The 72,089-nt window shown below is 41.1% G+C and overlaps 1 pseudogene; it reads right to left on the bottom strand.

Moving 5' to 3' along the window:
* Nucleotides 1–23,766: 23,766 nt before the first annotated feature.
* LOC149160098 (calcium-transporting ATPase, endoplasmic reticulum-type pseudogene) lies at nt 23,767–53,525 on the bottom strand (annotated as a pseudogene).
* Between the last annotated feature and the right edge of the window lie 18,564 nt (nt 53,526–72,089).

Below are 72,089 nucleotides of genomic sequence, written 5' to 3' on the forward strand. Positions count from 1 at the left end.
AATTCATGTTAATTTCCAGTGAAATTTTCTGAGTGAGATTAGGTAGAATTCAATTTTATTGGTCTGCATGTGGGAAAATTTCATATTCAGTGTTCTTCTTTTGTTGAAAAGGATTCATGTTCCTGTGCCCTTTTCACACTCCTCAGCAATCTCTCCGTTCCGCGTTATTCCAAACTAAATTTCTACACTTTCCGCCTGCCTTTCCTCACGAAGTAATCTGTGCCTTTATATTAAATTCTCTGTTCTTTGCTGACCGTTGGTCCCATACCATCCCAGAAGCTCGGTCATTCATAAAAATTGTTTCTTGTATCCATATTCACTTACTAGCATAAGATCAATATTTCATTGTAAGTCATCTCAGACCATTTTTTCTTATCTATTCACTGAGTGTGACTCAGAGAGAGCCTTCTCCTGTTCTGGTAGGGCTAGCTACTAGACTGAGCGTGGTTTGTGGTTACCCTGAATTTTGCCTTCCTTCAGCCTAGGGCAGATTTAGGTGCTAACGTAGTGGAGACCATACTGGGGAACTGAAATGGTTTACTCGTAGATTGTCTTGCCCAGTACATATCTCAAGTTCAGATATGATGGTTGATGGTGGAAAATGACCAAACAGAAGATGGCTGAAATCATTCACCTGGTGAATCCATTCATTGAAGGATCTAGTAATCGGTGCTTCATGGTGACTCCACTGGAGGACTAACTTTTTCTATGTGAAAATGGAAGGATCTTACACAAAGTTCAGGTATCCAAAGTGGAATGGTATTCAAGACCTACTCTGGTTCCTTGTGAATTACTTCTTTGTTGTTCTTGAAGCTGCCCTGAAAGTTTTTCAGAACTTGTTGCATGATAAAGGTGATCAGAATCTTCACTCGACCTATTCAAAAAGTGTAAATTTTGAGTTCCCCTTAGATCCTAGCCTCCTTACTTTTCCCACATCTTTTGATGCCTCTCTTCAGAGTGATGAGCCTAAAGAAAAAAAACCTGATCCCATCGCTCTTGTACATATTCCTACAGCTGTTATAATACCAGATAGGTATAAACCTCTTGTTTTACCTTATGTTCTTCATGCTTTCCCCAAAAACTATGATCTATACTTGCCAAGATTCGACGATGAATGTAAGAATGTCAATGCCTAGAAACATGTGCAGAATGTTGAGACTTTTCTACACCTTTTTGAAACTGATGAAGAAGATGTTAGTATAAGGCTTTTTGCGCTTTCTTTGCAAGTCACAGTCAAGAGTTGGTTCAAAGCCCTGCCTGACGCAAGCATCACAGATTTACAACAGTTCATCAAAGTTTTTCTTGACAGGTGGAGTATCAGACAGAACCTTTTCCTTATCATAGAAGAGTATAATCAGTTGAAGAGACTGCCAGGGGAGACAGTACAACAGTTTTCAGCCAGATTTAATCAAGTTTATTTTTAAATGCCGGTTGATATAAGACCCCCTCTTGGATCTTCTCTCTTGCACTACCTGGGTGCCTTTGATCCGGAAATAGAGTTTCAGCTAAGAGAAAAGAATGTCGCAACACTTGAAGAGATGCAAAACAATGTAGTAAATGTAGAGGCTCATTTGTTGATCAAAAGGGCAAGGTTGAAAGAAGAAGAGATGAAAAATGTGGATCCAGAGAAAACTACACCTTCAGAGGAAAAGCTTGACATTTTGGTGAGTGCAGTAGAAGAGATGGTAAGGAAAATGACTGCAAAAGATGAAAATGGCGTTCATGAAAAAGTGGTTGATCCAAAACATTTTGTTTCTTATCTCAGTAGTCATAAGGATTGTTTTATAGATCATATTGGAGAAGAAAGATCTGTTGATATGACATGTATGCTTGATGACGTGTTTTATACTGGCGATTTGCCTCAGTTTGATTAGTATGATGATGATGATTATGCTCTCCAAACAGAAGCTAATCTTGCAGACAAATCAGCAGCCAGTTTATGGGATGAGGAAGTTCGCTTACAGCAGCTCGAGTACAATGATGAATCGAGGCATATCAGCTATGGAAACGATGAGGAAAGTGCAACAGATTTTGAGGTAAGTGAAGGATCTTTGCCTTTGTGCTTTGATTCATGTCAGTTCATCAGAGATAATTTCCATGCAATCAGACATCAGCTATCGACAAATCTTGATTTGGATCCTCTCGAGGGAGATGAAAAATTTGTTCCGGGCTTCTTATATTCAGAGTTCCAGGCCCCAAATGCCATTAATAGTCAGGTTGCACATGAAGACATAGAAGTTGGATTATATGATCAAACGATACAAGATGATTCCTTACCTCTCTGTTTTGAATAATTTCAGTTTTTGCGGGGTAAATTGCATAATAAATCTTCAAATGAAAAGCTTGTAGGAAATCAACAATCTCTCAGTTTTAATGTTGAAGATGAAACTGATGGAGAAATTTTTGAGCAGGTCATTAATAAGAAATCGGCCCCTGAAATGATTGATGAAATCATTTTGGATACAGAACCAGATTTGCAGCCACCAAACACAATTCAAGGTCAGATTACAGATGAAGGTGAGGCAGCCGAAATACATGATTTAATGATGCAAGAGGATTCTGTACCCTTGTGTTATGAAGCATTTCAGTTTATAAGGCAGAATCTTCGTAATATATCTAAAGAAAAGGATGAATGGCCAATAGGATGTCATACAGTTTCAATAGATACATCGCAATAATCTCCTCAAGTTTTTGATGATCCTTTTGCTCATGTGTTAGATTTTGTTTGCTGTAAAACTTCTTCTCCATCAGCCAACCAGGAGACAAAAGAGAATGTTGATAATCATCTGTTTCAAGGGTCACCTTCATTGTCTTGTTTAGCAGATTGTTCATTTCATAGCCCATACCAAAGTTTGCAGTCATATGAGGATATTGATAAAGGAGGCTTTGGTTCTGTTTGGAATCAACAACAGAGTTTGGTTCTTTACAAAATTCAGGATCCTTTTGACCGCTCACTGCAATCATCAGAGAAAGACATTGCAGATGTGAGGAAAAGTTTAATATCCAGCTATGAATATTACTTGGACCAGAGCAGTAATGTGTTAATGGAAATCAATGGTGATGCTTATGAAGATACTTTTGCAGTATTCTTGAAGTCATCCAGCCAATTCATGCTTTGCAAGTTTGTCAGCAGTGAACTTGATTCCAAGTTTCCATGGGAGCTGCCTTTCGATTCTTCCCCTTTCCTGTGCATCAGAAAGCATTTGGGAAGAAACCAAATATCAGCCATAATGCTTACCTGGTTGTATTGGTTGTTCTATCTCACTTGACCAAGTGGTGGAAAGAGTAATTAGGGTAGGTTTGCTGAATAAGCTCAAATATGAGCATCCTTCCAGTTCTTTAGTTAGGATTTAGTCATGTCTGGTTTTATTATGGTTTTCAATTTGAGTCTTCAGTCAGATTTCATCTGCATAATGTGAGTTTCTGTGTTTTGACTCCATAGTCCAATGGATGAAGGCACTGTCTGCTCACCCAAAGATCTGCAGTTCTTGGCACCTCCAAGAAGCTGGCGCTGCCATCCCTATTGGAGCCAATGTTATTTTCAGTCTTTGCAGCGTTCCTCCAGTGATCAAACATGCTCTTACAAAGTGATTTTAAAGTGTCAAGGTCAAATTTTGTCATTTCAGTGAGTCTTCAAGCAAAATTTGGTCACTAGGCATTAGGCCTAGGGTTTGATTTTACCCTTGTCAAAGTTGTCCAAATGACATTCCATGTCACCATTCAACTGAGTGTACCATCATTGAAATGGTTTTCATCACCATGTCAAGTTCCACTAGGCCATTTTACACCTTGTTCATGCTTCAGTTGCGCCTAGGCAAGGTTCATTTCCTTCTCCTAGGGTTTTGAAGCTAATTCCTCTTGGATGGTCAGATCATCAGAAAAACTTGTATCCTGATGTTCATACACATTTCCCTATCCGTAATGTACCTTATTAAACACTTCCCATCACTAAAATCCCCCAAATTCCTCATTTTCGCACAAACCCTAGTTTCTTGCTACAACCTTGCAATTTTCTAGGTTGGACCTGTGTTTTTCCTTTCTGGACCCCTTCTCCTCACACAATCTCTAATATTTCACTTTCCCCTACTTCCTAACATGCCTCCCTACTTCCCAAAATTTTCTCAGGAATTTAGAAGCTCCCTATCCCCTTCATTTCGCTTCATTTCGACAAATCCCTTGTTCCACACATCGGGATAGGTTTCACTCAAATGATGTTTTTGAGAAATAAAAGATGAATTTGGGAAAACTGAGAGGGGTTTTTGTCCAAAACATGCCAAGGAAGAAAACCCTCATTCAATTTTTACACAGCTGTCATGGTTTTGGACAAATGTCAAAAATATAGTTTCCTCAGGAGAATTGATGCACCTCTGAAGTGACCTTGGGAAAATCAAATTTTATCCTAGCGCAGTTGGCCAAATGACTTGCTTGATGAGTCAAATGATAACTATATACAAAGAGATTTCCAATGAGATATCATGAGATGAATTTGGAGTTGATGAAGGCATTCAAAAGTTGACTGTAACAGCACTCTGCCTTTAGGCAGCCTCATTTGGCACATTTTGACCAGTCTTGGGAGATTTGATTTTTTACAGGGAAAATGAACTCCAAATTGAAAAATTCTAGTTGGGTTGGAAATTAGACTCAAATAAATTTCCAATGAGCTATCCTGTGCCCAATTTGGACACCAGGAAGGCCTCCAAAAGTCTCCTGCAAAAACCGCTACGCACAGGCTATATGCGTCGCGCCTCAAGCCCAGTGCGCTGCGCCACTTCCCTGTGCGCCGCGCACTGGCGTGGTGCTAAAAATCTAGAACTCCAAATGAGGAATGGTTTTAATTTTTGGATTTAGCATGAAAAATCATGACTACTGGTGCCCAGACAAGAAATTTGGGCAAGATCTGATTCTCCAGGAGGTCAAAAACACCCAAAAAATGGCCTCTCTGCCCCTTTTTTGACACACCCGAAGTAGTCTTGGGAGAATGAATATTTGGAGGGGAAAATGAACACAAAATTTGGAAATTATAGTTTGGTTAGAAAGTATATATGACGAGCTTTCCAACAAGCCCATTTGGGTGCATTTTGGACACCTGAAAGTGCCCCAAAACAAGCCCCAAAATAGCGTGATGGACAAACAAAATGGCACGGTGCACAGAGGAAAAATTGCCAAATTTGCCTCCGTTTCGCAAATTTTCGATTCGCAACTTCTCCAAGTGGGACCACTCATCTACACTTCAGTTTTTTGGCACCAAAGGTGGAATTTAAAGTATTTTTTCCCCAGATTAGCTTCTATCCAAGTGGCGGAGGAAGGAAAACAGTCACCCAAGCCATTTGTCATATTTGTAGCGCTGCACCTGTAGCTAATGGTTGGCTCTTCATCTCCATTTTGTAATGATTCGAGTAACTCCCCAACCCTTGGGCGTTCTATCTCTTCATGGCACATTCTATATATTGTATGTAAGCTATTTGCAAAAGGTTGGTTAGTTGGTAACTTCTGGGAGACTGTGGGAAAGAAACTCTGTTTCTTCACTGTGTATTTTTGACAGAGAATTAATGAACGACAGTCGCTCTGTTTCATGAGATTCTTGTGGTTGTGAGTGTAGCAAATGTGTCTCTTATGTTTTCATATGTATTTTTTTATGTTTCATAATTCAATTCATGTTCATTTCCAGTGAAATTTTCTGAGTGAGATTAGGTAGAATTCAATTTTATTGCTCTGCCTGTGGGAAAATTTCATGTTCAGTGTTCTTCTTCTATTGAAAAGGATTCATGTTCCTATGCCCTTTTCACACTCCTCAGCAATCTCTTCGTTCCACGTTATTCCAAACTAAATTGCTACACTTTCCGCCTGCCTTGCCTCACGAAGTAATCTGTGCCTTTGTATTAAATTCTCTGTTCTTTGCTGACTGTTGGTCCCATACCATCCCAGAAGCTCGATCATTCATAAAAATTGTTTCTTGTATCCATATTCATTTACTAGCCTAAGATAAATATTTCATTGTAAGTCATCTCAGACCGTTTTTTCTTATCTATTCACTGAGCGTGACTCGAAGAGAGCCCTCTCCTACTCTGGTAGGGCTAGGTACTAGACTGAGCGTGGTTTGTGGTTACCCTGAATTTTTCCTTCCTTCAGCCTAGGGCAGATTTAGGTGCCAACACTCTAAAATAATCTTATGCATGATTCTTCTCTTTCTATGAGAGGATCAGAACTTCTTCACGAGACTGAGGGGCTATTTCTTCCCAAATTCATTCTCTCTTTCAACAACCTTGTTTTCAAGGGAGTCAAAGAAATCTCCTTCAGTTTTCCACTTACTTGTAATGACTCAAGTTAATGTGAATAAGTGGGATATAGTTCCTTGACATAAATAGTGAGAGGAACATATATTTCAACACTATTGGCTTTTACATCATGCATAATGGATCTTATTTCTGATGCTAAGGCAAGAGGGTCATCATTTTTCAACTTAAGATTGAACAACTTGATCATCAATTGAAAAACTTCAAGCTCAGAGTCTGAGTCATATAATTCCTTAAACTTCTTTAAATCTTCAAAAGCATTTGAAAATGATGAAATATGATGACTCACCTCTTTATTAACTGACTTTGCAGTTAAACCATAAGCCTTGTTGTTATTGTTTTCCCAAATGGCAAGCTCCTTGTCTAAAGTGGGATTTTCAGGTGCATTGTCTCCTTCTCCTTCACAAATTCCTTTCCATAACTCATTAAAAATTAAGGTGTGCTTTATCTTCCTCGACTACTCATGATATTTCTCTTTGCCATAGAGAACAACTCCCGCAATGGAGAACAGTGAATGCATCATAAAATCTGAATTGAACCCAAAATACTTGCAATAAAAATTAATGTGTCTATGCAACTAATTAATTGGCATATAATTATGTCTTCAAATAAAAATACAAGCTCTGAATATTCAAATAATATATATTTTCTACCATATTTTTATCCATAACATATACCACCATATGGCATATAATACATCACATAACATACCACTCACACCTCCTTCAAAAAATGAGCTCGAATAAATTATCACTCACCTTTAGAAATACTCCATACACTTTACTCCATATGCTTTATGAATTTTTTTTTTTTTTTTTTTTTAGAAAAAGGGCCCCAACACATTTTATATGACATTTGACCCAATGGAGTCACATTCATCCACCATACATGACATTTGTTTTTTTCTTTTCTTAAAGAGAACTATTCAAACAATTTAAAGACTTCACCTTATGTACGCCAACCATAAATATCAACCTTTAAGACTAAGTTAATGCATAGTCAATGGAACAATACACGCAGTCAAGGGAAGTCGATGCATACCATACAAAAATGACCAACGCATACAAACTCAAAGTATTACACCAATTCACGAACAGTGTAATGCGCATACCATTAATGTAGATGCAAAACTACAACACATGATACACCCATATTATAGTGTTATCAAAACCAGACCAGAACCGATGGAGCCAGCTGATTCAATCGTTTTTGGCCCAAAACTGGTCTGAACCAGAATAGGCTAGTTTGGTACCGAATCAGCTAGTTTAGGAACGGTTCCGTGCAGTTTGTACCTATGCAAACCAACATAATTTTTATTTTATTTTATTTTTTTTCCAGTTGGTTTGCCCACTTCTAATTCTCCCCTATTCTAGCCTAATATTGAAGCCTATGGACCTCAGCCTAATAATCAATCCTATTGCCCTAGTATTGCTATGCAATTGATGGTAATGTTAAATTATTAAAGTAAAAATGACATTCTCCTTTATCTTTCATTTTCCTCATTTTACTCAAATTTTTAACATTACAATGAAATGACTTAGGATGTTTGAGAGCAGTTCCAACCTCACTAGGTTTCATATGGAGAAAGTAGAATTTAGATTTCACTCAAAATCCAACAGACTTAACAAATTTTCAGGATCTTAGGAATGGGGGGATTGCAACATTTCCATTGGATTTTTCCATGTATGATGGTATGGAACTAGTATTTGATAAAGAACACCAAACCCTCTATATACTTTGATGTTAGTGCTATCATGACTCTACTAAAAATGTACCCATCACTCAAACAAAATCTTGACATGAAATGCTACATTTTTTCTATCTTATTTTGATGCCTAAATGGTTATATTGATGATGAAGACCCCAATATAGGAAATGGTTTTGATGATTTGTAGGCATTTTTTGTAGCATGATATTTTTGGGATGCTAGCGATAGCCTCTTCACAGTTTTCCAATAGTGTTGGTTTCACAGCTTGCTTGACGAACTATGCAATAATAGTTGGTAGTGCAGACGTGTAGTAATCAGTGGTGATGGAGTCATGAGTTTTAGTGTCTGTTTTGAACTTGTTAAATATACGTGTAAACCTCTGATTGAAATCTTTCACTTTCTCTTTTTCCTCCATCTTGAGGCTTCCAAACTCTTTGAGTGACATGGCTAGGGTCTTGTCATTAGTGAACTTCTCAAGGAACATGCGTTTGAATGCAACCTAGTTCTGAATAGAGTTTAGTGGAAGGATGTGATACCGAGCAACTGTGCAACCATCCAAGTTACATAGAAATAATATACATGCTACATCATCATAATGTACCTCAAGGGTCTACAGTTGTAGGTAGAAGTTGTCTAAGTGGTCTTCTTCCTTCACTGTGCTGTCAGGGTCGAACTTGATGTTCATTCTCTCTGCTTGCCTCGACATCTTGTGCAGAACGACTGGGAGAGCCAATGGCCCCTAAGTCATCCATTCAAGATTTGGATCATCCATCCCTTCTTCTTCCTCGTCTTCTTCTTATCTTTCGGAGTCTGATGGTTTTGGCTTAGAGTTTGTTGGTTCGTCTCCACCTCCACCTCCTCTGCTACCTTCCCCTCTGCCTCCTAAACTAGAGTTTGATCCCAAGATCACAAGAATGTATTGTCCACCTTGCCAGAAGATTGAAGGCTCCTCTCCATCTTCAATAGCTTCTTCTAGACCTTCAAGTGTGGAAAGGACTACTTCCTCTGTTGATGATACACCAACTCCTGTGGGAGCGGCTCTTGGATTCCTAGATACATGTGGAAGATGTTGTCTTTTTGGGATCAGTCTGACTGCTTTCGTGAACTGGTGAGTGATGGGATGGATGGAGCAAAGGTGTTGATGTGAAGTCTCGTTTCCAATGCTGGGGGGTGAGCAGTAACCAATTGCATAGTTGCGTGTAGGTGAGAGGGAGTGCGAGTTACTTCCTTGACTAGATGGTTGATGAATGAGTGTAAGGGGAATTTTACCCATATATAGCTAGCTTCCCTCCTTCTAGCACTAGAAATTTTGATGGTGTTGGACCCGCCAACATTTAGGGAATCACCCTGGTATGAATTCCCAATTAGTCCTCACACCATTTGGTGTGGGAGTCCCATTTGGTATGATGGCCTTTTTGCCATTGTCTTAAGGATTTACCTCAACTCTTTCTTGTTAGCACAAGAGAGTGGTCTGCTTTGTCTTCGAGAAGTGAGGTTCGCGTGCCTGGTGAGTGTAATTGTTACTTGTGTCAATGGTTCTTTCACTATAGAGGGAGAGGGTTGGAGTGAGTCCCAAGTTGGTTGGGATGAAATCCCAACTTGGCTAGGAGCACACAACACAACAGGACATGCATAGCTTCTGGAGGAGCAGTCCACATGGATGTAGCAGTCACAACAAACAAGGTAAGATAACCCGTACAACACTCAACATATGAGTCTAAATCAGTGTAATGGTTGTTACAGCAAGTTTTATGTGAAAGGTCTGTCTGGTGTCTGGGAGAGTAGTCTACATGGGAGAGACAACGTTAACATCATATACAATACATTTCCATTAATAGATTATCTATTACAACAAGTGAAATAGTTCAGATGTAGAACACAGGTTAAAGCAACATGCATCATAAGTGTTAAATATTAGTCTTCCAACAGTGACAATACATGTGTGAAAATGTGTTGGCTTGTTGGCAGGCTTCTAAATTAAGAGAAAGTTCTAAGACACATCGTTACACCATACATCATTAACCCTGAGTGTGGGGCATTGGAGCCACTACTTACTCCTCAAAGAAAAGATTACATAATCTCTTGGCTATGTGGGAGGAGAAATGGTGAAATGTCCTCTCATGTACAAATGAGGGGTTATTTATAGACAAGGGTGAAACTGACCCTTGTCACTGTTCAACTACCCTCATGACCGTTTGACTTCCATGACATTTCGACTTACATGACTCTATGCTCAACAAGTGGGTCTCTTGGACTTCCACGTTACATCACATTGATTGACAACATAGCCCATATTAGATATGTGGGTGACATGACTCAAAATGACAGTGCTAGTGCATTCGTGCTGCTACTAGAATGCATGTCAAGCTACAGTGTTGCTGGGTGATGGATGTCTTCATGGTTTATCATAGCTTCACCTCCACATGGCGAAGTGCACGGAGTCTTTGATGGTCTTTGGTTTTCTTAATGATGCTTTGGCATGTTTCTCCTTGCTTTCATGTTGGAAGGCTTGACAGGCTCATCTATTCATGAAGGTGAATGTTTTTCCCTTTGTCCGTTGGGGAGCACATCTCTTCGCATGCATCATTTGTTTGTCTGTTGGTGAACCTATCCTTTTACGTGTGCTCCATTCATGTATCCCATTCGCCATCTTGCGATTTTTGTTGGTGTAACTATACATGTCGTCACTCATGATGAGACAACATCAAATCCAAAACCTCCTAGTCTACCATAACACATGATCATTTTGGATGGAGGTGACTAGGAAAGGCAACAAGGTTGTGAAGCAGGATGATGGCTCTAGGCAGTGCTGATGAAAAATGTGTAAGAGTCACTGAGTGATGGAGATGGACAGTCCAAGTCAATAGTGAGTGTCTGCGAGGTCCAGCTCGACTGGAAGGAAAAATTGTGCACATTTTGGGAGGGACAGTCTACGATATAGGAAGGCAAGGTAGGTAGGATCTGCGTAGTTTCCAGAATGAGTGGAAAACAGGGGCTGGAAGACCAAATTTGTGAAATTTTCTGGAGGAACAGGCTAGGCTGTAAGGAGGGACAACAAGCAGGGATTATGTATTTTTTGGGAGGAACTCCCCGGGAGACTAGCAGCCAAAACTATGCAATTCCTAGAGGGAACTCGTAGTTGGCTGCTGGGGTCACTGGCAGCTAGAACAACGCAATTCCCAGAGGGAGCTAGTAGTTGGCTGCTCAGTCACTGGCAGCGAAAACTGTGCAATTCTTGGAGGGAATTGGCAGTCTGCTGCTAAGAGCTACTAGCAGGGGAAACTACACTGGGGCTGGGAGGTCAGCCTACTGATCATCTCCACAAAATTTCTAAGTTGAGCAGACTACTGGGCAGGAGAAGGCCTGGTCATGAAGATTGTGTAATTTCTAGGATGAGGAGTGGGTCAACTTTCAGGATGACTAACTGGGAAAATTGCGTAATTTTTTGAGCAAGATAGGGACGGGCACTTAGTGCATGTACGACCTGTCTGCACAATTTCCTCAATCAGCTAAGCGAGTAAGGTGAGTGGCCTCTGCGTAATTTTTTATGAGAGTCAGTCCTTCGGTGACTGACGGGTCAGACTATTTGGGGGGCCATCATGAGAGTTGATTGGATTTCGTGTGGGCAACGTAGCTTAAAAATACTAGCTTGGAGCTTCTACATTGTTCTAGTTGACAATCGATTGAGTTGATGGTGGGGTGGTGGTCCAACTATCAGAGCAGTGTCTGGTCATCGGAACTTCAACTAAATCACTAAGTGTGTGAACAATCGAAATATGCATAGGTGAATGACATGACTCGACAACGAAACAACTCAAGCCATCCAGACACACATGTTCAACATGATTAACCGATGATGTAAGTGACAAGCTTGATACTCGTGATTGACCGTTCATTGATCGAGATGACACTTGCGTGACAATGAATGTGACTCTGTGTGTGAGTGCAACAAATTCTTACACAATGAACATAGTAAACATATATGAAGTGAAGACTTTGAGCATAACCAGAACATGGTCACAAGCATGACTTAGACACCAGCATGCAGAAACTTAAATGAAATGAACAAGAAAGGCAGATGCAAGGATTCACACAAGCTCATATAGTGAACTCGAGTGTGTGTAGTGATCAAGTGAAACTCTCAAGGGAGGCTCTGAAATTGGTGCAGGCCAAAATTTTGGAGGGTTGTTGTAGCTGTCGCCAAGTGTTGTAGCTGCTACAACACTTGGTGACACACTAGTAGAACTCTAGCTTATTTTTTTTGGTTCATTGCTAGCATAGGGCCTTTACCTTTCGGGGAGAATTGAATCATTGTGCAGGTTAATTCAGCTTCCCCACTTACCCCATAGACATACATGGCTCATCCTTTGCCAACTCAGTCAAACACAATCAAAAGTTCAACTTATATCTCAGTGTTTCGAATCTGGGAAGGGTAGTTTACCTCACAAGTTGAATATTTTCAGAGTATAAGTTTTCATCTTTGGTGTTACTCCACTGCCAACAAGCTTGGACAGTACCCCGACGGAGTCACGCAGGAACACACACATTACTCCACTGCTAGCAAGCCTGGTTAGTACCCTGGTGTAGTTGCATGCTCCACCTCTCTATGCAGGAAGCCTTTCTCTTCTTTTGCCTTTGTATTTTTGAAGAGGACTGTGCATAGGCACTTATTTATTTTTGGGGTGGAAGAAGGATCCCAACTTATTGAGATCAGAAGAGGTTGTTCCTTCAGATAAGAATGTAAGACCTCTAACATAGTTTTACTCATTTATATTTTTCCCTTCTCCATTTCTACTAGTTGGATGAGCTTGAACACATAAAGCAGAAGGCTGAGTATAGGCATGGGGCTTCCTAGTGCAGACAAAGGTTCACAGTTGGACCAAAAATTCTCTTGTAGATGTTTCATATTTTCTGTTAAGACTTGATCGGCTGAAGGTTACAACCAAGCACAAGGAAGGTGGACACAAGACTCGCCAAGTGTTGCAATGTCACGAGTTTCCTCAAATTTTAGCCATATACTCTATTAAGAAGCCAGAGTGTAGTAGTTAGCAGCACTTATTTCTAGAAACAAAAATAGTAATATATCAAATAAAAAAATGAATGTGAACAAAAATAGTAAGCAAGATCAAACAAAGCAAAACAAAGATAATAAGCAAAGCAAACAAGATGAAAACAAAAATTAGCAAGTAGACTAGATACATGGCATGGGCGCGGCCCGACCTACTGAAAATAATGCTCGAGATCTTGGTTGTTGACAGGAAGGTTGCCAATCCTCCCATCAAGTGATCACAAATGATATGTGTGTGGGCCAAGCTTCTCGTGGATTGTGTACGAGCCAATCCATAAGGACTAGAACTTCATATGTTTTCCTTTGTGTTCATGGGGCTTATCCCATTTCAAAACTAAGTTACACACATTGAAGTTGGCTTTCCCTACAAACTTCTTATCGAACCATCTCTTGATATGATTCTAGTGGTGTGTGAATTTTTCTTTTGCTTTCATCCTTTCTTCATAAACCTTATGGAGATCATCCAACCTACGTTAAACTAGCTGGCAAGGGTTGCCTTAGGATTCTTGGGAAAGCTAAAGTGCAGGCAAGTAGATATTTGGCAGAAGGATGGCTTCTTTACCATAAACCAGGAAGTATGGTGAGGTATTCAGAGAGGTCTTAGGTGTTACATGGTCAGCCCATAATGCATTCATCAGGGTGGTATGCTAGTTACACTGCTCAAAGAAAATGGTCTTCTTGATTATACGAATGAGGTTTTTATTCGTGGACTCTACTACACTGTTTCCTTGCTGGTAGTAGGTCAATGAATGATTTACCACAATACCACTTTTTAATGCAAATTCATAGAGTTTCAAAGATGAAAAATAAGTTGCGTTATCAAAAACAAGTGATACTCGAACGCCAAAGCATGAGATGATATTCTATAGGAGGAAGTTGATGACCTCCTGGTCATTCACTTGCTTGAGCAGAACTGCTTCTGTCCATCGTGTGAAGTAGTCATTTGTTGTTAGGATATAGCGGTGTTGTTTTGATGAATGAGGGAAAAATTCCCCAATGATTTCCAAGCCCCATTGTTGGAATGGTTCCGTCACTACAATAGGGTGCAGTGGGGATGCTTATCTTCATGTTCTGTCAGCACATATTTGAAATACCAGACACTTGCAAGCATAAGCATGTGCATCCTTGAACAATGTGGGCCAGTAAAAACTAGCTCTCATAAATTTTTGAGCCATGGTATTTCCCGCAAAGTGACCCCCGGCGGGTTCGTCATGCAAATCTTGAAATACCTTCTCTGATTCATGTGCCTCCAGGCACCTGAGCAAAACTCCATTACTGTGCTTTCTGTAAAGCACTCCGTGCAAAAATTGATATGCTAAGGCTTTCAGGTGCAGTGCTGTCTTCTATCTGATAGAAAAGTGAGAAGGTATGGTGACATGCTCAAGGTACCGACGTACATCTGCATACCAAGAGGTTTCTTCTTCAGTCGGTGTTGCTCAACTTATGTCATACATCTCAATCTCTTGCTCCCAGCTTGCGAGCTCTTCTACGTTCTACGGATCGTGCACTACTTCAGCTACAAGTCTATAGAGCCCATGTCCTTTGATCATGTGTACTGGTTTGATTTCAAGATCATGTTCCTGTAAGCCTGTCATCTAGCTCACACATCATTCAACCAGTTCTTGTTGTACAAGAAATGTGCAGACTACTTGGTGGGGGAAGAAGACTATGTAGTGGTTTTTCAACAAGTAGGGCCTGAAGTGTTTCACCACCTTATAAACTACATAAGGTTTCTTGTCAATGGTGGGGTAGTTGAGCTCTAGTCCCTACATGTTTGCACTCCTGAAAGAGACGGGACGTTCATCATTAGCTTCATCTTTCTGAGTGAGTAATGCAGCTAGTGATTTATCGAAAGTGAAGGATAGCAGGAAATATTTCTTGAAATCTGGGCTGTAGAGCGCATGTGCTTCCACAATGGCTTGCTTGATCTGGGTGAATGCACACTTTTCCTTATTACCCTAGGTGTAAACTACATATTTCTTGATCAGTTATTGCATGGGCTTAACTATCTATACATAATCTGAGATGAACTTTCGGAGGAAGTTTATCTTGCCCAAGAAGGATTGCATGGCTTTCTTGTTGACTAGGTGAGGAATCTGTGTAATGGCTTGAGCCCGATCTGGATCCACCTTGATCCCACTCTTGGCAACAAATTGTCTAAGGAGGTTCCCCTTTGACACTACCAATATACTCTTCTTGGGATTCAAGGAAATCCCATATCTTTAGCATCACTCAAAGATTTTCTTTAGATGGCGTATGTGGTCTTCTCATCTTCTTAAGAACATAGTCACATCATCGAGGTATAACACCACGCTCTGTCCAATGATTTTGTGAAAGGTGATATCCATAGTGCGCTAAAATGTTGCGCTTATGTTTACAACCCAAACGAAATTTGTGTATAAGCGAACATACCCCACTTGTTACGTAAAGTAGTTTTGAGTCTATCACATTCTGCTACCAGAACCTGATTGTATCCTGAGAAACCATCAAGGAGAGAAAAAATTTGTGCCATAGATACTGTTTGTAAAATATGGTCCATGGACGGAACAGGATAGTTCTCTTTGTCTGAGGTGTGGTTTATGTTCCAAAAATTGACACACAACCAAATTTTCCCAGACTTATTTTGTACAGGAACAAGGTTGGAGACCCATGCATCCAATAGCTTAGTAAGATCTTTCTGTATGAGGGTTTCAAGCGACGGATGTACTTTCCTCAACTTCTGTTGATATGTTGGATGATCTGCATGTCATAAGTTTTCAGATCATCATATGTCGAGACTCCATGTGAACACATATCAGTTGTTGGGAACGAGTACCCTAGGGGTCAATTGTGGGGTTAAACACCCAAGTTTTGGGGCAGAAGGCCCAAATTTTGTGTAAAGAAATGTAAATTCTCTGCGTTTTGTGGTCAGGGAGTGTGGAGATGTCTAAAGTTAAAAGGGTTTTCCGCCCTTAGTCTAGATAAGACGTGTTGGTTTTGGAGATCTACTCATGGTTCGTAGACCATGGGATTGTATAAAAAGGGAAGTCTTGAAGATCTAAGTAGACAAGTATAGTAAGTAAGTTAGAAGTCATGAGTCATTGGTAAGCTTGGGTGAGATAAGAGAAAGAGTTGAGGCCTAGGGTGGAATTACATAGCTGAGTGTGCAGACCTCTGTAGCTATGTGTGCAAGATGGATAGAGTCTGTACTGGTAAATTGAATTATAAATAAAGAGAAGTGTTCTGGAATTACTGTGTTTTCTGTCTCTGATTATTGCATCTTATTATAATATGTTAAGATCTGGGTTTACATTATAATGTTAAGTTGATGCGCCAATGTATCTATTTCTATCTGTTATTTGAATGCAAGTAATAATCTATGTTTACAAAAGGGTAATCTTAATTGTATGATAAAGTTGGATAACCACTAATATAATTAGGGAAACAAGACAGTAACATAGTCGCAGAGGCATGTAAGTGCCTGGATTGTTGTTTAGGGTTGCGTGAAGGACAACTAAATATCTTCGTGGAGGTTATGAAAGGTCAAAGAGGAGATACATCGATAAGCCCTAAGGGCTTATCGATCTATGCAAAGTCAAGGATTAAGGTAGAAAACTCACATCACAACTATCTCAGGGTGCAGAAACTTGGTTCCTGCATCCCTCAATACTGCTTCGGGTGAGACTTCAGTCCACACTCCATGGACTAATGTCAAAAGGGCCAGTAGTCTAGGGATTTTCTTGGCTGCCTAATGGTGAACCTGGGTTAGGTTCCATCAAGCCAACAAATGGTTCTGTTGTCGAGACCGAGATCTACATAACGAGATGTGTGATGTCGTATCATTGGAATCCAACTGAGAAATATCCATGAATTAGCGGTGCAAGAAAACAAGAACCCACGATTGACGAAAGAACAATGGTTGGAAAAATACCTATACACAGAGATACACAAAATCTTCTTCTGTTCCTTCCCGGTTGAGTTATATGAGTGGATCGCGAAGTTGGCAGACGGCAAAGGAAGGTGGAGGCTTAACAATATGATTGTTTGGACACCAGAGTTAGTAAGAAGATTAGAAGCTTCTGAAGATAAGATCACATGCACTATCAACCATTGGCTCGACCACATCATAGGAGTATTTGTGACAGAGTTCACGGTCGATACCTCTATCAGTTACAACGAAGCAGAATTCCGCTTCTTTAAAGGACTGCAAGGTAAGTATTTAAAGTCATTAAATACTTGGATTAAGATTCTCTTGTGTGAACAACAGGTTATGTGGTTACCTTGATGTTTGGAGCTACACAAAGCAGAATTTGTTTCAAGGACAAAGGAAGAAAAGGCCCTGAGTATAGCCCACTGATCGGGCCTCCTTTAAGTGATGACAAAGGAGCAGCATAGTCTTCTCCACTGAGTGTTGTGCAGCTGATAAGACAAGGGTTCCTATGAATACCTACACTACCTCCATCCTCATCCCATCCATCCACACAACCTCCATCCTCACCTCCACCTCTCACCCCATCGCCCACACCACCCCCACCTCCACCACTCTTCAATATGGTGAACTATAAAACTGTCTATATTCAAGGGTGTAGGGAATGAAGATCCAAACCAATTTTGGTTCATCGTGAAGGTTGTATGGAAAGCCCAAGGTATCATCGATGACCAGCTGAAGAAATCCATGCTGGTTACTGCCTTGAAGGACTGCGCACTAACGTGATACATTAATTACAGTACTGATAATGAAACCTCTTCGTTAGCAGATATTCAGGCCACGTTGAATAGAGAATTCACTAGACCAAAGTCTCAAGTGCAGTCGATTATGGGATCCAAGAAGATCATGATGAATCTGGGGGAGACACCTAGGGATTTGGATCAAAGACTGAAGTGTACAATCCATGAAGTCAACATGAACCTAACTGATGGGAAGCACCGTGAATGGTTTGTGGCCTCACTTCTACCCCACCTAAGGCTTACGCTATCACAAAATAAGATTTGAAATCGGCAGAAGCTCTAGAAATTGCGATGAGGCTGCATGAGACACCAATGCAATATGCTAATCTGGGGGTTTAGCAGATTCATGCGAAGTTGCAAAACCTTCGTGTTGAAATGCAAAGTATGAAGCAAGAGAGGACAACTTGGCTAGAGGTGCATGAAGAAGTTTGGTCCTTAAAATGAAAGGGTTAGGGGCATGACAAGGATCACTACCGAGTCTTCGTGAACTATGTTGCAGCATGGGGACTAATGCCTCTACGACTAGACGTTGTGACAAGGCCAAGTGAAGGGTTTGTGCTATGTTGCGCTATATGCCAAGTGGCTGGGGAACATGCGACTGAAAATTGCCATTTGCTGCAGAAATTCGTGCATGCACCACAACATCTCTTTTGCAATTTATGTTAATCAGTAGGTCATGATGAGCACAATTGTCAAAGTTACGAATTGATGACGCATAGGACACCTGCATACAGGGTGCAGGAAGAAACGAGACCTCCAGACCAAGGCATTGGGGGAACGTGAGGTGAGTATCAGGGGCATGGCCGAGGCTAAGGTGGAGGAGGGCCTAGTAAAGGTCGAGGACAACTGATTTGTTATGATTGTGGAGGCCCAAGACACTAAGAGAGGGACTATCCAAATATGACGCGATTGCCATGCCACTACTGTACTCAGTTTGACCATGCGAGTGTGGATTGCCCAATATTATTGGCCAAGATTTACGAAAAGGGGGGGTAGCCTCTGCAACCGACGTAGAAGCTCCAGATGATGAGGGTTGAGCCTCTCGAGGAAGACCCTAAGGTAAACAACATGTTGTGAAGTGGAACTATATGGGGGAGGATAGAGGCAAGCGGCCTGCAAAAAGCGAATGGATCTGCAAAGCACCAAAAAAAGAGAGTGGGTTTGATTTGGAGTGCACAAAAGAAACATCTATGGAAGAAAAGAAAAGCTTCACTGAGGTCTCTACCTCAAGAAGTCAGGAGAAGCCAGCTGAAGAAATGCACCCATCCATGATTACCACATTCTTGGAGACCTGCATGAAGCTGCTTAGTGACAGTAAGGCTGTGAAGGCCCTGCAGGAACTAATCAATGGGTGAACTGTTAACGATGGCGCTACTGGTGAACTGCGCATGGTCAGGAAGCTTGGCAAGCACAAGGAAAGGACTGGGCATGAAATGAGACTCACCATGCAGATAGGGTAATACAAGATGGACCAAGTTATCCTGGATCTGGGGTCCAACACGAATGTTTTGCTGAAATAGACATGGGAAAGAATGGGGAGACTTGTGCTCTAGTGGTCTCCAATCCAGTTAATAATGGCGAATCTGAGAAAATTATCCCAATGGGGAGGCTGCAAGGGGTAATAGTTGACATAGAGGACGCGAGTGCACTGGTGAATTTTGAAGTAATAGAGATTGTGGATGATAGAAATCCCTACCCTGCACTCCTTAGAATCGATTGGGCTACTGACATGAATGGGGTAATCCCTACCCTGCATTATACAGAACGAGTCCAAGATTATGAAAGTGATGATGATCTAGACTAGATTTACAAGATAATGGCGCGAGACTAGGATTGGGTAAATCCGATAGTGGACAGACATATTGCATGGGACCGCGAGAGCTCATGCACATCAAATTTAGACAAAGAATTAGAGCATTGGAAGAACCGACTACATGACGTATTTATGATGTGTTGTAATATGATGACCAATTCATTGCGTTGCGTGTCATCTGAAGTTAGGGATCTACCTCACTATAATGGACAAACTGATGTTGATTTCTTTTTGGATGCATTTGAGAGAGAAGTGTCGGAGAAACATCATTTCCAAGCCTTGGACTGGGTACTGTGTGCTACGCCTGCAAGATGGTGGGGTATGCAGAAGGATAATTTCAGTGATTGGAAAGACTATAGGAGGATGATGAGAATATGTTTTGGGTAGCCAAAAGTGCGGATGATAGATAAGTATGATGGAAGGGATGATTTGCATGATCACCTGGCCAAATGGACTAAGGCTTATGGAGCGAAGCCCAAGCCTAAATGGGTGCATCTATTTTTTTATACCCTAGATGTCATACCAATGAATTGGTACTTGGAAACAGAGCTTCGCCATGGCATTGAAAAGTGGGACATATTGTGTCAGGGATTTATAATGACGTTCATCTTTGAGGATGGGTTTGACCATATTAACGTGACACTATAGGAGGTTAAAGCAATGATTTTTAGGATACCGCGAGACCCCTTCGACCTGGTCTAGCCTGATTGGACTACCCAGCTAAGTCACGCACTAGAATGCTATAATGTGACTGCTGGAGAAGAAGAAAAGGATCCTAGAAAGATTAATATTCCAGAAACTAAAGGTCACTGCGAGGTTGAAGATCTACAGATAGAGGATCCATACATAACCGCAACACTGAAAACTAGGTAGGTTAACATTGGCACAGAGTAGAAACAAAAATTTTCAAAGATTGGGGACTATTGGGATGACGCGACAATAGACAAAGTCACTCAGCTCCTCTGCGAATATCAGGATTTGTTCCCCATGAAGTTGTCTGATTTAAAAGGGATAATAGGAGACCTAGGTGTCATAAAGATCACCCTGAAACTAGACACGAAACCTGTAAAACAAAGGTTTTATTGCCTTAATCCTAAGTATAAGGAAAGGGTTCATGCTCAGTTAGATAAGATGCTTGTAGAAGGAATTATTGAACCAGTGGAGGAATCTGACTGGTTAAGCCCGATAGTGGTTCAGGAAAAGAAACAGAAGGAAGAAATAAGGATATGCGTGAATCTCCAGACACTGAATGATGCTTGTGTGCATGATCCCTTCCCGAACCTGTTCACTAATGAGGTCCAGGATATTGTAGGTGGCTAAGAAGCATACTCTTTCACTGGCGGGTTCTCTGGGTACCATCAGATCAAAATTGCACCTGAGGATAGAAGCAAGATGACCTTTGTGAATGAGTGAGGATGTTTTTAGTACACTGTAATGCCTTTTGGGCTAAAAGATGCACCAGCAATATTTTCACACTTAATCATTGTGCCATTCAAAGACTTCATTCATAAGTTTATGGAGGTATACTTTGACGATTGGATAGTTTTTGGATTAGTCAAGTGTCATGTGGCAATTCTATGCTTAATGTTAGATACATGTCGAAGATATCAGATCATGCTCAATCTAAGGAAGTGTCTGTTTTTTGTCCCTTTCGGGATCCTGCTCGGTCATTTGGTATGCAGACAAGGATTGATGGCAGACCCCATGAAGATCGTAGTCATAATAAACTTGGAGGTGCCAAGGAATGTGAAACACCTGCATGCAACTCTAGGGCATACTGACTATTATAGGAAGTTCATCAAGAGCTATTTCCAGATCATCGTGCCCATAGAGAAATTGTTGAAAAAGGATGCTACATTCTATTGGAGTGATGAATGCCAGAAGAGCTTGGACTTGCTGAAAGAGAAAATGTTCACTGAGCCAATCCTAGTCTTCCGAGACTGGAAGAAGGAATTTCATGTGCACATGGATGCCTCATGTATTGCACTAGGGGCCATGCTGACACAAGTGAGTGAGGGGGAATTGGACCATCCTATAGCATTCACAAGTAGGAATTTGTCCAAGGCTGAGAAAAACTATTCCAATACAAAGGGCGAAGGATTAGCCATGGTATACGCACTCCAAAAAATTCAGGCACTATTTTCTGGGTGGTGTTAGCTACCTATACCAATAGGTTTCATATTTCATGATTGGCACTGAAAAGGTCCAAATATGCTCTGCTTTGATGATTCAAAGATCACATATTTCCAAGAGAATACAATCTGTGCTTATAGCTTGGTATGGACTTAAATTTTGATGGATGGTCCAACAGTCTAATCTGGATCATGTCATGTTTTAAATTTTTAGTTGTAGAATAGAGAAAGAAGTCTGTCCAAACTGTTTAATCTTGGCAGACAAGTAGTTTAGGTAGAGAAGAAAGGCTCCCAACAGCTTAATCTGGGACCTTGGAAGAAATAAGGGTAGAAGTAGATAGAAAAAACAAAAGGAAAAGCCAAAGAAAAGAAAAGGCAAGTAAGGGTCTGCAAGCCTAAGTGCACCCTCCAAGAAGAAACAAAAAATGCTAGGCAAATTAGAGGGGTAAGTAGATGGGGTTGCAGAAGTGGTATTCATTTCAGATTTAACCTTAATGGTCAAGATGAGAAAAGAAAAACAAAGAAGCATGTCTAACTTCCCAATTACCCCTTTCCCCACTCATTACTAACATCCCCTCATCAATTGAAATGCTTAGAAAAACTTGAGGTTTGATGGTGGTTTTATTCATTGAAAAGCCACATTTCTTGTCTAAAAATTCTTTTCATTTTGATCTACTCCCTAAACTGAGTAAGTTTCAAATAAACTTAGTGATTTTCCCCCTCATTCACATTTTCGCCCATATTAACTCTAACTCTATTATGTGAATCCCCTATGTCACCCTTTCCCTAGTATTATTAACACCATGGTGTATAAACCCCAAGCACTCTATAAATATCCTCCTTTTAGCATTATAGCTAAATATGTCTGTCTAAGGGAGACTTTAGTCCACCTGGGACTATGCTCAACCCTGTCAAGGGATTACTCTAACCCCTGGTTAAGAGCAATAACCTCTCCATAAGCCCAAACCTCACCTCTTCTAAAAACCCTCCATAAACCCTTTTTCACAAATTAACCCCAAAAACCCACGAAAACCCACAATCCTAAAGTTTTCCGCCGAAGGTATTTAATTGAATATTTAAATAAACCGGCGGGACCCCCCAACCTGCACGATTCGTCGGAGGACCTGCCAGCCATCCGATCCCTGCCGCCCAAGATCTAAACGGTGGGCGGTCATTTGCGCTCCCTGACCTGCCGACCTTTAGCGTCCGGGGAAAGTGGTTTTGGGTGTCGTACCCTGGACGCGTGGCAAGTGGGGGGGTTGTTCGGAGCCCCCCTCCCCGATACCACCTTTGCCCAAAGGTGGTGCGGGGAACCCGCTTACCGCCTCCCTGTTACTGCCCATCCGGCGCACGTCACCCTCACGCCATCCTGACGTCATGTTCCGTCCGCCCGCCCCCGCGCCCCGTGGCCCTCCACGCGACCATGCCGCCATATCCGCTTGCCACCTCGTCCAGGCACGCTAGCCTCCAGATCAGCGTCCACGTTTTCCGTACTCGGGCCCGCCGTGACGTCATGCTGACGTCATCGGCGGAAAGGCGCCAATTACTTATTTTTTCCAAATTGGTCGGTATAAACGCCCAAAATAACCGTTTTGTGTCATTTTCAAAGCGAATTGCAAAGAAATCTTGTCGCTGCCTCACCACCAACTCGCTTCCGGACCTCCAAATTCGAAATTTCGACCGTGCCAACTCATCAAATCAACTACCACAAAGCCTTCATGGTTCGGCCCGCAGGCTTGTCGAGCGTTTATCCAGGTATTCACCGTAAATCTCATGTTTTGCCCCATGCATGCCATTTCTCTGCTAATTCACCATTGAACACTTGTCAAAATCCTAAATTCAACTCTATATGCTACCTGAGAGTCAACTAAAATAACCTACATTGCCCCTGAACTATAATTCGACATTGAAATAGTCGTTCCACGGACCAAAACCATAAAATTGTCTTCGAGGTGCTCGGCATTGTTCCCTTTTGCCGAGTACAGGCCAGCTGCAAATTAACCAAAATAAATCCTGTACACCCTCTGCAAATCATTCCTAACAATTCACAACCCCTGTGAATTTACTAAAACCTGCAGAAACAAGCTGGCCTCTTTCACTGTGAAGAAGAGTTCAAGCATTGTCAACATTGAGGCTATTACTGAACTCTGAGGAGCCTTGCAAACCACTGCAATTACATTATTCACAATCAGATTATACAATGGCTGCCCCTGCACCCACAGCTCTCAATGTTACTCCTTTAAATGCACCAAACAAAGACCTGGAGGCCTTGCCTCTTGTTGACAGGGACTCCCTTATTGAAGACTTTGTGGGTAACAGGGACTTCATGCAGACCTTCAGGCAGTTGAGAGAAGACTATCTGAATGGCAAGGACACCTATGGGATATGGGAGTGAAACCTACCTTACTACTGCCTCCCCTCTGTCAATGCTTTCCCTCAGATTGTGTGCCTATGTGCTGAAAACTATGATGTGCAGCAGAGAGCCATTAAGTCTCCATCTCGGAGCATCCTCTTTCACATCAATCTTGAATCCATTAATAAAATGCTCCACTTTGACCAGACTGAGCTGCTATTTCCCTTTTCCATGAATTATCTGCTGGATGCTGCTGCCAAAATGACTAGTGAGGAGATTGAGAATGTCACCAGGACATTCATGAAACCTGAATGCCAGCCTGCAGGGCCACCTCCCTATATGGATGTCTCCTTTACAGAAGTAGGCAGACTACTACTAGATATGATCTCTTATGTGCTGGGGTATTGAACCAGTGAGCATGTGGATGGAACAATGCTGGTTTTGTTATCTGTTTATAGTCGAGGCCAGCCCCCTGCCCGCAAGTTTAACTTTGCTAAGTTCATAGCTAACAAAATTCATGATCAGTTGAGCAAAGTGGACAGACAGGGTGTCTTCAAGTACTCCTCTTACATCTACCATCTTTTCATGTATTATCAGTCCCAGGTTTTTCCATGCTACATCAAAAAGCTGGATTATAGAGGGGAAAGAAGATCTGTCATCTTCTGGACATCTGTCTATCACCTAGTCCAAAATTCACCTTATTCCTATTGTGAGTTTATTGACCAGTTTGTATACCCTGTCTCCTGCTTGTTGATGAGGGCTCCTCCTCCCAGAATATCAACTGAAATACTGAAAGCTTTGCAGCTTTCCAAGAAGTCCAAAATAGGTGATTGGTACCTATATGAGGATTATACAGTCATCAGAGTCTATGGCTGTGAGCTTTGTCCATTCAGGCTCCCAAAATATGTGCCTATGAGGATATTTGCCCTTGAGTATTATAGGCAGTTGATTCAGTCTGACCTTACCCACTTCCATAGCTCCAAAAAGAAATCCCACCTCAAGTTCAAACATCAGCTGGGCCCTTTCATCATGAATAAAAAGGAAGGTTGGGAAGAGGCTGACCAGATCCTCAAAGACAAATACTAGCTATCATATAGTTTTCGGTGGGTCCCTTATGACCCTGAAGGATTCATTTCTACTAGGAGAGTCAAGTACAGGCTAGTAGGCATTAAGCATTGCAGTTATCCCCATATTGAAAAATATGCCAACCAACAGGAATGGCTACAGGATTCTATAGTTGACAAATTAACTGAAGAAGAAATGATGATAAAGAATTTCAAGGAATTATAAAAGACTCTTGACCTAGAATCTGTGCAGCAAGTACCCTTCAAACGGCCTCATTCAGCAGGAGAGGGGACCTCGACCTCAAGGACTGCACCAGCCACACAAGCATCTTCTACAACAGCACCAGGCTTAGACAAAGGAAAAGGAATAATGGGTGCTGAAGAGGAAGCAGTGAAAGAGAAGGCTGCCCCTTCAACCGAGCAGCAAACTGAACAGCAAAATGAGCTGCAGAGGGAGGAGCAAACAGAACAGCAGCAAGAGCAAACTCCTCCTCCGCAAACTGAGCCACTAATAGCACCAATTTTGCAGACCCCAGCACATGAGGAGAGGGGTACTAAAAGAGACAGAGAAGAGTCCACTCCTATTAGTGGATCCTCCCATCAGCCAGAGACCAAAAGGCAAAGGGCTGACTCCCCAGAAGTTGAAGACATCACTGAGGAATTCCTTGACAGTTCAAGGAAAGACAGGGAAGCAAGCCAGCACAATGGTACCAGCTCATTCCAATAGGAGCAAGGCCTGCAACTTGGTTTGGAGGTGTCATCCTCTTCTCAGCAAAGCAAGAAGCCTAAAAGCACTAAGGCTTCTTTTAAGCAAATCAAGGCAGATAATGATTTTCTAAGAGTGGAGGTGTGCAAACAATTTATGAATGCTACACCAGCCCAGCAAGAAAGATTAATGGCTGTATATGACATTAAAGAAGAAAAAATGATATTAAGTCATTTCAGGCCTACAGTACCGCAGCCGAGATCAGTTGCAGATTTTGTGAAGACAAGGGTGGAGGTAAGGGCAAAGGACATCCACCCCATGGACCAAATTGAACTCCACAAACAGACTGGAGAAATGGTCTATGCAACCTTGGTGGAGAAGGCAACCATGGTCCATGAACTGAAGGAGTCACTCAAAAATACCAACACTCAGTTGGATTTTGAGAGAATGTCCTCCCTAGCCAAAGATAATAGAATAAAATCTTTGGAGGACATTATCATAGACCTAGGACATGATCCTAAGGATCCAAAGGGTGTAAGGGCCCTTATGAAGAAAAAGGAGGATGACCTCAATGCACTAAAGAAGAGGTTAAAGCTGCTGCCCACAAAACACCCTCAGACAGCAGAGCTACAAAAGGAAAAGCAGGTTGATGAACAACTGGACCTCATCATGTAGCTGAATCAGAAGGTCCTCGATCTGGAGAAAGAGCTAGAAGGAGAACTACAAGATAAACATGGAGAATCCACATCCCAAGCTCCTCCAACAACTTCAACAACAGCAACAACTACAGGGGCAGCAGTGGCCCCCACATCAAAAGCAGCAGGAACAACAACGGCCCCAGATGCCAGTGCAAGCATAGAAGAATTAACTAATGCCATCAAGGAAATGGAGCTCCAGGCAAATGAGATAAAGAAGGCCAAGGAAAAATTCGCAGAACTGGATGCCAAGTATGACAAATCAAAGGTAACTGTAGCAGAACAGGGCAGAGAAATAAAGGCCCTAAAGGACAAAAATAAAGGCCCTAGAGAAGGAGCTAAATCTGGAAAGTGCCATGGCTGACATAAAAAGAATTTTATGGGGTAATATTGGCCAAACTATCACCAAATAATGGAAATACATCAAAACAATCCATGAGCAAATGGATTTGATTGGCCAAGCACAGACAGAAATCCAGAGGGCCAAAACAGTGTTGGGAAATAGACCTGAGTAGGCAAATAGACTGATAGATTTTTTGAACGGGCAAGACAAAGAGGAGCTAGCAGCCATTGGCATCAACAACAGAACATAGGCCATCCTCACAACTAAAAAGGTGCTAACTCTCAGAAATTATGTGAAAACTGTGGAGAGAAAATGCTATGAAATACAGGATGAGGTGGAGGAGTATAAACTCAAAATGGGGATGCTGCAAGCAAAGGGACTGCCCAGCTTACTAAGCAGCACAGGGAGATTGATCACCAGAGATCAACTTACCAAAAGGATGGCTACTTATATTGAAAATCAAATCACTGCATCTGGCAGTACTCCTGAGCAAACAGGGCCTCCAACAGGACAGAGCTTGTACACTAAACTTGAAGGCCTATTCTTCATTGAAAATGAGGCAAACCATCTGTTTGAAACTCCTCCTAACTTTTGGCGGTATACAGAGGCCAATGAGACCTTAATAAAAATTCAGAGACATCAAATGCCTAAGGAGGATTGGTGGCAGGCAATGCTCCAGATTTTGCCACGGTAGCTTCAGTCATTCGGCCACTGCCAGCTCCAGGTCACTAGAAGACAAACAGTAGAAAAGGGTTAGCATTTAAAAGCAGCTAAAAAATTACTCATCACATAGACGATGACAGCTAGCCAAGTTTTGAACAGCACATCTCCAACCGACTCTAACAGCCATAAAGTCCAAATATCTTCTGACTATTTTGACAGCTGAAGCATTAAGGAATTACTGCAGCATTCACTCCTTCAACTACTGCATTCCGGAGATTAGCATATCATAAATGAGATATTAACTCATTCGTTGATATTTTTGATGTAAATTTTGTATATAAACTCCCCTGAGTAACTCATAAGGGGTTGGTAATTTTCTCTATGAGACAAATGTATTTGACACTTTCAAAATTATCTAATACAAAGGGCTGGAAGAGCTCAGTGATTTCCTGAAACATCTGATGTCATGTTGATGCCATGCGTACTGGTGCAGAATTCCTTTGCTATCTGATGGAATAATAAGTCTTTCTTCAAACTCTGTTTTGTCTTCTTATGTTTATCAATACACATTCATGTGTTACTGAACTAGCAGTATAGTAAAAGAATAGTGCTGGACATGTTTTGATGACTCCTAGTGATCAATCTTTACTGTTGTATATGTTTTCTTCAGAATTAGCCATGAACATGAATTCTTAATCGCTCATGTTTCGCTGATTCCATAAATATGAATGTTATTTAGAAATTATTTACTGCTTCTAGATCAACATTCTCACTGTTTTCTCCATGATCATTTAAGTGAAAGATTCTTAATTGCCTTTCCTTACCTGAAACACATCACATCTAATTACAGTATCACATCATTATTTCTCAGACACTAAATTGGCTCTGCAGCATTACCATTGTATCAAAGCATCATATCAAAGAACTGAAGGACCACTGACTCCATTGCCCAATGGACTAGAACACCCTGGAAAATGCATAAGTATCTTGACTAAAATTATCATCCAACAAAGACCTTAAACAAACCTGAACTCATAGCTAGCCTAAAATCATTTCAAAACAGAGACAAATCATAAAGAGAGAGCCCTCTCTGATTACAGTTTGGCTAGAAACTGCAATCCAAATATTGGTTAGTGGTTACCTTGGCCGTATTCCCTTAGAGTCAAAGGGAACAACCTGGGTGTTAACATAAATGGCGACTCCACTGGGGACTTCTTAGGATTTTCCAATTTCTATACATCTCTCAAAGCTGCAAATCGAGCCTGAAATCAGTCAGGAGGCCTTCAAAACTGTTTCTGTATTACATAAACAGCTTTTAGGGAAGAGCTTTTTCAGTGAGTCTTCATCTCAGCTTTGAAATATATATAGCCATTCCAAAATCTTTATCCAGTCCTTGCAAGTATAAAAAACTTCCTATAAAATCCTAAAAAACAGTTAGAAGCTGGCTCCCAAGAAAAATCCACGGCATACTAGGGCAAATCCTGACCCTAATCCACCCATCATTGTTGATAATCCAAATACCATCCCTAGAAACATTAAGAGGCAGCAAAGGCAGGAGCAGCCTGCTGATTTAACCTCAGATTCAGATCATCCCAGCCTTATCTCTACCCCATGCAAGGTCCTTTTCCGGTCTACCCCTAGTTCCCCTAGTTCACCATCCACATCTCAGAGTCCTCCTCTCACATCTTCATTCACTGCACATATCCCCTTGACCAATACTCTAGGTTCACCCCTACTTATCACCCCAGTGATACCCATTGTTCCTATTATCCCAGCTACCCCTGTTAATCCTCTAAACCCTGTAAATATGGCCAACAGGTATGCACCCTTGCAAATACCAGCTAATGCTGCAGCTCTACCCCAAGATTACCAAACCAAAATCTCATATTTTGACTCCAATGGCCCTCTGACAGTTGTCCAGCATGCTAAGAGGATGCAAGACCATTTTTAGACCTATGAAATAGATGATGACAGTGTCAGAATGAGGATGTTTGTTCAAAGCCTAACTGGGGATGTAAGAACTTGGTTTAGGTCCCTGAATGCAAATTCCATCACAACTCCTGATGAACTATATGAAGCCTTTACTAGTAGATGGGAGAAGAAGAAAGATCCTCTGCACATACTTGGGGAGTATGACACTATCAAAAGAGGTCCCCAAGAGACTGTTTTGGAGTATTGTGCAAGATTTAACAATGTATATAACGTGATTCCACAAAATTTAAGACCTCCTCCTGATTTAGCCCTGTACAAATTCCCTGATGGTTTTGACCCTGACATGGCCTATCAGTTGAAGGAAAGAGATCCTCAATCACTTGCAGAAGCCCAAAGGGTTGCTGTCACAGTGGAAGCCAACCTAATTGCCAAAAGAAACAGGGCAAGGTTGGAAAAGAGGACTTCTTTCAAAGAGGAACCCTCTGCCTTTGATCAAAAGCTAGATGCAATTCTCACTGGAATGAAAAGATTGGGTGATAGAGTGGAATCGGTTGAAAGAAAATGATCATGGGAAGCACCACAAAACAACCCTCCTACGAATCCAAATTTTAGGAGAACTCAGAACCCAAATGTTGGCAAGGCCAGTGCTGACCAAGACATAAGACCCCCTTTCCAAGAAAATTATGCAGAAACTTCCACATCAATAGAGCCCAATGAAGATCCTGAGATTAATTTAATGGGTCTAGATGGTGAAAGTCAAGTTTTCTTAACACAAGAAGATCATGAGGATGATGAAATCAAACTGTTCCAAACTAAATTAGGTGAATCCTTTGACTTCAAACAAGGCTATGATACTGTTGTATATGAAGTCCATAAACAGTACAAGCTAAGGAGTAGAACTGTGAATGTAAATCAGCCTGAAAAGATAAAGGATAATCAGCAGCCTAAAAGAGCCATAGTCACAGAAACTAATGACAAAACAAATTTACCTGTAGAAGAAGTGATTATTGAAGAGATCACTGAACCATTGTCCTTAAAACAGCAGCCTGTGGCCACTTCACCTTCTCAGCCTAATTTGAATGTCCCTCCCCAAGAGATGAGTAAAAGAGGCAAGTCCCAAAGCCAAGATAAAAATCAAGAAGAAGATTTAATGAACGAGGAAAGGACTGCTATCCATAACCCCAAGACCCAATCTGAAAAACATTTTGACCTAGAAACAGAAATTGGCAAACTAAAGATAGCAATTCCTCTCTCAGAACTAGCCAAGCATGACATCTATAAACTACAGATCAAAAAGTCCCTTCAACTCACTAGCAACAAAGATGATGTCAATGTGCTGGATGACACCCCAAAATTACTGTTTGGCCTGGAAGTGGAGGGAAAAATGGTAGCCACAGGGGTATTACCTTTTTATGTCAGCTTACACATTCATGATAAAATACTACATAATGCAATGTTTGACTCAGGTGCCTCTCACAATCTCATGCCAAAAGCAGTCATGGAAAGATTGAATCTAGACATAACAAGACCATAAAAGGACTTGTTTTCCTTTGACTCCATCCAAGTCAAGTGTTTAGGTCTCATAAAAGACTTATGTGTGTCTCTGGTTCAATACCCAAACAAAACAATCCTAATGGATGTGGTAGTTGCTGATATCCCACCTAAGTATGGGATGCTGTTATCAAGATCATGGGGAGCTAAACTCCAAGGTTCCCTACAATTAGACATGTCATATGCCACCATCTCTGTTTTTGGGCAACCAAAAAGACTGTATAGAGAAACACTCATGAAATATATGGTCAGCAGTGAAGAAAAGCCTCAAAACTTTCCCATATATGTTGTCCATTCAGACATAGACTCATACATTCTCTTCAATGACATCACAACTCCCTCAAAAGGTGAGGTTGAAACCAAGATACTCATACCGGAGGAAGACTCAAATGAAAAAATTACCACCCATGAAACAAAAGTCAATCAAACACTAGATATTGCTGTTGTTCTAAATATCAAGCATACCCAATCAAATGATGAAACTGTCTTAGAAGACAAGCTAGATGAAAAACCACAACTTCTACTCACATTGCCAGCCCATGAACAGATCATTAAATCTCCTTCCCATCAGGATATTATATGGTTCCTTGAATTTGATGGCTCAGTCAACAAGTTAGGGGCAGGAGCTAGAGTTTGGGTACACAATAAAGAAAATAGTCATGCAGAAGGCAGAGCCTATAGATTGAACTTCAGATGTACTAATAACATGGCAGAATATGAAGCTCTTTTACTAGGCCTCAAGTTAGTAAAGTTCTTACAAGCTGTCAGGGTTTCAATCATGGGTGATTCAGATTTAGTTATTCAACAAGTGAAGGGAAACTTTGTCACCAATGACAAAAGACTAAGGACTTATAGGTCTGTTATTGCTGAGGTACTAAACTTTTTCTCTGAATTCCAAAACACTAAAATTCCTAGAACCCACAATCTACATGCTCATAGTTTAGCCACCTTTGCAAGTACCTGCAAGCTGCCTTTTGAGCCCCATCATTATTTTACAGCTGAGGTAAAACACAGACCCTCCATTCCAAACAATGTTAATGATTGGCAAGTATTTGAGGATGACAAGCAAATAAACCATTTTTTAACTCTGCAGCAAGAATTTGCAGGATTAAATATTGACAATGATACAACAAGTCAATCACAAATACCTGATACAGCAAGACAATCACAAATACCTGATACAACAAGTCAATCACAAATACTTGATACAGCAAGTCAATCACAAATGCTTGCAAGAGCAAGTCCATCACAAATACAGTTTCAACAAATTACTCACCCAATATCACCTAGAACAACAAAACAAATGCTAAATCCAACTATTTTCAACAAAGACAACATTCAGCAAATTCAATCAATCAGTTGTGAGGAAGTGGCCAATGCTGAAACTGAAATCATACAGCTGAAAGAAAATTTTCTACCAACAGGCCTAACTCCACTAGAAGACATCTTTGACTCAAATGATATCCCCAGAAAACCAAGAATGTAGCCCTTAAATGCATCCATTGAAGAATACAACATAGGTACAATTGACAAACCCAAAATAATTAAATTGTCTGCTTCTTTACCTCCTGACCAAAAGCCTAAATACATTGACCTCTTTAAAGAGTTCCAGGACGTCTTTGCATGGAGTTATGACCTAAAGTCCTATGACACCTCTGTTATCCAGCATACAATCCCTCTCAAACCTGATCAAAAGCCCTTTAAAAAAAAATTGAGGAGAATCAATCCTATGCTTCTCCCAGCAATGGAACAAGAGGTGCAGAAAATGTTCAAGGCTGGCATCATAGCACTAATCAGATTCTCTGAATGGATCTCCAACTTAGTCCCTACAAGGAAGAATACTGGTGAAATTAGGTTGTGTGTGGACTTAAGAAATCTGAACCAAGTATCCCTCAAAGACAACTATCCATTACCCAAGATGGATCACATTCTCCAAAGAGTGGTAGGGGCCTCAAGGATCTCATTACTGGATGGATTTTCAGGCTTCAATCAAATCCTGGTGCACCCTGATGATCAAGACAAAACAACATTCACTACCCCATGGGGAACTTTCAAATATGTAAAGATGCCTTTTGGATTGAAAAATGCAGGGGCAACTTTTCAAAGAGCAATGGATATTGCTTTTTCCAAAGAGATTCATGACTTCCTTGTCATTTACCTAGATGACCTTACACCTTTCTCAAAATCAGACCAAGAACATATAAAACATTTGAGACAGATCTTCCTAAAATGCAGAAAATATAGAATTTCCTTGAATCCCAAAAAATCCCTGTTTGGTTTAGAGGAAGGTAAGCTATTGGGCCACATCACATTTAAAGATGGCATTAGAATTGACCCAGATAGGATACATGCTATCCTACAAATGCCCCACCCAAGAAATGTCAAAGAGTTGCAAGGATTCTTGGGAAAAATCAATTTCTTGAGAAGGTTTATCCCAAACTTAGTAGAACTAATCAGATTATTAAATAACATGCTAAAAAAGGATTCAAAAGTCAAATGGACTGTTGAAGCCAATCAAGCCTTTGAAGGTATAAAACTGGCCCTTACCCAAACCCCAGTGCTGACCAATCCTCAGTTTGACAGAGAATTTATCATTTTCTCTTTTGCCTCCCAGCATACTATTGCTGCTGTTTTGTTGCAAAAAGATGACCAAGGAAATGAGAAGCCAATTGCTTTATTTAGTAAAGCTCTTAGAGATGCACCCCTGAAGTATCAAATCATGGAAAAGCAAGCTTATGATTTGGTCAAAGCCATTAAAGACTTTAGGATTTACATCCTATACTCCCATGTTATAGCTTATGTACCAAGTCCTATTATCAAAGACATTCTCACCCAAGAAAATTTAGAGGGCAGAAGAGGAAAGTGGATTGCCAGCATCTTGGAATTTGATATTGAGATAAAACCTACAAAACTAATAAAAGGGCAAGGCTTGGACAAATTAATGACAGAAGCAAATTTCGAAGCCTTAGACATTAACCAGCTGGATAGTGAACCAGAGCTGGCGACTCCAAAGATCAATGTAGCCTTTGAACAATCCCCTTGGTACTCTGATATATGTTATGTATTGCAAAACCTGTGTGCTCCCCCAGGATTGTCCAGAACTAAATGTAGGTTCCTAAAAATGAAAGCTTCTAAATTTTGTGTTATCGATGGAAATTTATTGTGGAAAAACCATGAACGAATATTGCTAAATTGCCTAATTGAGAATGAAACTGACAATATCATAAAGGAATTTCATGTAGGTGACTATGGTGGACACTTGTATTGGAAGTCCACTGTGGATAAAATACTAAGAGCTGGGTACTACTGGCCCACCATGTTCTCTGATGTCAAGAAATTCACTACCTCATGTCATAAATGTCAAGTGTTTGAGGGAAAGAGACAGTTACTGCCACTTCCCTTAAGGCCTATTGCAACAGAGAGACCTTTTCAACAATGGGGCTTGGATTTCATTGGGGAAATTCATCCCTCATCTTCAGGCCAACATAGATGGATCTTAACAGCCATAGATTACTTCACTAACTAGATTGAAGCTGTTCCATGCAGACAAGCAAATGATTCCACTATCATTTAGTTCTTGGAGAACAACATATTGGCTAGATTTGGCTGTCCTGACAAAATTATAACAGACAATGATGTGGCTTTCAGATCCAAGAAGATGGTGAACTTCTGCCATAAATTTCACATCACCTTGGGCCATTCTACTGCATACTATCCCCAAGGAAATGGCCTTGCTGAGTCATCAAATAAAAGTCTGGTAAACATCATAAAGAAAGTGCTAGAAGAGAACAAAAAGAACTAGCATAAGAAGCTTGTGAACGCCCTATGGGCAGATAGACTAACAACCAAAAGATCAATTGGGACCAGCCCATATGAATTGGTTTATGGATTAGAGGCCAAATTTCCTTCATCACTAGGAGTGCCTGTTATGAAACTTCTTTAAGAAAGCCAAGCTGAACCAAATGATATGCAAAGAAGAATCAATCAAATCATATGTTTACAGCAAACTAGAGACCAAGTTTTCAGCAGAGTTCAAGTTCTACAAGAAAATTTAAAGAAGGCTTTTGATAGAAGAACTAAGCCAGAATATTTTAGCATTGGAGACAAAGTCCTCAAGTGGGATGCAAGAAGAGAGGATAAAGGAAAACATGGAAAATTTGATTCCCTTTGGAGACGACCATATGCTGTCCAAGCAGTGCAAGGAAACAATACTTATTTCCTTAAAAGTCTAAATGAAACTGACTTGGATGAAGGTCCTGTGAATGGCAGGATGCTGAAGCACTATTTTGACTACCATCCATAAGTACAGCCTGAGTTTCCATTGTACATATCCAAATGTATATATTACTTTCTGTTAAAATGTAAAAATGCAGTTTCTCAAGTTTGATTAACTACCAGCACAAGGTGAATAGAATCAGAGGTCTACCAAGAAGAGAAGCACACAATTTTGGCATTCCAAAGCAGCAAACTGCAAGATTGGCAAGAGCAGTCAAGGAGCAAGGAAATCTGACCTGTTGTTCTTGGTCTTTCAAATGAAACACCATCCCCATGTGGAGCCACTGTTAGCTACCTATACCAATAGGTTTCATATTTCATGATTGGCACTAAAAAGGTCCAAATATGCTCTGCTTTGATGATTCAAAGATCACATATTTCCAAGAGAATAAAATCTGTGCTTATAGCTTGGTATGGACTTAAATTTTGATGGATGGTCCAACAGTCTAATCTGGATCATGTCATGTTTTAAATTTTTAGTTGTAGAATAGAGAAAGAAGTCTGTCCAAACTGTTTAATCTTGGCAGACAAGTAGTTTAGGTAGAGAAGAAAGGCTCCCAACAACTTAATCTAGGACTTTGGAAGAAATAAGGGTAGAAGTAGATAGAAAAACCAAAAGGAAAAGCCAAAGAAAAGAAAAGGCAAGTAAGGGTCTGCAAGCCTAAGTGCACCCTCCATGAAGAAACAAAAAATGCTAGGAAAAGTAGAGGGGTAAGTAGATGGGGTTGCAGAAGTGGTATTCATTTCAGATTTAACCTTGATGGTCAAGATGAGAAAAGAAAAACAAAGAAGCATGTCTAACTTCCCAATTACCCCTTTCCCCACTCATTACTAACATCCCCTCATCAATTGAAATGCTTAGAAAAACTTGAGGTTTGATGGTGGTTTTATTCATTGAAAAGCCACATTTCTTGTCTAAAAATTCTTTTCATTTTGATCTACTCCCTAAACTGAGTAAGTTTCAAATAAACTTAGTGATTTTCCCCCTCATTCACATTTTCCCCCATATTAACTCTAACTCTATTATGTAAATCCCCTATGTCACCCTTTCCCTAGTATTATTAACACCATGGTGTATAAACCCCCAAGCACTCTATAAATATCCTCCTTTTAGCATTATACCTAAATATGTCTGTCTAAGGGAGACTTTAGTCCACCTGGGACTATGCTAAACCCTGTCAAGGGATTACTCTAACCCCTGGTTAAGAGCAATAACCTCTCCATAAGCCCAAACCTCACCTCTGCTAAAAACCCTCCATAAACCCTTTTTCACAAATTAACCCCAAAAACCCACGAAAACCCACAATCCTAAAGTTTTCCGCCGAAGGTATTTAATTGAATATTTAAATAAACCGGCGGGACCCCCCAACCTGCACGATCCGTTGGAGGACCTGCCAGCCATCCGATCCCTGCCGCCCAAGATCTAAACGGTGGGCGGTCATTTGCGCTCCCCGACCTGCCGACCTTTAGCGACTGGGGAAAGTGGTTTTGGGCGTCGTACCCTGGACGCGTGGCAGGCGGGGGGGTTTGTTGTTGGGAAAAGTATCCAATACGGGATGACCCTATCCCACTCTAAGGGTGATAGTACCGCAGCAACAACTGAATGCAAAGCTATTCAAGATTACTTCTTTATGAGATGAGAGAGAGAAGAGAAGGATGATCTACTAACCGTTATCTTGCGCTTAATAGTCGATCCAGTCCTCACTCCTTGCTGCTTGCTCCTAGCTCCTTGCTCTTTCACCGGCCCAGCTACACAAAGATCCTGTAAAAGCACAAGAGAAGGAAACTAAAAGAAGCATACATCCATAATCGATTCAGGGATTAGCATAAATCAAATATACAAGCATCTATTCACCATAAAGACACATGCATATAGAAGAACCTCAAATACTTTATTAATGGAAGAAGTAAAGTTCTGATAGGGTTACAACCATAATAGGCCCAATCCAGCAACACCTCCCAGCAGAAAGAAATCTCCTCTTCACCTCCTTCAAGCAATCACCCAATAGTTCTATACATAAACCAACAGCACTTCCTTACTTGCACAAAATTCTAGCCTCCTTAGACCTCATGAGAGAGCTCTATATATAGGAGATTTGGAGAAAGGATGAGTCAGCTTGAGGCTGGCATGAAGCTGACTAGTATCCTCTCCCACTTTAGTTAATCTTCAGTTCTTGAGTCCACTTGGAGATTCTTGCTTCCACTTGGAGATCAAGGCCCTCTTACTCATCACAAGGCGAATTCCTTCACCCAAGTGTCAGTTTGGAAGCTTCCTGGGCAGTTGACACCTTGCAGAATGACTGTGCCACTTGGCCAATCTCACCCAGCGCAGGTACCCTTCATTAGTTTTGACATTCAGCGCAGGTACAGAGTGGAGCAGTTGACATTCAGCGCAGATGCTCAGTGGAGCAGCTGACATGATCTAGAAACTGCTTGTTTTTTAGTGTTTTCAGGTGGAGAACTGATTTTTAGTGCTGTGGTTTGCTGACCTTGTTCCTCTAGGGGTAAGAACAACATGTTTAGGGACTTTCGATCCCTCAGATTATTGACATTTCATGCTTCATGCTGTTAGGCACAAAAATGTCTATAACAGGGTTGTTCGGAGCCCCCCTCCCCGATACTGTTTTTGCCCAAAGGTGGTGCGGGGAACCCGCTTACCACCTCCCCGTTACCGCCCATCCGACGCACGTCACCCTCACGCCATCCTGACGTCATGTTCCTTCCGCCCGCCCCTGCGCCCCGTGGCCCTCCACATGACCCTGCCGCCATATCCGCCTGCCACCTCGTCTAGGCACGCTGGCCTCCAGCTCAGCGTCCACGTCACCCGTACCCGGGCCCGCCGTGACGTCATGTTGACGCCATCGGCGGAAAGGCGCCAATTACTTATTTTTGCCAAATTGGTCGTTATAAACGCCCAAAATAGCCATTTTGTGTCATTTTCAAAGCGAATTGCAAAGAACTCTTGTCGCTGCCTCACCACCAACTCGCTTCCGGACCTCCAAATTCGAAATTTCGACTGTGCCAACTCATCAAATCAACTACCACAAAGCCTTCACGGTTCGGCCCGCAGGCTTGTTGAGCGTTTATCCAGGTATTCACCGTAAATCTCATGTTTTTCCCCATGCATGCCATTTCTTTGCTAATTCACCATTGAACACTTGTCAAAATCCTAAATTCAACTCTGTCTGCTACCTGAGAGTCAACTAAAGTAACCTACATTGCCCCTGAACTATAATTCGACATTGAAACAGTCGTTCCACGGACCAGAACCATAAAATTGTCCTCGAGGTGCTCGGCATTGTTCCCTTTTGCCGAGTACAGGCCAGCTGCAAATTAACCAAAATAAATCCTGTACACCCTCTGCAAATCATTCCTAACAATTCACAACCCCTGTGAATTTACTAAAACCTGCAGAAACAAGCCGGCCTCTTTCACTGTGAAGAAGAGTTCAAGCATTGTCAACATTGAGGCTATTACTGAACTCTGAGGAGCCTTGCAAACCACTGCAATTACATTATTCACAATCAGATTATACAATGGCTGCCCCTGCACCCACAGCTCTCAATGTTACTCCTTTAAATGCACCAAACAAAGACCTGGAGGCCTTGCCTCTTGTTGACAGGGACTCCCTTATTGAAGACTTTGTGGGTAACAGGGACTTCATGCAGACCTTTAGGCAGTTGAGAGAAGACTATCTGAATGGCAAGGACACCTATGGGATATGGGAGTCAAACCTACCTTACTACTGCCTCCCCTCTGTCAATGTTTTCCCTCAGATTGTGCGCCTATGTGCTGAAAACTATGATGTGCAGCAGAGAGCCATTAAGTCTCCATCTCGGAGCATCCTCTTTCACATCAATCCTGAATCCATTAATAAAATGCTCCACTTTGACCAGACTGAGCTGCTATTTCCCTTTTCCATGAATTATCTGCTGGATGCTGCTGCCAAAATGACTAGTGAGGAGATTGAGAATGTCACCAGGACATTCATGAAACCTGAATGCCAGCCTGCAGGGCCACCTCCCTATATGGATGTCTCCTTTACAGAAACAGGCAGACTACTACTAGATATGATCTCTTATGTGCTGGGGTATAGAACCAGTGAGCATGTGGATGGAACAATGCTGGTTTTGTTATCTGTTTATAGTCCAGGCCAGCCCCCTGCCCGCAAGTTTAACTTTGCTAAGTTCATAGCTAACAAAATTCATGATCAGTTGAGCAAAGTGGACAGATAGGGTGTCTTCAAGTACTCCTCTTACATCTACCATCTTTTCATGTACTATCAGTCCCAGGTTTTTCCATGCTACATCGAAAAGCTGGATTATAGAGGGGAAAGAAGATCTGTCATCTTCTGGACATCTGTCTATCACCTGGTCCAAAATTCACCTTATTCCTATTGTGAGTTTATTGACCAGTTTGTATACCCTATCTCCTGCTTGTTGATGAGGGCTCCTCCTCCCAAAATATCAACTGAAATACAGAAAGCTTTGCAGCTTTCCAAGAAGTCTAAAATAGGTGATTGGTACCTATATGAGGATCATACAATCATTAGAGTATATGGCTGTGAGCTTTGTCCATTCAGGCTCCCAAAATATGTGCCTATGAGGATATTTGCCCTTGAGTATTATAGGCAGCTGATTCAGTCTGACCTTACCAACTTCCACAGCTCCAAAAAGAAAGCCCACCTCAATTTCAAACATCAGCTGGGCCCTTTCATCATGAATAAAAAGGAAGGTTGGGAAGAGGCTGAACAGAACCTCAAAGACAAATACCAGCTATCATATAGTTTTTGGTGGGTCCCTTATGACCCTGAAGGCTTCATTTCTACTAGGAGAGTCAAGTACAGGCTAGTAGGCATTAAGCATTGCAGTTATCCCCATATTGAAAAATATGCCAACCAGCAGGACTGGCTACAGGATTCTATAGTTGACAAATTAACTGAAGAAGAAATGATGATAAAGAATGTCAAGGAATTAGAAAAGACTCTTGACCTAGACTCTGTGCAGCAGGTACCCTTCAAAAGGCCTCATTCAGTAGGAGAAGGGACCTCGACCTCAAGGACTGCACTAGCCACACAAGCATCTTCTACAGCAGCACCAGGCTTAGACAAAGGAAAAGGAATAATGGGTGCTGAAGAGGAAGCAGTGAAAGAGAAGGCTGCCCCTTCAACTGAGCAGTAAACTGAACATCAAAATTAGCTGCAGAGGGAGGAGCAAACAGAACACAGCAAGAGCAAACTCCTCCTCCACAAACTGAGCCACTAATAGCACCAATTTTGCAGACCCCGGCACATGAGGAGAGGGGTACTAAAAGAGACAGAGAAGAGTCCACTCCTATTAGTGGATCCTCCCATCATCCAGAGACCAAAAGGCAAAGGGCTGACTCCCCAGAAGTTGAAGACATCACTGAGGAATTCCTTGACAGTTCAAGGAAAGACAGGGAAGCAAGCCAGCACACTGGTACCAGTTCATTCCAACAGGAGCAAGGCCTGCAACTTGGTTTGGAGGTGTCATCCTCTTCTCAACAAAGTAAGAATCCTAAAAGCACTAAGGCTTCTTTTAAGCAAATCAAGGCAGAGAATGATTTGCTAAGAGTGGAGGTGTACAAACAATTTGTGAATGCTACACCAGCCTAGCAAGAAAGATTAATGGCTGTATATGACATTAAAGAAGAAAAAATGATATTAAGTCATTTCAGGCCTACAGTACCGCAGCCGAGATCAGCTGCAGATTTTGTGAAGACAAGGGTGGAGGTAAGGGCAAAGGACATCCACCCCATGGACCAAATTGAACTCCACAAACAGACTGGAGAAATGGTCTATGCAACCTTGGTGGAGAAGGCAACCATGGCCCATGAACTGAAGGAGTCACTCAAAAATACCAACACTCAGTTGGATTTTGAGAGAATGTCCTCCCTGGCCAAAGATAATAGAATAAAATCTTTGGAGGACATTATCATAGACCTAGGACATGATCCTAAGGATCCAAAGGGTGTAAGGGCCCTTATGAAGAAAAAGGAGGATGACCTCAATGCACTAAAGAAGAGGTTAAAGCTGCTGCCCACAGAACACCCTCAGACAACAGAGCTACAAAAGGAAAAGCAGGTTGATGAACAACTGGACCTCATCATGCAGCTGAATCAGAAGGTCCTCGATCTGGAGAAAGAGCTAGAAGGAGAACTACAAGATAAATAGGGAGAATCCACATCCCAAGCTCCTCCAACAACTTCAACAACAGCAACAACTACAGGGGCAGCAGTGGCTCCCACATCAAAAGCAGCAGGAACAACAACGGCCCCAGATGCCAGTGCAAGCATAGAAGAATTAACTAATGCCATCAAGGAAATGGAGCTCCAGGCACATGAGATAAAGAAGGCCAAGGAAAAATTGGCAGAACTGGATGCCAAGTATGAAGAATCAAAGGTAACTGTAGCAGAACAGGGCAGAGAAATAAAGGCCCTAAAGGACAAAATAAAGGCCCTCGAGAAGGAGCTAAATCTAGAAAGTGCCATGGCCGACATAAAAATAATTTTATGGGGTAAGATTGGCCAAACTATCACCAAGCAATGGAAATCCATCAAAACAATCCATGAGCAAATGGATTTGATTGGCCAAGCATAGACAAAAATCCAGAGGGCCAAAATAGTGCTGGGAAACAGACCTGAGCAGGCAAACAGACTGGTAGATTTTTTGAACGGGCAAGACAAAGAGGAGCTGGCAGCCGTTGGCATCAACAACAGAACAGAGGCCATCCTCACAACTAAAAAGGTGCTAACTCTCAGAAATTATGTGCAAACTGTGGAGAGAAAATGCTATGAAATACAGGCTGAGGTGGAGGAGTATAAACTCAAAATGGGGATGCTGCAAGCAAAGGGACTGCCCAGCCTACTAAGCAGCACAGGGAGATTGATCACCAGAGATCAATTTACCAACAGGATGGCTACTTATATTGAAAATCAAATCACTGCATCTGGCAGTACTCCTGAGCAAACAGGGCCTCCAACAGGACAGAGCTTGTACACTAAACTTGAAGGCCTATTCTTCATTGAAAATGAGGCAAACCATCTGTTTGAAACTCCTCCTAACTTTTGGCGGTATACAGAGGCCGATGAGACCTTAATAAAAATTCGGAGACATCAAATGCCTAAGGAGGATTGGTGGCAGGCAATGCTCCATATTTTCCCACGGTAGCTTCAGTCATTCGGCCACTGCCAGCTCCAGGTCACTAGAAGACAAACAGCAGAAAAGGGTTAGCATTTAAAAGCAGCTAAAAAGTGACTCATCACATACACGATGACAGCTAGCTAAGTTTTGAACAGCGCATCTCCAACCGACTCTAACAGCCATAAAGTCCAAATATCTTCTGACTATTTTGACAGCTGAAGCATTAAGGAATTACTGCAGCATTCACTCCTTCAGCTACTGCATTCCGGAGATTAGCATATCATAAATGAGATATTAACTGATTCGTTGATATTTTTGATGTAAATTTTGTATATAAACTCCCCTAAGTAACTCATAAGGGGTTGGTAATTTTCTCTATGAGACAAATGTATTTGACACTTTCAAAATTATCTAATACAAAGGGTTGGAAGAGCTCAGTGATTTCCTGAAACATCTGATGTCATGTTGATGCCATGCGTACTGGTGCAGAATTCCTTTGTTGTCTGATGGAATAATAAGTCTTTCTTCAAACTCTGTTTTGTCTTCTTATGTTTATCAATACACACTCATGTTTTACTGAACTAGCAGTATAGTAAAAGAATAGTGCTGGACATGTTTTGATGACACCTAGTGCTCAATCTTTACTGTTGTATATGTTTTCTTCAGAATTAGCCATGAACATGAATTCTTAATCGCTCATGTTTCGCTGATTCCATAAATATGAATGTTATTTAGAAATTCTTTACTGCTTCTAGATCAACATTTTCACTGTTTTCTCCATGATCATTTAAGTGAAAGATTCTTAATTTCCTTTCCTTACCTGAAACACATCACATCTAATTACAGTATCACATCATTATTTCTCAGACACTAAACTGGCTCTGCAGCATTACCACTGTATCAAAGCAACATATCAAAGAACTGAAGGACCACTGATTCCATTTCCCAATGGACTAGAACACCCTAGAAAACGCATAAGTATCTTGACTAAAATTATCATCCAACAAATACCTTAAACAAACCTGAACTCATAGCTAGCCTAAAATCATTTCAAAATAGAGACAAATCATAAAAGAGAGAGCCCTCTCTGATTACAGTTTGGCTAGAAACTGCAATCCAAAGATTGGTTAGTGGTTACCCCGGCCGTATTCCCTTAGAGTCAAAGGGAACAACCTGGGTGTTAACAGGTGGACATTTTAAGATGTATACAGATCATTTTGCGTTGAAATGCCTGGTTAATAGGCCTATGTTGGGGGGGAAGATTTGCGGATGGTTGTTGTTGTTCCAGGAGTATGACTTTGAATTTATTGTGAAGCCAGGATTACTGAATGCAGGACCTAATCACCTGTCGCTCATTGAAATAGGAGAGGAACCTACTAATTTGGAGGAAGGGTTGCCTGACGCACAACTCTTTGTAGTGCGCATCGCGGACAGTCACTTTGAAGATATCATACATTTTCTAATGACGGGAACTGCTCCAGAAGGGTATACAAGCCAAGAGAAAAAGGAGTTAGTAGTGCATACGACATACTTCTCAATCATTGTCGAGCACTTATACAAAATGTGGTGAGACGAAATATTGTGACGTTATGTACCTAACTTTGAATGAAGTAGCATTCTCACGGAGGCTCATGGAGGAGCTATAGGAGGACATTATGTAGGAAAGGCAACATCATAGAAATTCTTCGTGCTAGGTTGTGGTGGCAAACTCTACATAAGGATGTGAAAGCATATTGTAGGGCCTATGACGCATGTCAAAGGATTGGAAGGCCATCGTGGAGGGATGAATTGCGTTTGATGTCGTAGGTGACATTACAACCATTCGAGAAATGGGTGATTGACTTTGTGGGTCCAATTTAGCTTCCAAGAAAGAAGACAGGTGCGCGGTACATCATCACCACGATTAAGTACTTGACCAGGTGGGCAGAGGTGCAACCTATGAAGGACTATATAGGTGTGATGAAAGTAAAGTTTATTTTGAATATGTATCGACAAGATTTGGTTGTCCAAAGACCTTGATGAGCGATCACGGTTTGAACTTTCTTAATGAAACAATTAGCGCTTTGACAGAAGACTTTCAGGTGTATCACAAGAAGAGTACGCCTTATCACCCACAGGCCAATGGGACGGTGGAAGCATTCAATAAGATACTAGAAAACACACTGATGAAGGTATGCAATGCTCAGAGAAGTGACTGGGATGTGCACATAATAATGGTGCTATGGGCCTATAGAACAACTTGCAAGAATTTGAGTGGGCAAACACTTTTCAGACTCATGTATGGCATAGAAGCTATGATGCCAATGGAATACATTGTACCTAATCTGCACATAGCGACACTCACAGGAATAGCAGACTGTGGAGCCCTCGAAGAGAGGCTCATGCAACTAGTATAGCTTGAGGAGGACCGATTTCTAGCTAGATTTCATCAACAAGTTCAAAAGGAGCATGAAAAGGCATAGCATGATCAGCATATCAAACTACACACCTTCAAGGTAAATGATGTGGTCTTGTTATATGATAGTAAATTTTATAAATTTCCAGGGAAATTTAGGATGCACTGGCTAGGAAAATATGTCATCAATCAGATTACCAATGGTGGAGAACCCATCCAAGGTGATCTGAAATGAGGGTTTGAACAAATTTTCATTCTTACAAGAACCTCCCACTCCAGAGCTTAAACGAATGTGATCTAGCTTATGTTGACAATTGTGGAATTATGTACTTCAAACAGGTGCATGTGTTTGTTTGTTTTCATATGTTTAAGTGCTTTAAATTGATTTTTTCCTCCTGATACTAAACACATACATCAGACATATAATGCGGCAAATAAACATCACACATAACAACAAACTTAATAAGGAGTTCACCCCAATCTCATGGACTACATCTCCATGAGCTCTTGTCAAATTGACTAGGCTCTTTGGGATTATGGCTTGAATTCTCTTAAAAGTTCCAAACTCAACTCCAGAGGTTACTGAACTAAACCAATGGGCTTAGAAAACCATCTACATCCCTGTCATGTATGTCCTCATGGTTCAAGCAGATCTAGGCTCCCTTAGACTTGATTCCTTCAACAGGTGCACTGAGCTTCCCTGAGCTTCTTAATGGCCCAAAATCCTTTAGAATGCTTCAAATGTCTCTAAAACCTCTGCTACTATCTCCAGCACATATCTTACATCAACAAATGACTGTTCATTTGCTCAAAACGAGCACTGCATCCCCGATCTAGGCCTTCCTCCAAGGTTGGCTCTAGGCTGCCTGAAACTTCCCTTCAGCATATCAACCATTAGAAGTCTCCAAATGCTTCTTAAAACACCTTCATTCGATTTAGAAGGTTCATTACAATTAGGAACGACTCTTTGTTTGCTGAGAATGGATACTGGTAGCTCCTGCAATAGCCTCCAACACTTGGTGGCCCTGACCTCCAAAATCTCCCTAGATGAAAATCTCCTTGAAGATGGCTTCTTCAACTTCTCTGGACTGTTCCAATGGCTTCAAAAGGCCCAAATTAGCCTAGGTATACTCTTCTTTCACTCTCTTAGGTCAAAAATTGCATCTTTAGTTCATTAAATGAATTTCTCCTAGTTTTCTTCCACCAAATCTGGAACTGGCAGTTTAACTAGAGTTAAATTTGGCAAACTGTGCCAAATTTGGAAATCCGACAACCTGACCATCGGCTGACCGTAACTGTCGGTGGTAATTGTGCATGTGACCACATTTTATCGGCGGTGGTTAGGGGAACCGTTAGGGCTGGCGGGTTGGCAATTAACCGTAACTCCCGGCACTAACCGCAACGTGTGACCAGGGCTATGGGGACCACTGGCGGTCTATCCCCCAAACACGTAACCATTAACATTCAAATATAACCCATGTTCCAATATAGTTAAGAAATAATGCATAGTGCAGACGGTCAGAGCCTTTGGTTTGCATGCAGGAGGTCACGGGTTCGATCCCGCTCGACCCCATAAAAATTTTACCATGCCAATTCAGGGCCACGTGGTGGCCTCTGGGCTTGCCATGTGTCGGCTCTTGATTGGCCCAACTAGAAGGAATATTCCAGCAAATATTCTAGAGAATATTTTAGGGAATATTCCAAGGAATATTCCTCAAAATATTCTTTTTTTAATATTTCCAAAAATCAAATTATTCTTGAAAATTGCAGTTTACTGAACTTTTTCAAAATGCGATAACTCCTCCATATGGTGTTGGTTTTTCGAACCGTTCAGTTCACCAGAATTAGGAAGATGAGATCTATCTGGTTGTTCAAGTTTGACACTCTTTCGAACACTTTGAAATTTGAGCTATCATTGAAGTCATGGATCAATATTTGATCACTCCTCCCCATTGGGAATCTTTTGGACCCCAAAAGACTAATATACTAATCTGAACAGTAGATGAGAGTACAGTACCCGATTCTTTTAGCCTCCATACACTTGCCCGCATAGCTAGTGCCTTTCAACAAAAACTCGATGGTAAATGGAACTTCCCTTCCTGAATGCACTTGTCCTCCTTTCAAGAACTATTTTCCTTGAACTCATTTAGAATTTCCAGAAGTTAGCTGATCATCGCTTCCAAGCCACTTCCATGAAAAAGTCACAAATGTAACCATGGCAATTTTTTTTGCTGCAAATCTTCTTCTATAGACGATGTCGAAAGAATATAATAACTTGATGAAATAAATTCTTGTTTCAACAAAAGAAACAATTTTCACATCATGTGAATCATCATCATGTCTCTACATCTCGTTTATAAATGATAGAATAAATCACAAGTCGAAAAAAATCATGCCTTTCAAACATTTGACCCTTCAAGTTAATCACACATACATGTTCAAAATACTAGGAAATCATCATCCTTGTGCTCATGCGTATCATTATCATGCATGCATTTCATTTTTCAACTTTCTCTTAAGTACAATGATAAGTGTCGCACGGAATGAGTCAATCTTGCGGACAAGATAGACCTTCCTAGAATCTAAAGAAGACCTAACGACAAGCAAACCAACCATACACTATCTTTCTCTAAATATGCTTCAATAAACAATAGCAAACAAGTGTTTTTAGGGCCTACCTTTGGTCCAACGCAAGCTTGTGGATGCCCTCACTCTTTTGATCTGAATGAGCTCCTTTTCGCGAATCTGCAAACACAAACAAGGCAAACAAATTAAATAGCACCTAAAAAACCAATTGCACAAAACATATTTAACATGCAAGTCAAGGAGTCCATGAAACAAATAACATAAGATACTTGTTGAGAAAAATCAGTTTGATTGTATTAATTCAAAATAAGAAGAACTTTACAACCTTTTCCTTGACGTTGTACAAGCTCCTCCCAGGGTCCAACAAGATGTCTCCTCTACTTTGACAAGTTTCACTCACTCTCCAATGGAACCAAGAGGTATGTGATCTCTCCTCTCAAGCTCAACCAAAGATTCTTAATTTCACCAGCATTTGCCCTCAAAATGTTCAGCTTCTAACCTCTCTAGTCCTCACCCCAATGCTTGTATTTATAGTGTAATGGAGGGAAGTTACTAGGTCCTCCTTCAAAGGGATAAATCCCTCCTTCAAAGGGATAGCTCCTTTAGTCAAGGGATTAGCTCCTTCTCTTTTGGGATGCATGAACCACCTCAGAGCAAACAATCCATGTCAAAATTCCTTCTAGAAAACTCTAGAATTAATCCAAAGTGAGTTTTTTAAGATAAAGCTTGCGCCTTTTGACTTTCACAGGGGTCCGCACCTACACCGTTAGGGACAGAGCGGGTAGGTACGCAGCTTTTGTACACAGAAGGTGCGGGACCGCAGGTGACCATGAGAGAAAGTGCGGAACCAGAGTTACATTGATTTTTAATGTCTTTCTCCCACTTCCAAAGCTTGATTTGAGGAGCTGAGGTCTTAGACTTGCTTAGGAGGACAATACAAGTGATGATAGACCCATACTGACTGCAAATAATCATGGTGACGATATTTTAGTGTAACAGATTGCCCCCTAAAGTGCGAAGTCTGTAGTAGATGAGAATTTCATTTATCATATAGGAAGAGTGAAGTAATTTATCATTTCGAGGATCATCTTGTGGACAGCCTGGTCAGAACCTGTAAAAACATTCAATGCAAGATATATATATATGAGATCATATCATCGCTGAGGTAGGAATTCCCATACTCAGATCAAAACTAACTAGAAAACTATCTATTGATCTGATATAGGAATGATCTTGTAAAACATCACAAGTATGGTCTCATGTGAACACAGTATGGACGCAACCATCTGTTTATAAATAGTCCACAATACAATGAATACAAAATTCCTCGCAGCCTGGATGGTAGAAACTAGATCCAGGGTCTTCATTTCTACTTCTCGAAAAAGTATGATTCTATCCATCCGAATAAATGTGTTTATGTCAAACATGGTAGAAACCACTTGATTACCAGTCAATGATGTAAACTGTTAACAAGTGTGAGAGAAACCACCAGTGATGTCAATGGCTCTCAAAGTACCCAGTACAATCCATGAGATGTGAGTAAATGTGTTGATGTCGAACATATCACAGAATCCTTCGATCGAAATTTAATGATGTAAACTGTCGTCAAAGGCGAGAAACCTGCCATTGAGGCATGCAGATTGGTGGGCTCCAGTATTGTAGCAATAATGCTACAACTCCTAGAACTCCCTTCTTTAATTTTATCAACCCGGTAGTTCGTAACAAACTTGGAAGCGACGGTGCTGTATGCACAAGTACTAGCTCTTGCCACAACTGTCACTTGGTCAGTTGGCACAAGTCCGCTAGGAGCTTAAGCCAACTTCTATGAGCTCTTAGAAGAAGCTTTTTAATTGATGGATGAAAGCTAACTCGAAGGAAGCTAATCTAATTGCAAAAAGAAACTGAAAGCCAAAGAGAAACACAAACCCTAGCAAACCCTAATTCTACCAGCTAGTCCTATTGACGCAAAGGAGAGCATGCAAACTACTGAAAGAGATGCCATTACTTCTATGAAGGTAAAATGCAAATTTCTAAGCTATCACTATCTGAAGAAAACATATTTTTGTATTTTTGATTATGTTGTTGGAATTATCATGCATGTGCTTCTAACTATTTTTGACTGTGCAGAGGTGGATCAAGGAGGAGAAATGCTTGGGAAAGGTTGGGAAGGTTCAGAGAGGGTCTAAGGGGTCCCTAACACCCTTCCAGAGAGTCTCAAAAAGTTTGGCTGCCAAGAAACCATGTTTATGAGCTTCTACAGGAAGTCTGCAGGGGTTCTATAGGATGTTCAGGATTTCTACAGGATGTTCTGTAATTCTTCTGCAGGATGTTTCGAAATGGGATTTTGGAGCATGGATGGAGGGAAAAAGATGGAGGAATGAGGATGGAGGTGAAATAGGGGTGTGGAGAGGTCTAGGACTTGGTGGATGATGCTAAGGAGCGATTGGATTTGTTCAAGGATGGAGGAAGTGATGATGCACAAGAATATAGGGATTAGGGCAAGGTGGGGAAAGTATGGCAAATGAAGGGTACGAATCATGGAATAAGGGTTGGAGCAGATTATCTGATGGATTATGGGTACATAGAGAAGGATAACAGGTGCTCTGTAAGTTATTTTTCAAATTTAACAAATGAAGACTTGGAAAATCAAGAACCTAATTACCTTGACCTAATCTGACCTAGATAATAGCAAAAGAAATGGAACAGAAGTTTGTTTGCACAAAATTAGATGAACTAACTATGCAACTAAGCAATCATAACCCTAAGCATGCAGTCAAAACTGATATCAAGTTTGACAACTAAGAATCCAACACTAATACTTGCATGGTGAAGCAAAACAGTGCTTTTGTGGGCAACAAGGTCACCTTTGTCCCAACTCACGATCCCACTGAGGGAGAGGTAAGATCAGAGGTGCTTGAGCCCCTTTTTCCAAGGATACTTTATGTTATTAATCTATCCAAATCAATCTAAACATGAAAATCTACTTTAATCATCAAAAGAAACCTAAATAACACAACAAGTTTTAAATCTAAATAGCAGATTTTACTCTAAGAATGCAGCAAAGACACATGAAAGTAAACAAAGGAGGTACTGGGCGCTTGAGATGGGCCCAAAACCAAGAGCTACAACCTCCTAAGAGAGATTTAGAGCTGGTGCAAAGCTGGATTCATCTTTATTGAGCAAGAAAAGAAGAGTTACATCAAAACTGTCCACAAGGAGAACTTGAAAATGAGCTGACAATAGAACTAATCTATTACCTAAAAATCGAACTACAAAATGACTACAACAAGACTATGAAATGACTAACTACCAGCTAAAAAAGTGACTAACCACTAGCTAACCAAAATGAGGCCCTAAGCTTCCTTCTTATTTATACAAATTGAGGACCCCAACAGTCCTCCTAAACTTTAGGGACTCGGCTGCCCAAGACTTGTAGTTAAAAGCAGTCCTACTTTACTTGCTTGGCTGCCCTTGTGCTGATTGATTTGGTGGCCCTTGAACTCCAAGTTGATGATGGAGAATTCGAGGTAAGGGCCCATAAATTAAGGGAACACCTTCCTAAAAATACTCTCCACGAATTTGGCTACCAAGTGCTCATTTCAACCATTGACTTTGTCTCCAAATTGACCAAAAAGGCTACACAAAGCACACATTAGACTTGTTGGCATAATGACTAACCCAATTCACTCTATTAGCATAAATATAATCAAAAACATGCAATAAAATAATGAGAATGGTGGATTAAGTCGAATTAGGAGGTTGAATGAGCCCAAATAATTATCCATTTTTGGGGCTCATCATCACCCCCCTACTGAAAGTGTTGCTCATCCTCTGAGAAACCAATATATCTCCTCATCTTTGATGGCCCTGGTGGCCTCCCTGTCATGCCAAGCTTCTGAAGTGATGCCCTCTTCTTAGTCATGAAACCATGCTTTTCTCTTTGCTTCTTCCCACTGCCTGTGCTTCTTTTCCTAGAGAATTCTCAACTTTGGTATGATTGTACAAGTATATTTAATATGATGGTGGCAATGGTGGTGAAAGGAGATGAAACCAGTCGAGGATGGAAGAAAAGAGTAGTTGCATGCCTCCTCAACAAACTTCAAGTTTCAAATCCCTTTCCATAATTGATTCTGGCCTGCCCAAAGGCTTCTACAGGATGTTTCTGGTAAAAATACAGAACTTCCTGTAGAAAGTTCTGTAGCTTCTTGTAGAAGGTTGAACCATGACTAGATTGTGTCCGAACCTTGAAAAAATGAGTGTTCATGGAGGGGATGGATGTGCTTAGGGTGGCTACCATAGGTGCTGCCTCCCTAGCTAAAATCTCGGCCAATTTCTCCTTCTGCTGCCCTCTCCCCAAACTTCCTTGTATGCCAATCCCAAACAACGCAAAGCCTTTGAACTCATTTGATGAAACTTCCTCAAGAGTGATTCCCTTGATGCATCATCTAATTCAACAACTGATCCATCTACAAGTTGTTGAAAAGCACTCCTTTCAAGCAAATTTTCCATGGCGCACTTCACTAGCAGACGATTTTGTCCCATTCGTTTCATGACAATAACACCCATGGATTTTCGATCACAATCAAACTCCAATAAAGCCCGCCTCTTTGATCTTTGTATCCACCAATCACAATTGCCCAATTTCACTGTGCCACTATTGAGAATGGCACTTGTATCACCTGCCATTGGGTCTAGAACTCCCATTTCAACCAATACCTTCAAGGTTGCCTCAGTGGGGATGCCAGTAGCACGAAACTGGTGACCTTGACAAGATATCCCTGCATCATTGCAAACTGCAGCAACTTCTGCCAGAGTTTCTAAATTTTCCCCCATATTATGTGCATTCCAATCCAATATTTTTCCATCCTCAGGATTATATGTTGTTCCTTCAACAGTAAATTCTCTAAGTGAACCAGCACTGTGCCCTATGGCTATAAACTCACTGACAGACATCTGATTGGTTGTAAGAGTACCTGTCTTATCAGAGCAAATCACTGTGGTGTAAACCAAAGTCTCCACGCTCGGTAACTTACACACAATAGCATTCTTTTGTGCCATCTTACAAGTGCCAAGAGCCAAACATGTAGTAATCATAGCAGGCAATCCCTCTGGTATAGCAGCAACTGCCAGAGCAACAACAATCTTAAAGTAGTACGTACATTTCTCAAAGGAAAACTTGATATTTTTTTGGCCACCCATATATGACTTCCCATGAAAGAAAATATTTGTAGTTCATGATCCAGACAAGAATACAAATGGCACCAATCACTGTTGTCAGTATTTCACCAAATTCATCTAACTTTCTTTTCAAAGGGGTATCATGACATTCCATTGAAGCTTCCTGAATTTGTGCCTGAATTTTACCTATTTCTGTAAACATGCCAGTGCTCACAACAATGCATGTGCAGAAGCCATTGGTAATTGTAGTTCCTGCAAACACCATGCATTCTTTTGACTGCAACTCACAGTCACACAAGGTGGCTGGATATGTTCTTTTGACCACAGGCATGCTCTCTTTGGTCAGGGAGCTCTGCTCCATCCTAAAGGTGGATGTCTTGAGGGACACAATTCTCATGTCTGCAGGAACCTTGTCTCCCACCTTCAGTTCCACTATATCTCCTGGAACAAGTTCTCTAGAGGGAATATCTACAACATAATGTCCATCTCTCAAGACCTTTGCATGATCAGATTGCATTTCTTCGAGAGCTTGCAAAGACTTCTCAGAATTATTTTCCTGCCATACTCCAACAATGGCATTGAGGATGAGAATCAGGAGAATGACCAGGGGCTCTACATAGGCTGTTATGCCCTCCTCAGAAGACACATTATCGCGAAAGTAGGCGAGAAGAAATGAAATGCCAGCTGCCAGCAGTAGTATTTTAACAACTGTATCATCAAATTGCTGCACTGCCAGCTTCCACAAAGGTGTACCATTTTTCTTCTGGAGCTCATTCCATCCATATATTTGACGACGTTTTTCCACTTCATGAGAATTTAAACCATTCTCTAAGCTCACATCATATTCTTCTAAGAATTCTTCAACAGTTTTAGACCAAGCAGGGAATATCTTGTCCTCCATGGACTATGAAATAGATGATCAGATTCTGAATTCAAACAGATTGCTCCACCATTAACAGATCTATAATGCGTTTGAAAAACCCCAAAATCAATACTTTCAAGAACCCTGGTAACCTTGGACACGAGCTTTAACTACTTTTCTCATTTCAAGCTTGAATTTTGACAAAAATCTCGGGTTTTCCTTCTGCAGAGCTGTTTTCTGCGTTTCCTGTAGACGACTTCCTGTAGAAACGCCTGTAGAGTGCCCCTGCACCTCTAAGCGAGCCTGATACGTGGGATAATTTTGAAAACAGGTAGAAAACCCGATGGAGGACGACTAGTTAACAGATTGTGGGAGCAGAGGACGCGTACTTCGGCTAAGGACGTTACAGGTGCAAATGAATCAGCGGGTGGTGAGAGTCAGCCGAGCATTTTTCAATTATGGCATGCTTTGTGGTGAGGGAGTGAAGTGGCTAGGGGTATGTGGCCACATGCAAACTACAGTGCTATCATGAACTGCATGTTCTCTTCTAGATCAGTTGCACTGGAGTTCAAACGGCCAACACTCCTTGTTTTTTTAATTTTCACGTGAGTTGACTATCCACGTAAATTGCATGATTTCTGGCTGAGCGCTAGAGAAGGCACTGTTGGGTTAACTTTGCTAGATTCATGGCTTAATCTCACCATTTCATTCATTTATGCACTTTCGAATCATATTGATGCAAATAGAGGAACCGATTTAGACACATACTTGTAAGTCGGCGTGCTGCTGTGTCCTTTTTGTTGCTGCATGCATTTGTTTCTTTGGTTGCTTGAGGGCTTGGCTGATGATTTTTGGTTGTTTTCCTTGTGTAGGTGTCCTCTGGCCGGATGCATGCTTCAAGATTTCATTTCCACATTCAGATCTGCACCTTCACGCTGCTGCTGCTGAATTTTCACAGGACCAGAACTTGTTTTCGCCATTGCTCCCAAATGGTAAACCGGATTAATCTGAAACTTGCTGAGCGCATTCCTATCATCATTATGCACCTCCCATAGAAAAATCGTGATTAATGGATGTACAGATTTTGCGAAAAATGGAAAATGGCTGAAGATTTCAGAGATGAATTTCTCGGAAATCGTGCATCGGAATCGGCTGAAACTACTTGGGTAGGTTACTATCACCCATATGCATATCCTCATGAAACAATTTTTGAAACAGATGCATGGGTATGGAGAAAAAGAAAAAATGGCTAATGGTGATGGACATTGATTTCTTGGAAACCGTGCACCGGAATGGCCTGAAACTGCTCGAGCATGTTGCCATCATCCCTATACAATTCTCTGTAAAATGGTTTTTGAAATGGATGCATGGTTTTCAATTTATGGCAAAAACAAATTTTGTTCTATGTATTTTCTCTTCAAAGCATTTTGCAAGTTTTTGCATGGAAAGAAAAACTGAGCTTGGGCTATGATGCAGGTATGTAGATGATGGAGGAGGAGTTTGAAGATTGCAGGAGGACTTCTAAACCCTTGAGGAAGCTACCATGTTCGCCAAACCACCTTTTTGAAATCCATTTCTAGCTTCCTACAATTTCTACAGGAACTTCCTATAGAAGCACAATGAGAAGCACAATGAGGTGGAAAAGATGATGGAAAAGGGTGAGGAATGGGAACATGGATGCTTGCAGGCATAACCAATGGATTCCAAGCTTTAGATCCCCTTCCAAAATCGAATCTGGCTCGCTTGAAGGTTCTACAGGATGTTTCCTGTAGAAATATAGAACCTCCTCTAGAAGGCACAAAAACTCCTTTGTCTTTGTTTTGAATGATCCTCCTGACCTGCAATGTCATTGCTGCTACCTGAAATTATTCAATGAAAATTAGATTTATTTTTCTTTTTCCTTTTCTCTTTTTTTTTGAAAAACAACTAGGGCGCCTCATGGAGGTTTTCACCCTAATTGCCTGCCCTGAGCGCCTCCAAGGGAGGTTTTCACCTAGAGATCTTATTCTCTTTTCTCTTTTCTTTCCAACCCATTGACCACCTCATGGAGGTTTTCAATCAATGAGCCAATCGAAGGTGCCTCCGAGGAGGTTTTCAATCAATGAGCCAATCTAAGGCGCCTCCGAGGAGGTTTTCACCTTAGATTTCCATTTCCTCTTTTTTTCATTTTTTTCTTTTTTTTTTCTACCCTACCCTACTTGAAAAAAAAAATCGTTCTCAAGTATAAGAATACTTCCAATGGAGCCATGTGCACATCTAGATTAGAGGTAAACTGATGTGGAGGCTTGAAATGCATGCTTTGACAGCTATCCGGATCTCAGAGACCAAATGATTTGACTTTGAAGGGATCAAACATAGCTGAAGAAGAGAGTACTGCTGCAACTTAGTGACCGTCTGAAACCATATTTCAATATAGCTCTGATATCTTTGGTTCTTTTGTTGATCTGGATCATGTTTCATGTCACCTTCTAACATGAGTTCCTCATCTTCCTCTTTTTGGTGATCTTTCTCTTGAATACATGGAATATTTTATGGTAACCATGAGGGATCTTTCTTTATCTCTGCTTCTAATGTCTTCTCTTCATCAAGTAAAGACCATGGCTTTTTGATTTCCTCTTCTGAATCTTCTTTTGCCTGATGTGGTCCTTCAATGCTTTCAATATAGTCTCTTTTTTGCAATACTCTTCCTGAGCTATGGTGAAGATCATTGAGCTCAAGAGGAGTCATTGGACATGTTGTGCCTCAGCTTTGCAATTGGGTTGAGATGCTCCATGGTATGGTTTTGGAAATGGTGGTATGGGTAGTTGAGTGGAGGTGTGTAATTGAGATGGATGTGGATGGGGTTGTGGTTGGGTAGGCATTTGGGGTTGCCTTGGTGGAGGAGGAGGCGATGGTTGTGGACGAGTAGGTGGTGGAGGAAAAGAAGCGGGAGGAGTGTTGTATTGGGGCCTCCACCCTTGATGAGGTGCATTCCACTGAGGTTATGGCTGAGCATAAGAGTGAAATGAATGTGCAACTAGTTGGGCATAATATGGATCTGTGAAGGAACAAGGAGAAGGTGTGAACCAGGAAGGATGAGCAGGGGGACCCCAAGAAGGCATGAAAGTGGCTTGATAAGGGTCATAATAGGTCTCGGATGTCCCTTGCAGTTCCTGCTGGTAAGATCTAGGTCCATGTGGCCTCCTTTGGTTCATATAATAGAGTGATTCAGTGTCTCCTTTGGCTCTCTGATATGCGGCTTTGATTCTGGGTAAGGAAGGGCACTGATCTGTAGGATGGTATTCTTCACAAATGAAACACACTTCTAGGGAGTGCATTGGACATTCGTTCCTAGGATGCTTTCTAGTGCACCTGGGAAAAAAGATGACCAAAGCCCTCTTGGCTTCCTCTTGCTTATTTTGGATCCACAGGGTATCCAATTGCATGGCAAGAAACTGCCTCATATCACTCTTGAAATCTTCTATCTGATCTTCAAATTCGTCTTTGGAAAAGGGACTGCTCCCAACATTTCTGCTTGTAGCCATTTGCTCCAGAGGAATGTTTTCTTCTTCTTCTCCCCTTGAGGTTCTTCAAATATATCTTGCGGTCCACCTAAGGGTTCTTTAATCACAGCCATCAAAGAAGAGAGAATGTTGGCTGTGTGAAGCAGTGGGGGTGTTGTGCAATCATTTTTCTAACTTATCTCTACTCCTACAAGGCATGAAATGAAATCTTTTTGGTTGATTTTTGCTTTTTTCTACTTCTACTTGCAAAACTGAAATAGATTGAACTGCAACTAACTATCTTGCTAAAATGAAAATGCGAAATTGAAATGAAAGCAGGAAAGGACTAATCTATTTTGCTCGAATGAAATTCTAGTCTACGCTTGCGGAATTGAAATGCTAATCTATGAAAGCGACAAATGCTAATCTACTTTTGCATAAACGAAATTGCATAATGGAAATGAAATAAACTACTTAGCAGAAGATTGTAGTGGAAAATAGAAGAAAATCAACAATCACTAATACTCTGACGCTTCCCCGGCAACGACGCCAAAAAGATGGTGGGCTCCAGTATTGTAGCAATAATGCTACAACTCCTAGAACTCCCTTCTTTAATTTTATCAACTCGGTAGTTCGTAACAAACTTGGAAGCGACGGTGCTGTATGCACAAGTACTAGCTCTTGCCGCAGCTGTCACTTGGTCAGCTGGCACAAGTCCGCTAGGAGCTTAAGCCAACTTCTATGAGCTCTTAGAAGAAGCTTTTTAATTGATGGATGAAAGCTAACTCGAAGGAAGCTAATTTAATTGAAAAAAGAAACTGAAAGCCAAAGAGAAACACAAACCCTAGCAAACCCTAATTCTACCAGCTAGTCCTATTGACGCAAAGGAGAGCATGCAAACTACTGAAAGAGATGCAATTACTTCTATGAAGGTAAAATGCAAATGTATAAGCTATCACTATCTGAAGAAAACAACTTTTTGTATTTTTGATTAAGTTGTTGGAATTATCATGCATGTGCTTCTAACTATTTTTGACTGTGCAGAGGTGGATCAAGGAGGAGAAATGCTTGGGAAAGGTTGGGAAGGTTCAGAGAGGGTCTAAGGGGTCCCTAACACCCTTCCAGAGAGTCTCACAAAGTTTGGCTGCCAAGAAACCGTGTTTATGAGCTTCTACAGGAAGACTGCAGGGGTTCTACATGATGTTCAGGATTTCTACAGGATGTTCTGTAATTCTTCTGCAGGATGTTTCAAAATGGGATTTTGGAGCATGGATGGAGGGAAAAAGATGGAGGAATGAGGATGGAGGTGAAATAGGGGTGTGAAGAGGTCTAGGACTTGGTGGATGAGGCTAAGGAGCGATTGGATTTGTTCAAGGATGGAGGAAGCGATGATGCACAAGAATGTAGGAATTAGGGCAAGGTGGGGAAAGTATGGCAAATGAATGGTACGAATCATGGACTAAGGGTTGGAGTAGATTATCTGATGGATTATGGGTAGATATAGAAGGATAACAGGTGCTCTGCAAGTTATTTTTCGAATTTAACAAATGAAGACTTGGAAAATCAAGAACCTAATTACCTTGACCTAATCTGACCTAGATAATAGCAAAAGAAACGGAACATAAGTTTTTTTGCACAAAATCAGATGAAATAACTATGCAACTAAGAATCATAACCCTAAGCATGCAGTCAAAACTGATATCAAGTTTGACAACTAAGAATCCAACACTAATACTCGCATGGTGAAGCAAAACAGTGCTTTTGTGGGCAGCAAGGTCACCTTTGTCCCAACTCACGATCCCACTGAGGGAGAGGTAAGATCAGAGGTGCTTGAGCCCCTTTTTCCAAGGATCCTTTATGTTATTAATCTATCCAAATCAATCTGAACATGAAAATCTACTTTAATAATCAAAAGCAACCTAAATAACACAACAAGTTTTAAATCTAAATAGCAGATTTTACTCTAAGAATGCAACAAAGACACATGAAAGTAAACAAAGGAGGTACTGGGTGCTTGAGATGGGCCCAAACCCAAGAGCTATAGCCTCTTAAGAGAGATTTAGAGCTGGTGCAAAGCTGGATTCATCTTTATTGAGCAAGAAAAGAAGAGTTACATCAAAACTGTCCACAAGGAGAACTTGAAAATGAGCTGACAGCAGAACTAATCTATTGCCCAAAAATCGAACTACAAAATGACTACAACAAGACTGTGAAATGACTAACTACCAGCTACAAAATTTACTAACCACTAGCTAACCGAAATGAGGCCCTAAGCCTTATTATTTATACAAATTGAGGACCCCAACAGTCCTCCTAAACTTTAGGGACTCGGTTGCCCAAGACTTGTAGTTAACAGCAGTCCTACTTGACTTGCTTGGCTGCCCTTGTGCTGATTGATTTGGTGGCCCTTGAACTCCAAGCTGATGGTGGAGAATTCAAGGTAAGGGCCATAAATGAAGAGAACACCTACCTAAAAATACTCTCCACGAATTTGGCTACCAAGTGCTCATTTCAACCATTGACTTTGTCTGCAAATTGACCAAAAAGGCTACACAAAGCACACATTAGACTTGTTGGCATAATGACTAACCCAATTCACTCTATTAGCATAAATATAATAAAAAACATGCAATAAACTAATGAGAATGGTGGATTAAGTCGAATTAGGTGGTTGAATGAGCCCAAATAATTATCCATTTTTGGGGCTCATCACAGATCTCAAGGTACTGACGATTTCTAGATCATCTTTCTAGATAATGAGCTGATGTCGATAGAAAGCGATCCGTCGTAGGTAAGCCCACAACACGAAATCATAGATCAAGTTGAAGAAATTTAGTTGCAAGGACTGACTCAGGGATGGTCAAGATGGATGACAAATATTTTTACATATGAATGGCTTATTGGCAATGACCTCTTGAACACATAACGACACGACAGATGGCTTGGTGAAAATTGACCCAAAGTTAATACCCAGAAACCGGTTGAAGACTTTCAATGTGGTTTGATCAACTGTTAGGCAATGGATTTCCCAACCCAGGTGAATAAAAGTGTCGTGTTCAAGAGTGGTTACAAAGTATGACAAACAGGCTCATTTTCCTTTCTTTTCCCCAACCATTTCTGGCAAGTACCTCTTTATTTTTGACAAGCTTGAGGAGGATAACATTTTCTTGATTATAAGCTCATCCTTCGGATGAGTCCAACTTAGTTTAAATTCGAACCCTAAGAAGGAGTGGTTTGTTCCTGTTTGTAATTGAACAGGTTCTTTACTGTGAAATTTTAATGAGTCCAGTATAGGAGAAACTCGGCGTTTTTCAATTTTAGAGAGTCTGAAAAAACTTAAGAAGACTCCAGGGTTGACCTTTTTCGTAAATTTGTTTCTCCCAAGCCAGAAAAAGTATAAAAAAATACTTGAGAGAACCACTTGATCTTTTACGACCAAGGAGTACTTTTCGTTATTAGTGTCACTGATCCGAAAAAGTAAAAAAGCAATCAACGACACGTCATTTTATAACCAATATCGAATTTGAAACGACAAAAATCCGGCAATATTTTCATGTTTTTACGGTCGGAAAAGAGCTGTAAGTGGACCGTCTTTTAGTTCCATTTTAACGAGTGTAAAATAAACGCTCGGAAACCTTTTCATGTTTTAGGAGTCAGAAAAGGGCTTAAAGATGACTCTACTTGTTTTTTCGTTGAAAATGATAGATTTCGCCTGAATAATCCTTTATTCTGCACAAAAACACAAACATTACTCATACCTATTTGAAATGGATAAAAGCATTGCAAAATACCTTTTCAAAGTGAAACATAAACAAATTTGCGATTTATTTACTCAAAAAACTTAGAAAAAGTGCCTTTGTCAATTCATTTTTACCGTTCGAGTTTGGGTGAGAAAATAGTGCTTTCGCTTAGAAAACTTCCCGTGAAGATTGTGGAAAATCCAACCGTCGGAATCGAGCGTCGTCTTCTCCAAGTAATCCACATCATCCTACTCTTCATTTTCAACCATTTATTTTTTTGATTTAGTCCCTCATTTCATTTTTTTGGGAGGGCTTTTAGGCGCAAAACCCACGCGCGGGGGTCCGCAGGTTTACCATTGCGGACCCGTGGACCCCGACTTTTTCTCCATTGAGAAAAAGCTCGGGGTTCGCACCTTCCATGTAGACAAAGTGTGGACCCACGCACTGTGTCTAACGCGGAGGGTGCGTACCCCACCGCAAGGGTTTTGAACCCAAAATTTCTCAAAAATGGACCAATCAAAATGTTTTCTAGCAATTTAATTAATCTTTATACTTGATGCAGAGAGTATATCATGCTAGATTGGCATGAACGAGAGCATGAGGACGTGGACACTGCCGCATGGAATCATCAGCCTTGACTTGATGCTTTGAGGGCATGCGGACTGTACAAATTCTGGACCATTCCTAGCATGAGGACTCAGGTAGATTTCTTACAGTGGCTGGTTGACAGATGGAGCATACAGGACCAGTGTTTTTTCATTGGCGGGCACCGACTCGAAATCGAGCCGGAGGACATTTATTTCTTGACTGGTTTGCCTAAGGGAGGTGAAGACTTGACTCTATATGGGACTAGGCCAGGTGGCCAGTTTGTCGATAGCCTCCGGCTAGAGTACTGCAACAGCCAGGCTAAAGACAAAGGGATAGACATAAAGACCATATCCCGTCCTGAGCTCATGGTGATTGCGTTTACTGTCACCAAAATTTTCAGAGCTGCCACATTACATATTGCCACCGGATCCCAGATGCGTATGGCAGTTGATTGCTTTCGAGGCACCATCTGCAACTGGTGCAATGTTGTGCTAGCGAATGTGAAAGGCCAACTGACCAGGGCCAAGAGCGGATGACTAAAGACCTTTGGTTATGGGGCTTTGGTCATGAGTTTTGGCCTGGAGAGGGTTCCTATGCTGATCCCACAACACCTTACTATTGGAGCTTGGCTTCCTCGAGAGCCCAAACTGATGCAATGGGTCACAGCCATGGCCCGTCACCCGGACGAGAGGACAGAAGTTGCTCGGTTCAAACCTGAGTATTTCCAATGGTTGGAAGGTTAGGTTTTTCCATTCAGGACTTCCCTTACGCTGGGATGGATTTCTGTGGTGACCCAGACATGGCTCTTCCACCAAGAGAGCATGGGACGATTCAGGTAAAATCCTTTTCAACTTTTCTTATTTAATTTTTTCTTTATATTTTTCCATCGTCTCAAAACTGATAGTAAAAATTTCAAATGCAGATGTGGGTCCATAGCGACCAGCCACTCTCCAGCCTTTCGAGAGGAGGCAACCAGTTGCACCTGCGCCAGCCCCATAGGATGAATCAGCAGAGGTTTTGGCCGAGTTGGAGAGTCATCTTGAGCGCTTGACAGGGGATATTCCTGAGACCACTATAGACGACATTCCTCGTCGACTTCAGCGCTATGTGATTGGAGTCCCGGGACCTTTTAGGAGGTTCCTTTGCAAGGTGTCCCAGGCAGTGGTTTCTTATAGAGATCATCACCAGCGATAGGATGATCGCCTTTTGTGGGCACATGCGACATTTTTGTTTTTTGTACTTATCAATTTTGCCGATCATAAGGTGTTTTTCAACCTACGATCGAAGACGATGTATTTTTTGACACAATCCTATATATATGTCACTATTACCGGCTTATCTTATAAATCATATTATGGAATGGTTTTAAATGTACATGTATGATTATTGCAAATGTCTATTTAACATTTGAGAAGCAATTTCATCTGCTAATGTATTTAAAGACCTTGGAATATGCTGACATTCAATATAATCAAACTCACGTTCCAAGAGATGCACTCTCAAAAATAATCTTAATAACACTGGATTTCTAATGGCATACACTCTATTAAGCTGTAACACAATGAGTTCATAATCTAACCTCACTATCAAACTCCGAATCCCAAATGAAATAGATTCAGACAATAACTCAATCACTACACTGTACTCTGCAATGTTGTTTGTTGTTTGATCGAGGCTTACCCCATGCATAGAAACTAACTCGTTAGAGGGCGAATAGATAACCCAAGCTGTGGAAGATATGTTCCGTGTATTACTACAAGCACCATCAGCAAATCCAATGTATATTTGGAGAGGCATCGACATCTGCAATATCAAGAGTAAAACCAAGATAAGCAGGAAAAATGACGGAAAAACACTCTCTAAGCTAAGCACACTTTTGTTTTTAAACTAAAATACACCAGCTAGAAAGAAAAACTATCCTAACTAAAAAATTTCATACCCCATTCTTTTAAGCATAGTACCTCTTCAAGCAAAGGCCATTTCTGGGTTTACCCAAAGAGTCCCCATCAAAGTCTACCAATTCATAGGCCCCTTTTGCTAGCTTTCGCTTAACAATATAGGGACCATGTCACATAGGAACGAATTCCCCAGCAGAGTCGCCATTTTGTCGCATGGAATGAGTCAATCTTGCGGACAAGATAGACCTTCCTAGAATCTAAAGAAGACTTAACGACAAGCAAACCAACCATACACTATCTTTCTCTAAATATGCTTCAATAAACAATAGCAAACAAGTGTTTTTAGGGCCTACCTTTGGTCCAATGCAAGCTTGTGGATGCCCTAGCTCTTTTGATCCGAATGAGCTCCTTTTCGCAAATCTGCAAACACAAACAAGGCAAACAAATTAAATAACACCTGAAAAACCAATTGCACAAAACATATTTAACATGAAAGTCAAGGAGTCCATGAAACAAATAACATAAGATACTTGTTGAGAAAAATCAGTTTGATTGTATTAATTCAAAAGAAGAAGAACTTTACAACCTTTGCCTTGACGCTGTACAAGCCCCTCCCAGGGTCCAACAAGATGTCTCGTCTACTTTGACAAGTTTCACTCACTCTCCAATGGAACCAAGAGGTATGTGATCTCTCCTCTCAAGCACCATCAGCAAATCCAATGTATGTTTGGAGAGGCATCGACATCTGCAATATCAAGAGTAAAACCAAGATAAGCAAGAAAAAGGATGGAAAAACACTCTCTAAGCTAAGAACACTTTTGTTTTTAAACTAAAACACACCAGCTAGAAAGAAAAACTATCCTAACTAAAAATCTCCATACACCATTCTTTTAAGCATAGTACCTCTTCAAGTAAAGGCCATTTCTAGGTTTACCCAAAGAGTCCCCATCAAAGTCCACCAATTCATAGGCCCCTTTTGCTAGCTTTTGCTTAACAATATAGGGACCATGCCACATAGGAACGAATTCCCCAGCGGAGTCGCCATTCTGTCGCACGGAATGAGTCAATCTTGCAGACAAGATAGACCTTCCTAGAATCTAAAGAAGACCTAACGACAAGCAAAACAACCAGACACTATCTTTCTCTAAATATACTTCAATAAACAATAGAAAACGAGTGTTTTTAGGGCCTACCTTTGGTCCAACGCAACCTTGTGGATGCCCTCACTCTTTTGATCCGAATGAGCTCCTTTTTGAGAATCTGCAAACACAAACAAGGCAAACAAATTAAATAGCACCTGAAAAACCAATTGCACAAAACATATTTAACATGAAAGTCAAGGATTCCACGAAACAAATAACATAAGATACTTGTTGAGAAAAATCACTTTTATTGTATTAATTCAAAAGAAGAAGAACTTTACAACCTTTGCCTTGACGCTATACAAGCTCCTCCCAGGGTCCAACAAGATGTCTCCTCTACTTTGACAAGTTTCCCTCACTCTCCAATGAAACCAAGAGGTATGTGACCCAAAGTTAATACCCAGAAACCGGTTGAAGACTTTCAATGTGGTTTGATCAACTGTTAGGCAAAGGATTTCCCAACCCAGGTGAATAAAAGTGTCGTGTTCAAGAGTGGTTACAAAGTATGACAAACAGGCTCATTTTCCTTTCTTTTCCCCCACCATTTCTGGCAAGTACCTCTTTATTTTTGACAAGCTTGAGGAGGATAACATTTGCTTGATTATAAGCCCATCCTTCGGATGAGTCCAACTTAGTTTAAATTCGAACCCTAAGAAGGAGTGGTTCGTTCCTGTTTGTAATTGAACAGGTCCTTTACTGTGAAATTTTAACGAGTCCAATATAGGAGAAACTCAGCGTTTTTCAATTTTAGAGAGTCTGAAAAAACTTAAGAAGACTGCAGGGTTGACCTTTTTCGTAAATTTGTGTCTCCCAAGCCCGAAAAAGTATAAAACAATACTTGAGAGAATCGCTTGATCTTTTACGACCAAGGAGTACTTTTCGTTATTAGATTCACTGATCCGAAAAAGTAAAAAAGCGATCAACGACACGTCGTTTTATAGCCAATATGGAATTTGAAACGACAAAAATCTGACAATCTTTTCATGTTTTTACGGTCGGAAAAGAGCTGTAAGTGGACCGTCTTTTAATTCTGTTTTAACGAGTGTAAAAGAAACGCTCGATAATCTTTTCATGTTTTAGGAGTTAGAAAAGGGCTTAAAGGTGACTCTACTTGTTTTTTTGTTGAAAATGATAGATTTTGCCTGAATAATACTTTATTCTGCACAAAAACACAAAAATTACTCATACCTGTTTGAAATGGATAAAATCATTGCAAAATAACTTTTCAAAGTGAAACATAAACAAATTTGCGATTTATTTACTCAAAAAACTTATAAAAAGGGCCTTTGTCAATTCATTTTTACCGTTCGAGTTTGGGTGAGAAAATAGTGCTTTTTCTTAGAAAACTTCCCGTGAAGATTGTGGAAAATCCAACCGTCGGAATCGAGCGTCGTCTTCTCCAGGTAATCCACATCATCCTACTCTTCATTTTCAACCATTTAGTTTTTTGATTTAGTCCCTAATTTCATTTTTTTGGGAGGGTTTTTAGGCGCAAAACCCGTGCGCGGGGGTCCGTAGGTTTACCATTGTGGACCCGCGGACCCTGACTTTTTCTCCAGTGGGAAAAAGCTCGGGGTCCGCACCTTCCGTGTAGACAAAGTGCGTACCCACACACTGTGTCTAACGCGGAGGGTGCATACCCCACCGCAAGGGTTTTGAACCCAAAATTTCTCAAAAATGGACCAATCAAAATGTTTTCTAGCAATTTAATTAATCTTTATACTTGATGCAGAGAGTATATCATGCTAGATTGGCATGAACGAGAGAATGAGGACGTGGATACTGCCGCATGGAATCATCAGCCTTCACTCTATGATTTGAGGGCATGCGGACTGTACAAATTCTGGACCATTCCTGGCATGAGGGCTAAGGTAGATTTCTTACAGTGGCTGGTTGACAGATGGAGCATACAGGACCAATGTTTTTTCATTGGCGGGCACCGGCTCGAAATCGAGCCGGAGGACATTTATTGCTTGACTGGTTTGCCTAAGAGAGGTGAAGACTTGACTCTATACAGGACTAGGTCAGGTGGCCAGTCTGTCGATAGCCTTCGGCTAGAGTACTGCAACAGCCAAGCTAAAGACAAAGGGATAGACATAAAGACCATATCCCATCCTGAGCTCATGGTGATTGCGTTTACTGTCACCAGACTTTGCGGAGCTACCGCATTACATATTGCCACCGGATCCCATATGCGTATGGCAGTTGATTGCTTTCGAGGCACCATCTTCAACTGGTGCAATGTTGTGCTGGCCAATGTGAAAGGCCAACTGACCAGAGCCAAGAGCAGACGACTAAACACCTTTGGTTATGGGGCTTTGGTCGTGAGTTTTGGCCTGGAGAGGGTTCCTATGCTCATCCCACAGCACCTTACTATTGGAGCTGGGCTTCCTCGAGAGCCCAAACTGATGCGATGGGTCGCAGTCATGGCCCGTCACCCGGACGAGAGGACAGAAGTTGCTTGGTTCAAACCTCAGTATTTCCAATGGTTGGAAGGTTAGGTTTTTTCCATTCAGGACTTCCCTTATGCTGGGATGGATTTTCGTGGTGACCCAGACATGGCTCTTCCACCAAGAGAGCAGTGGGACGATTCAGGTAAAATCCTTTTCAACTTTTCTTATTTAAATATTTTTTTTATATTTTTCCATCGTCTCAAAACTGATAGTAAAAATTTCAAATGCAGATGTGGGTCCACAGTGACCAGCCGCTCTCTAGCCTTTCGAGAGGAGGCAATCAGTTGCACCCGCGCCATCCCCACAGGATGAATCAGCAGAGGTTTTGGCCGAGTTGGAGAGTCATCTTGAGCGCTTGACAGGGGATATTCCCGAGATCACTATAGACGACATTCCTCGTCGACTTCAGCGCTATGTGATTGGAGTCCCGGGACCTTTTAGGAGGTTCCTTTGCAAGGTGGCCTGGGCAGTGGTTTCTTATAGAGATCATCACCAGTGATAGGATGATCGCCTTTTGTGGGCACATGTGACATTTTTGGTTTTTGTACTTATCATTTTTGCCGATCATAAGGTGTTTTTCAACCTACGATCGAAGACGATGTATTTGTTGACACACTCCTATATATATCACTATTACCGGCTTATCTTGTAAATCATATTATGGAATGGTTTTAAATTTACATGTATGATTATTGCAAATGTCTATTTAACATTCAAGAAGCAATTGCATCTGCTAATGTATTTAAAGACCTTGGAATATGCTTATATTCAATATAATCAAACTCACGTTCCAAGAGACGCACTCTCAAAAATAATCTTAATAACACTGGATTTCTAATGGCATACACTCTATTAAGCTGTAACACAATGAGTTCAGAGTCTAACCTCACTATTAAACTCCGAATGCCAAATGAAATAGATTCAGACAATAACTCAATCACTGCATTGTACTCTGCAATGTTGTTTGTTGTTTGACCGAGGCTTACCCCATGCATAGAAACTAACTCGTCAGAGGGCGAATAGATAACCCAAGCTGCGGAAGAGATGTTCCGTGTATTATGACAAGCACCATCAGTAAATCCAATGTATGTTTGGAGAGGCATTGAAATCTGCAATATCAAGAGTAAAACCAAGATAAGCAGGAAAAATGATGGAAAAACACTCTCTAAGCTAAGCACACTTTTGTTTTTAAACTAAAACACACCAGCTAGAAAGAAAAACTATCCTAACTAAAAATATCCATACCCCATTCTTTTAATCATAGTACCTCTTCAAGTAAAGGCCATTTCTGGGTTTACCCAAAGAGTCCCCATCAAAGTCTACCGATTCATAGGCCCCTTTTGCTAGCTTTCGCTTAACAATATAGGGACCATGCCACATAGGAACGAATTTCCTAGTGCCTAATTTATCATTAGCCTGATCATACAATAACACTAGGTCTCCTTCCGAAAAATTTCGAGGTGTCACATTTCGATCATACTGAGCTTTCATACGTTTTGCGTGAGTCTCGATCGCCAATGCAGCATCACGTCGATTCTCATCTAATTGAGCTAAGTATAACAAACACTTTTCCTCTTCGGAAGTAGTTGGAAGTAACTCAATGGCCATTTGCAGTGACGAGATTTCACACTCAATGGGTAACACAGCTTCCAAACCATAGACTAGTTGGAAAGGAGTGAACCTTGTTGATGTTTTTACTGAAGTTCGGTACGCCCAAAGCGCTGAAAATAACATGTTGTGCCAATTTGACCGATGAATCTCAATGATTCGTCGGATCATGATAACCAAAACTTTGTTGATGGACTCAACCAGACCATTTGCTTGTGGATAATAAGGAGTTGAACTATCGTGACGTAAACCAAGCTGGCCTGTAAGGTCGGTCATCATAACATTTTGAAAATGACGCCCATGATCAGTGATTATCGCTTGTGGGACACCAAGCCTAGCAATTATATGATTGAACACGAAAATTGCAGCTGTCTTGCCGTCTGCCTCGAATGTAGGCATCGTCTCGGCCCACTTAGTAAAATAATCTACCGCAAGGATGATATACGCATGCCCCCCAGCCGAGTGAGGGTTACATGTAATAAAATCAATACCCCATTTGGCAAAAGGATCAATGGAAATTATAGGGTGGAGAGGAGCAGGTGGAGCGCACATCTTACGATCAAAAATCTGGTAGTTGTGGCATTTTCGGACTGTCGTAATACAATCTTTAAACAAAGACGGCCAGAAATAGCCAGCGCGCAATATCTTTTGGGCTGTGGCATACCCAGACATATGACCGCCACATGCTCCAGAGTGACAGTCATTTAGAACCCTCTCAGCCTCTTCGTGAGTTAAGCAACGTCGAAAAATAGAGTCTGCCCCACGACGATAAAGAGTATCTCCAATAATTTTGAATTGTTGGGACTGGAATCGAATTTTCCGACGTTCCGACTTTGAAATTTCTGGCCGAAAGGATTGGGTCTGGAGATAGATGATGATATCCCCATACCATGGATCTAAAGTGATGATTAGAAACAAAGATTCATCTGCAATGGGCTCCTCTGCCACAGTTTCCGTGTCAGCACGCGGGAAGTCACACATTAATTCTGCAAAAACTAAAGATTTCTTAGACTTAGATTTCTCAAACTCCAAGTCGAACTCCTGTAGGATAAAAATCCATTTAGAGTACTTGCCCCCTAGCAATTGTTTGGTCAAAATGTAGATCATGGGGTTGCAATCCGAAATTACCGTAGTTTTACGTAGTAAAATGTAGTGATGAAAACGTTGGATAGCTTGAACGACTGCCAATGCCAATTTCTCCACATGTGAGTATTTTAGCTCAGTTGGATTTAACATTCAACTAAGGTAATATATCACATGTTCCGTTCCGAATTCATCTTCCTGAACTAAGACCATTCCAATGGTGGAATGGGAGGCGGCGAGATACAAGAAGTAATCCGGGTTGTAGTTGGGAGGATGCAACAACTGTGCATGGGTCAACGCGTGTTTGATTGCATCAAAATATTTCTGAGCTATCTCATCCCAAGAAAATTGAGTATTTTGTTTCAACAACCGTGTAAAACCCTTTGTAACCTCGGCGTAGTTAGGAATGAATCGTCGTAAAAGGTTTTCTTTCCCCTGCAAACTTTGGAGTTGGCGAAGACTCGAAGGAGGAGGCAAATTGATAATAGCTTCAACCTTTGAGGGATCAACGTGAATGCCGACTTTCGAAACTACAAATCCCAGCAATCGACCTGTTTCTATACAAAAGACACATTTGTGTGGGTTCAACCGAATACGATAATGCCTACACCTCATAAAGATTGCTCGTAAATGGACAAGGTGATCAGCTCGATGTAATGAATGAGCCGGCAAGTCATCGAGGTAGGGTTGCACAATGTGCTTGATGTCATGAAACACATAAGAAATCACCCTCTGAAAAGTTGCTCCAGCATTCTTAACCCAAAAGGTAATTTGCAATAAGCAAATGTCCCCCATGGACAAATGAAAGCCATTTTTGGTTGATCAGCAGGTAGAATATTTATTTGATTGTATCTGGAAAGACCGTCCATAAAGGAAAATATTTCGCTGCCGGCACAATCATCAATTATTTGATCGATATAGGGAGTTGGGTAGTTGTCCTTTGGATAGGATCGATTAATATCCCTATAGTCGATGCATATTCTTATTGTCCCCTGTTTTTTGTTAACCGGAACAATATTCGATACCCAATTCGTTAACGGGATCGGATAAATGAAACCTGCTTTCAACAATTTCTCAACTTCTGCTTTAATTGCAGCAGCTTTTCGTGGGTGAATCTGACGCAAACGTTGCCAGACGGGTTTAGCGTCCAGGTAAGTCTTGATCTCATGAACAACAATTGCAGGATCAATTCCTGGCATTTCCTCATAGGACCAGGCAAACACGTTTCGGAATTCTTGAAATAGGGCCTTATATAATTGAATTTCGTCATCTATACACGAGGCACCTATATGAATGTTCTCAACAATTCCGAGCTTAACTGAAATGTCAATGGGGATAATTCGAGAGATGTTTCCCAAATTTAACTCCGAATCGGGATGTTTGATTGGATTCTGAGGTTCCTTGACATATTTAGTTGTAAATATTGATGAGAAATCATTTTCAAAATGATCATCCTCAGGTAAAAACGAAGATCTGTGATGGAGATCTTCCCATGGTGAATCATCTACACATAGGATTTCATGAATTTGCTCGTCAGAGTGAACAAGTTCAGAAAACATAGTTAAATCCAAGGTTGATGTGAAAAGTGATTCCTCATGGACCACATTCATTAAGTCATTTTCGGATGAACATGGGTCGGAAAAAGACTGCATGGCTTCATAGGAAATTTCATATGGACTCAAAGGCATGGAATTACCAAATGAGTCTATTTCAGATTCAGAAGGAACGATCCAAGGATCGTCATAAGAAATGGTGTCTGATGTAATCATATGAATGGTTGCAAATGAAGATGATGCGTTGATTGGAGGAAAAGGAAAAGTTCCCAGTAAACTGACATATTTAACTAATCTTACTCCAACATCCTTATATGGGATAGTCGATTTACCGACATGCTGAATACTCTCCGAAGAGGTTGGGTCGGATGAAAAGTAAGCCAACTGGTCTATTGTTACGATCTTTCCATTATGTGGAAACTTTATTACTCTAAAGACCGATGAAACGACCGCTGTCATAGCGTAAGACCAACTTCGACCCAAGAGAAGGTTATAGTCTAGAGGGGCATCAACCACCTCCACATCTAGACTAACGGTTTTTCCTTCAACCCCTATAGGCAAATCCTATAGAATGCCAAAAGGATGAAACCCACGGCCATCAAAGGCCTTAAGAATTGTCAGGGATTGATTTAGTGAAGGAGAACCAAGCGATCTCCAACACTGTATCGACATAATACACGTTGAAGCTCCTTCATAAATTACAGTCCGATGAATAGGCCTGTTTTTGACTATCACTGGGATCTGGAAAGCCATTTGATGAGGCAAACGTGGTGTAATATTTTCTAGATCAAAGATTATTAGGTTCGGGTCCTCAACAGCTCCTATAGCCGACAAAAGTAATTTACACTGTGCTGGGCATGATTGCAGCACTTCCAAAGCCGACATTGCTGAGGGTGAAACAACTAAATCCTCAACAATGTTATAATTCTGAGCCGCCCTCGCATGTGCATTGAAAGCAGACTTTCGAAGTATACCCTTGGCGGGCGGTTTGAATACTAATTCTGGATTAGGTTTCTCGATCTGTAGTGGATCGGAACTGGGAGCTGAGGTTGATGG

The sequence above is a fragment of the Pinus tabuliformis genome, chromosome 5_2 (assembly GCF_031772625.1).
Source record: "Pinus tabuliformis cultivar Carrire ecotype Pingquan chromosome 5_2, CPIR1, whole genome shotgun sequence".
In the NCBI taxonomy this organism is placed as follows: Eukaryota; Viridiplantae; Streptophyta; class Pinopsida; order Pinales; family Pinaceae; genus Pinus; species Pinus tabuliformis.